Below are 72,089 nucleotides of genomic sequence, written 5' to 3' on the forward strand. Positions count from 1 at the left end.
CCGGAGATCCTAGACTTGAGGGGGCCCATGTGGCAGGTGAGGAACCGAAAAGAACCAGCAAGAAACAATAAGAATGTTATATTCAAATGTTCGGAAGGGGATTATCTGAGTTCACCACCAACTATTTCTCGGATGTGTTTTATTTGGCGCTCCATGTGTGTGAATGCTGCAAATAAATGCCTGACTGCCATCCGACCTCCAAGCTTGCACAGGAGGTCGGATCTGATGCATCACATCTCCTAATGATGGTTCTGTAGGTGAGTGGTGGCTGAAAACCCCCCAGAAGTGCATATCCATGGGCAGTCATGCAGGCGACACCTGCCTTCTGCTGGCTGTGTTACCTAAAAGTCTGCTGTCAAAAGTAGCACAAAATTGGAAAACCGGTGTATGATCATTTGTCCCAGCACACAGACTTCTTTATGGGAGGGCAAAAGGGGCACGTATCCCAGGCTTCTCCCTGGTGTGCGCCCCTGCATAGCTGCCTGATTGAAAGCAGCCATTAGCACATTTAAAAACTTTTATAGCACATACCAGGATATATTATGGTGCACTGCTGACGTGCAAGCCTGCTGCTAGGCTGTTTCTGACAGGTACATTTTGCTCGGATCAATTAATGCTGTGATGCTTTTTATGATCACTGTCCTACACACACTTTGTCCATTCACAACAGTACAACTGAACTCATGTTGTTTTCTCACCCTTCTGTAGGGAATATATAGATTACTTGCTATTCTCATAGTTGAAATGCATATGGACACATTTGAGTGCCACGATTGCACAGTTTGTTAAGCACTCATTGAACTGTGTACATATGCCGGCTCACAGCACCAAATTCCAGGAAGGCCGACTCAGCCTTTCCTATATGTCTGAGGTAGCTAATGCATATATACTTTTTCGATAGTAACACTTACTGTGTTCTACCCAGCAACCTTCGAGGCGCTAATAGCAACAAAACAAAAAAAAAACCTGTGTCAGCCCTTCCTATTCTCTCATCCTTCCTCTCAAACTCACTTTTTCTCTTACTTTCTCACCGTTTCTCGACATATTTCCTACTGCTCATCATTGGCGCCCTCCATCAATTGTTTCCTACATTGCTCTATTCCCCGTCTCATTCCATTACACACCTGTACCCCTTATTGCTTTAAAACTTTGCACTCTCCTCCTTGTACTCTGTTGACGATAAATGCAAAATGCAAAGAACAACAGTAAATGCCAAAACTATTGCCATTGCCAAGGCTTATTAGCTTTTGTTATGCTCGTCTGTTAAGCAAAATAGCTCTGGTAATTTCCTAAGCAAAATATGCATCAGTTCTAAATTCATTCACCAGGGGTGCCACCTCAGCAACTTTAAATTAAACAAAATAACCCTTTGTTTTGATTTTCTCCACCAGGGGTGTCACTTTAGCAACTTTAAACCACACCATTCGATTCATTGTGAAACATTACCCGTGTTAGAGCCCTTTGGAGCCCTCTAGATCCTCCCTCCTTTGTTTAAATAGCGGACAATTAGACAGACACACTTTAAAAATATATATTAGATAGATTTAGAAATACATGTTTAAAATCCTCAGTAATGATATGCCAGACTAGCAACAGGAAAAGACAAGGTTAAACCGCAAGCTTCTTTGTGATAGGAAAGCCCTCGAAGATGAATGACTCATTTGATTATTTGGGTAGAACCTTTTCATCTACCTTAACTGGTACCAAACGTATCAAGCAGACAATAAACATGGTACAGGGAATGGAGGGTGGTTTAGATATTCCAAATTTTATAAAGGTCATCCTTTAGAGATGATGCTGAAAGTATACACTGTAAAGGTTAATGCTTTGGGGAAGTATGGTGTAGGTATTTGGGGGTATGCACATTTAACTGAATTTCAAGTGCTTGATGTAAGGGTGCAGAAGGAGGACGCTGACACAAAGGTGTCATGTTTGGAGCTGTAGACTTTTATTAGGAAGAAAGAAAGACCAGTAAAAGATCTTTCCTTCTTTCTAATAAATGTCTACAGCTCCAAGACACAAGACAGGGGTGTCCTCTTTCCCCATTGCTATTTGTTATTGCAATCGAGCCCCTGGTGGCTATGCTTAGAGATGATCCCTATATAGAAGGAGTGTCGTGTTGGGGTAGGCAACACAAATTATGGTTATTTGCTGATGACATTCTTCTGGTTCTCAGAGACTTGGAACAGTCACTACCATCTCTAATGGAAATTTTGTGATTATTTCAAACCATCTCTGGTTATAAAGTAAATTGGACAAAGTCGGAGGTGTTGCCCCTGGTACCTTGTTGTAATAAACAATATGTGACTGGTCTAGGGTTTAGTTGGTGCCCGGATAAAATGATGTATCTTGGTATCTGGATTACTCCAAAGATCAGTGATTTGGTGAAGGTGAACATGAATGCGATTTGTAAGAATTTTCAAAACGATCTGGAGCGTCAGGATTTATTAAGTCGTTCACTATGGGGAAAGGTTAATGCTTTGAAGATGGTATCGACCCCTAGGATCAATCATATCTTCAGTATGATCCCACTAAATATTGATGCTCAGTACTGGAAGGAATTGGACAGACATATTCAAGGTTTTCTATGGGACAAGAAACCACCTAGATTATGTTTATGGAAATTACAATTACCACTGGAGAAAGGTGGACTTGGAGTGCCAAACTTTAGAACCTATCACCTTGCCTTTATTTGTGATTTTATAGTTGGTTTCTTGGCACCGATACCTGATGAATGGGCTCTGGCGGAAGCAAGTTATAATGGTCCTCTGTCGCCCAGAGCCTTACTGACTACAGAATCAAGAACGAGAAGTGTGAAGGACCCATTGACTGCCTGTCTGAGAAACTCCTGGAAGAAATTGAATGGTTTGTTGGGTGTGGATGCATATAAAGATCCTGGTGCGTCATTATGGATGAATCCTTCTATTAGACTAGAAAATAAAACGCTATTCTGGGTAGAATGGTTTTTGGGTGATGTGAGTTGGATTGGTGATCTATTTAAGGAGGGGAAATGGATGAGTGCTCGAGAGTTACAACAACAATTTCATATTGAAAATTTCAGGTTTTCAGATTACAAGAAATTGAAGATTGCGGTTGGTGAGATTAATTTCCAGGCAAGGTTAAATCTGGATTTTCTTACGAGAGAGTTGTTGGTAGGTGAAGGTGGTTTAGCTAGCCGAGTTTACAAACAAATAGTGAATGAATATAAAGACAATGCTCAGCTCAGAGATGAGTGGAGTTGGAGAATTGGCTCTGACATTACAGTGGAGACATGGACAAGGATGTGTGCTAATGTCAAATTTTGTTCCCTGGGTTTGACTGAGAGAACAAGACAAATAAAGATATTAAACAGGGTTTATTGGACACCTGATAGATTATGGAAGCGAGGTTTGAAAGATGACTCGGAGTGTTGGGCTTGTGCTCATGAAACTCGTACACTGGAACATATGATGTGGGATTGCAGGAAGGTGCGTGGATTTTGGAGTGAAATTGGTGTGATTATGGAAAAGGTCTTGGATGAATCGATTGGTTTTGATTTTGAGACATTAATATTGGGAAATGATACTACCTTAGAACTGCTCACTGAAAGGCAAAAGAAGTGGTTATTTAGGGGTGCCATGATGGGAAAAAAAATCATCCTTAGGAATTGGAAATCTTACATTACTTTAAAGAAGGAGGACTGGTTGAATGAAATGCTTGATCTGGCAGATGTGGAAAAATGTATATATAGTAAACAAGGCAAGAATGGGTTGTTTATGAAGATTTGGGGTACATTTCTGACATTGTATTGAATCTGACACGTACATATTACTTGATGTGAACCTGGTGTCTATGAGCGGTGGGGGGATATATCTGTATGTTTTATAATTATGTATGTAGTTTTTGTTACGAATTATTTGCCATTTCATGTATTGTTGTTATAAGTAAATTGAAAATAAAAATTAAAAAGAAAAAGAAATAAGGAGAGACGGAAAGAAGGAAAGAAAAATAATTAAGAAAGAAACAAACAAACAAATAAAGAGAGAGAGAAAAACATCTATCCATCATTTTTCCCAAGAAGGGTTTCCCTGCCTCAACCAAAGAGATAAGGTGATTGTCAGGATATCTGCCAACTTAAAAGTGTCCACCGTCCTGTGTCAAGAAAACCTTACTCCTGTCCCTTACACTAGAAACTAAAGAATAATGCAGCACTGTTTCGGTTTCAAGAGAATGACTCCCTTTGGGTCTCCTGTGCCACCCTTTGCCTTGTTTGGGTTTTCGGTACATCGATTCGCTGGGGATTCCTGGAATGGCAGGCATTCTGTCCGTCTTCTCCAGCGTCTTGCGTTCCCTGCAGCTGTGTGATGGCGTTCCTGGCTGCCTTCTGCTTTTCTTCCTCCTCTCAACTCTAACGTGCAAAGGTCTGCTCCTTGGCACCTTCTGATTATCATACGCAGTGGACCTGGACCTCTCCCCTCCGGATCAGCAACGTATCAGCAACGCAGGTTTGAATGTCCCATGTTCAGGGCACACAACACCTGCAGTCTTCCGCGGCTGCCCGAGACCAAGTGTTTAGTCCATTGTCGATTTTTATACAAAGTTGCCAGCAGTGTCTTGGCCCATTGGGTTCCATGTCATTTCATTGCGGGCTGTTTTTTCACAGGGTTTTTTACTGCACATTTTTTGTTGAAAAACCCCATCCAATTATTTTTACATTTATTTTGGGGGGGTTCCCCCACCAACCCCCCATTCCCTTTCAGTTTATATCTATTACCAAAAACCCACATCCCATATATATAAGTTTTTAACCCCCCCCAAAAATTCACAGTAAAATACCCTGTGAAAAATCTCCCACGATAAAAGGACGTTGTACCGCCCATTATATACATCCTTCATCCCTTTCACAGGTTTCATCTTCATTGATCCGCGGGGCCAACTCGTCCCAGTCCTTGGATTTCCTAGGTACCTGTTGTTCTTCTTCATCTCAGTACTTTCAAGAACCTTGAGGTATTCTGTCTTAGAACAGCACATAGGTCTACTGTCTACAAAGAAGTTATCAGAGGAAGGAGAGGCTAGAGCATGTGGGGGTGTGAAGTTCTTATAAGGGCTTTACCCTAGATGGTCTTCCTTATCCCCAGAGGGGAGTCCCTCCCCATGAGATCCTCCCACACTATAACACCCCCAGGGGGTCTACTGGGTGGTGGCCTCACCTCTCTGGCCTCATGGGAAAGAGCCACCCATCTGGGAGAAGTGATGACATCTATAGAATCATCACATACCCTTCCCTTAATGCTGCTGGCTTCCCCATTTCCTTCCATAGAAAAACGGGACCGGAAATCCACATTCCCCAGCTCTTTCCTCTTCCTGTGTTCTGCACAAAAACATAAGGGCTGAAGATCCAAGAACCAGTGCATGATCCTAGGGTTGGTATCCTTCCAGATACTAAGTCAAGTAAGGGGTGAATGGCCAGTGATAAGCCTACATTTGCTCCCTGTTAGATAGTATTTTAGGTATCCTATGGTCCACTTTATTGCCAGTGCCTCTAATTTGATGGTGGCATAATTTATTTGTTGAAGAAATAATTTCCGGCTGATGTATAGCATGGGATGTTTCACACCATTGTATTCCTGCGATAGCACTGCACCTATTGCACCTATCCCAACCTTAGAGGCATCAGTCTGAAGGATGACATCCTTATTAAAATTGGGGACTTTTAAGCCTGGCTCATTACATAGGATTAATTTCAAGGCGTTGAAATCGGCTCGATCTTCCTACTGCCAACGCAGTTTTTGAGGCTCTGCATTCTTTAACTTATCGGTTAGACAGGAGGCAGAATAGTTGGGGATGAACCTTCTGTAATAACCAGTAAATCCTAAGAACGCCCTTAGGTCTCTTTTGGTTTCTGGAGCTGGTGTTTCCTGCACAGCATGAACCTTTTCTAACTGGGGTTGCACCAACACATTCCCCACATAAAATCCCAAGTATTTCACTGCTGACTGGGCTAAGTGGCATTTCTTGGGGTTGGCAGTGAGGCTGGCACGTCACAGGGCTCTAGTAATTTTTTAAAGATGGAACATATGCTCTTCCCAGGACTGACTATGAATGACTATCATACAGATATGCACTGCAAAAGCTGGAATATGGTTGCAAAATCTGGTCCATTAGTCGATGGAAAGTAGCGCAAGCTTCATGGAGCCCGAATGGGAGGACTTTTTTTTTTTAACCTTTTATTTTTGTTGGCAGAGGTTTACGATAGACACGCATGTCAAAGCATATTAAGCACACAGCAAATACATGAATAACATTGCAATATCCACTAAAACAATACATGAATAACATTGCAATATCCACTAAAACAATAGTGTAGTCCGTGGGAGAAAATCAGAATGTAATGGTTCATGATGTCAAATCAGTTCCTAGTGGAGCCGGGGACGAGCCATTCTCAGGTGTCCTCTCCTCTTGATTATTGAGGTAGCTATTGAATGCGGTCCATATGTTCTTGTGGCGGGAATGAGTGGGGAGCATAGTGAGGTACTCTTCTTCACAATTCCGAGACCATGTAAGTAGGCTCAACCATTTCTGAAATGTCGGGGGGGAAGGGTTTTTCCAGTTATGCAGTATACATTTCTTAGCTACCATACAGCTTATATTGAGGAATTTAGCCATGCATTTGATATCGTCGGTTTTCCACACCCCAAACAGGATCCCCAGTGGGTCAGGGTCGATAGTAGTGTCAATTACCTCGGCAAGTGACTCTAGGATTTTTCCCCAGAATTCCCCCAATTTATGGCAAGTCCAAAACATATGCAAATGATCCGCATTCTCCGCCCTGCAGCGGGGACAGGGATGTGCGATGGTGTGGGCAAACTTAGAGATCCTGTGAGGGGTGTAGTATAGCCTGTTCAGCAGTTTATACTGCATGACACGATAGCAGAAGTTTAGGGAGACCTTTTGAGTATGTAAGCACATCTTCTCCCATATCTGGTCAGAGATCTCCAGGTCCAGTTCCTCCGCCCACTCCCCATGTGCCCTAGGTGCCTGGGTAGGTGCTGTCCCCTGTGACATCTTATAAAGAGAGCAGACGACGCCGCGGGCGCCACCCGAATTGGCAATGTATGCAATCGCTGCGGTGTTAGGGGGTTCATTAGGAAAGGAGGGTCATGTACGAATGGGAGGACTTTAAAGTGAAATAGTCCTCTAGGGATGGAGAATGCTGTCTTTTCTTTGTCTGTGGGATTCATGGGCACCTGCCAATAATCCTTGGTAAAAATCAATCATGGAGGGATAGAAGGCTGACCCCAGAAGATCAAAAGGGTTGTCAACCCATGGCAGTGGCTAATTAACTTTTCTATAGTCTGTACAAATCGTCCACGACTGATTGGGTTTTGCCACAAGGACTATTGGTGATGACCACAGACTTTGAGATGGTTCAATAATATCTGCATCCAACATCTTCTCCACCTCTTGGACGACTATTTCATTCCTTACCTCTGGGATCGGATAGCGTTGATGATTTTTCGGAGGGAGTGCGGATGTGATGTTGGATTCCTTTCACACTCCAGGGTTCACAGCTAAAGACATTTGGGAACTGGACCAAAAGATCCTGGATGTCTTGCTGTTGCGGTGGTGGAAGGTCAGGGGTACTAAATTGGTTCCGTCTCTTCTGTCAATAAACTCGCCATTACCACAGAGGAAGATTCAACTGGTTCCTCTTTCCACTGCTTCAAAAGGTTAACGTGGTATATTTGGGTCTTATTTGGTCTATTGGGTTGGGCAGCTCGATAGTTACAGGAGCCAGTTCTTTCTAAGGCTTCATTTATGGCCATCGGCCTCTACCAATTTCTTCAAAACACTTTTCAAGGTCTTATTGAAGCGTTCAACCAACCCATCCGTCTGGGGTGATAAACAGAGGTTTTTAAGGTTTTAATCTGCAGATTCTGTTATTCTTCCGCCATGAACGTACTCCAAAATGTGGAGCCCTGGGATGGCCACCAGGGAGCGCATACATGTTGGTGGCATAATATGCTTGCTCCCAGCCCACAGAACAGCAACGGGACCTGAGCCCCTATTTCCCCACCCCTGTGGTGAGATATATTTTGAAAAACCTATTCCTGAGGTGGAGGCGATCCTTTCAGTGAACTCTGGACTCTGTAGGATTTTGGAAGCCCTGGCCAGTGCTGTCTGAAATATTCACTGTCTCGGTAGGCGGAAGCGGCCCTAGTGAGGCTCCGGAGATATGAGACCACAGCGCTGTGGTCCTGCAAGCGTTCTTGCAGTAGGCTGCACGAGACACCGGTGCAGGGACAGAGTTCTCTGCCTGCTGTGGACCTTCACCCACCTGCATGAGTCAGTGCCCGGTCCCCCCCCACCAACATTGTGACTTAGGCCTGGCGGGGCCCAAAACGAGCTGTTGGCAAATCCTCTACAGCGCCTAAGAAGAGGGGAGGTGAGTGGAGACCGTAGAGATTAGTCTGCACCCCCTTGCCACCATCCCTGCTTGAGTCCGGGGTTTAGTCCACACATTCAGGACCTATCTACAGTGGGGTGACCATCACTGAATATTGAACATCCGTTGCCACCTACCTCCATGGGCTAAAAGCTCATAGGGTGGGAAATCGACCCTGGCCCTTACCTGCCTACCCAAGCTCATCTTTGGAAGATTGGGAGCATTAGTGGGAGACAGGTGCAATTGCTGCTACGCTGATTCGGGGCGGGGCCTACGAATCCCTGTGACCCTCCCTTAAATTATCCTTATACTTGTCCTGGTGCCGACGGAAGAACCACAAAGGCAACCCCCAAAAAAGATAGCGCTGACAGATTGGGGGCATGACTACATAAAGATACAGTAGTAGACCTGGGCCTCGAGCTCACAGTTTGTGTGTCCCTTCTGCCTACACAGCGACCAAGGTGTGGAGGAGGGGGTAACGTCATTACTGCGGAGAGTCGTAGGCAAAGGGGCTTGGAAGATTCTTTCTCTAACTCTCAGTCACCCCAGAGACAGGGACGTATCTACCCAGATGGACTGGAGGGAATCCCTTAAAAAATCCAATGGCAACATTGACCAATCAGAACACAGTGGTGGGGCCCTCGCCAGATATGGCTGGGGACAGGATGTCCACCAAAGAAGATATTGCAACGCTGTTGAAGGAGATACACTGCATCCAGACCAATATTAGACACAGACTTGATGTCCTTGACAAAATGTTTGAAGCCATGGAAGACAGGCTACAGGGCCTAGAAATAGTTGCCCGGGACATTTAAAGATGACTTCCACTAACAATCAGAAGTTGTTGGTGTGTGTGGAGTCGGAGAGAGAAGGCGCAGTCCGGGCTAAGTGAATGGCAAAGCAGCAAGGAAAGGCAGAGATGCTGGAGCAGACCACGCAGGAACAGGCAGTTAAAAGTGCCATTTGAATACCGACCAAGTACATTTGAAGGACTGTATTTGCACAAATCCTCATGCCTGAAATGTCAATTTGAGGAAAGCTGGAGCAAATGTAAATATAAGCAAGTGAATGCTAATGAAGAAGCTGAAAGGCAAGATTTGCACAAGTCTCTATGCATGAATAATTCATATGGGGAAAGTTTGAGCAAGCATTGTCCTAAGCAAATAAGTGTTGTTAAAGAAGTTGAGAAGTGGAACTTGAACAAGTCTTCATATGTGAGAGGTCCATATGGGGGAGCTTACGACAAGTCAAACAAGAAGTGGTACTTGAACAAGTCTTCATATGTGAGAGGTCGATATGGGGGAGCTTGAGGCAAGTGAAATCCAAAGTTAAGGAAGTACAGACAGTATAGGAGTGTTACTGTGCTATACTGGAAGATAAAGAAAGTGAACATTGTGGAAAGACCTGCTAAACAACACACATCAGGCAAACAACCCCATTTGGAGGAAGATACATGGCTGTGGAGTACACCATGATCTGCAATAACCAGAAGGGGGGATTCCTGGAAGGGAGTATACCAGGTAATCCCTAAAGCCTATGACAAAGAGAGATAAAGCTAAATATACCTGGCTGGAGAGTACACCAAGACATCTAAAGAGTCAATTGAAGAAGTCCTGGCAGGGAAGTACACCAGGAAACCATTCTAGGAACAGTAATGAGAAAAACATTTTGCCATTTGGAACACCAATGTGAAAGAGACATTTTTCCATCCGGTCATTTGTGAAGTAGTTGAGACAAATAGACATTCACACATCTTTTAAAGCTGAAGAGACTTCTTTTGCTACCTTCCAAACATTTCTTAAGAGACTGCTTTTGTGAAAGAAATATCTCAGCCATCCTTTAAACTCGGACCTTAGAAAAAACACTGTGGTAGAATTAACTGAAATAATCCAGGGGAAGGAAACCCCTCCTGGATTCAAATATTATTTGTTGAACTTTTATCTTGATTTCTACACCCTTTTCATTAAGTACAATTAACAACATTTACCTTGCACCTTATGATTAACTGTTTAAGTGTGAGGGTCAGATATAGTTTGGACACAAGGACTGTTTATTAGTTTTGACAACAAGACAAAGACTGATCTTCAGTTTTAGTTTCATAGGCAAGGAAACACTGGTTAGGATAGGGACAGAGAGGCCTTTATCCAACCCCTTTTTTAAAATAAAAATGTCTCATGTTGAAAATATGACCTTTTGTGTCCGCCTCTCATTTCTGAGCCCTCACAGTTATCAAGTTGTTATTCGCAGATGATAACACCATGGAACCGACTATTGACAGAGCACACCGAGCTGGGTGGAGGGCACCAGAGGCCCCAGGTCAGTGCTCACAAGATTCCACTTCTATGCAGAGAAAATAAGAATATTGGACAAAGCAAGAAGGGAAGGTGCAGTGACCTGTGGAGGAGTAAAGCTAGACCTGTCTAGTTTTACCTTGGCAAGGTGCCGCCTGTGTACGCCACTCACGCAATGGCTAAATGTAAAAAGGGAGTGCTATCAGTGGGGATTCCCCTTCTCGATATCTTTTGAGTATTAGGGCCTCAAGTTTACGTTGATAATGGAAGATGACATCCAGAGAGTGTCCACCAAACTAATAGCAGAGAGACAGTCCATTGATCAAGTCTACAGTCCTGGGCGCAAGAACACTTGGGGACGGTCAGACACAAGGACAGACACAGAATTGTCATGATGCCTACCCCCAAGGAGCCAGACCGGGCCCAGCAACCCCAGAGGCAGACGTCATGTTCCCGAGGGAAGTCCCAGGGGCCCCAGGTAGGGGCCCTTTGGACTCAGTCCTGGCGCCTTTGGCGCCAGGCTCATGTTGGACAACTGTCCAGGCGCCATAGGCGCCAGGCTCATAAAGGATGACTTTGTGTTAAGAAGTGCTTGGTGTGAACTTACCTGATGCAGACCGTGCTGCAACATCCAGGCCACCTAGAGGCCTGAATGGGACTATTTTACCTATGGGACTACTTTACCACACGGGTGTGGCCGGAGGAAGAATAAATACCTTAGAGGAAGAATACATACCTGGAACTACTTTGAAGGCTATTTAAGCCACGCCCAAGCAGCAACTCACGCTTCGCGTTGTTCTGCACCTAGCAGCTGGACGCTCACCGTGTCTGCTCCTGCATCCGGACTCCAGCCACGCCCGACAGCATCCTGGAACACCTGTAAAGGGAGAAGAGAGGAGAACAGGAGAAAGAAGAGACATTACCTGCTTAATCCGCATTCCAGAGTCATCTCGCCGACGATCCTAAAGGGAAGACATTCATTTTTAAAAGCACATCGCATAGCTCGCTGCAGCGGAGCATTCCAATCACCTTTACTAGGCGCCTTCTTGCCCATCAGCGACCATCTGGATCTTCCGCTGCATTTCAGCGCCTAAAGGAGAAAAAGACAAGAACAAAGGTGAGCTAGGGAAGAGAATAAGAAAGGCTTAATTTCCACCATAAGACTTACCTGTTGGGTCAATCCCTCTTCACTTCGGGTCGGCGCCGTTTCTTCGCCATTTCCGAACCCCGGCCCCTAAGGGGAAAAAGACATTAGCATTAGTGAGCGAATGCAAGGACATTAGCGGAACGCTCATCAAAGACTTACCTGATATTTATTGGGACATCTCTTCTCACTTCGGGTCGGCACTGTATCTTCGGCATTTCCGACGCCGGCCCCTGAGGGGAAAAAGACACAAGCATTAGTGCATTAATGCAAGAACACTAGAGGAACCACTCATCAAAATCGCACCAGAATTTTCCTTCGACGGTTCCATTCCCTAACTCAGAATCTTCATTCAGCACCTGAAATAGAGAAAACAGACAATGGTTATTTAAAGCTTGAACTTGCAACAGAATTCTTACGATACCTTACCGGAAAAGTCAAGCGAACTTGAACTCTCACCAATCCGAGATCCAGTGAAGTAACTGGATAACAACGCGCCCCTGCATCAGAAGCAGGATGGAGAGCTCGTCCTTTCAGACCCTAAGGTGAGACTTCACGGGGAATCGCAGAAGGGTTTCGTGGAGGGTGAGAAGGGGAGTGGGAGGCCTACGCATTATCCCGCAGATTGTTAATACTCCCTTTTCACACACAGAAGGATATTTCTACGAGCCAGACAAGCCAGATTTGGGGGTCCGGTCCATTCCATCTTCCGAGTCCTGCGCATCACCCTAGAAGAGGCCACAGCAATCCAAACCAGGCCAGCGCCTCCGTGGGAGTCAGGTGAGCGTTACAGAATCCCGAGTTTAAGGAAATTTCAGAAAATGGACAGTCCCTCACCTGCCAAGAGATGACGGATCGCCATGGTTCTTTCTGCCTGACATGTAGATTGATGTTATAAGGGGGTGAGAGGGGATTTCAAGTGCTGATGACCTCTGAGCCCAATTAGTAGGAAGTTCTTCCTGGGGCAATATGGACTGTTCACGAATGGGTAGGATTAATGTTTGGGAGTGGGTGTATGATAAGGGGGTTGGTAACTGAGGCACATTGGGCCAGTTTGGGCGAGGGCTCAGAATGACTGTAGAGTTATTGATGTGTTCCTATTGGGCTGGGCTATACTGGGGGTCCAGTCTATGCGTGTAGAGTAGGTCTGCTCTGGACTGGACGCTAGGGGAGAGGAGGTAACTGGGAAAAGGGGAGTTGGGGACTGTTGTGTCGAGAGCATTGTAGTTATTAGGTTTCTATGGTTCTTGTTTTACAGTAATTGGCAGGCGACTCTTCTGAGGATGAAATATGCCTACTTTGTGAGGAATGTTTTTGGTGATTTGATAGAGATGCCTACTCTTGTTTGCTATGGCTAATACTGAGGGCTTACGCACTATCGGGTCCCTCAATGCGACAACACTGAACTCCCCAGCCAAGCGATCATTGCCCCTTTGAAAGTTTACTTGCTCTAAATTAGACTTGCTTTTTCTCCAGAAAATGCATTGAATCAGCTGCAGCATAAATGTTGAAGTGAGCCTTCATGCATCATGTCCTACAAAGTAGAGAGGGGTGGCAATTATAGTGGCTAACCACATGGGATTGAAGGTCGATCAGGAACTTAAAGATGTAGAGGGTAGATACGTGGGAAAAAAACTGACAGTGGGGTCAGTGTACTGCCCTCCCCTAACACAGTCTAAATCCCCTTCTGGGAAGCGCTCATGACTAAACTGAAATTGTTTGTTGCAGGTCCTTAGATAATCAGGGGGAGAAGGGATTTAAACATGGTGCTGGACCTGCTTAGAGATAGGAAAAGATATGCAAAGGGTCCCACTCCACCCCTCAACCTAGTGATCTGCCAATTTGTGGAAATAAACAGGGATATGGGCTTACAGATTCACTAATTCCCACAATAGGGTGAACCCACCCTTTACCTACTATTCAGAAGTACAGAAATCCTTTTCAAGGATATATTGTATTGTGATTGACAATGAGCTGAAGAGTTCGGTAGTGGAAACTTCTGTAGTACCAGTGCCGTGGTTTGACCACAATACAGTCCTAGCAAAGATAGAAGAATGTGAGGATTAGACACACAAGGGCAGGTGGTTGTGAAATGATTTCCTCCTCAAAGACAAAGAGATAGTCCACGTGTTACTTAACAGCAATAGCAGCTACTTTGACTTTAATGACAATGGAACAGTGGGGTTTCAAACAGTGTGGGTGGGCTTTAAAGCTACAATACGGGGAGAATTCATCCAGATTGCATCCCGTAAAAAAAGAGAACGGCAGAAGGAGGAACGGGATCTTCGGGATGAGAAAGATGCAATTCAACCAGGTGATCCGTAGGGTGGGTATACTACACTGTTGAATGCCAAAAAATGGAACATTTAAAAATCCCAATTCAGGGACCTCCTGGTTCAAGCTACAGAGAATAAACTCCTGATTTTAAAACAGAAATATAATGAAAAAGGGGTGAAAGAGGATAAGATTCTGGCCTAAAAGCTGAGAGAGAAGACCAAGTCTAAATGAGTAACAGCGATTTGTTGCCCTGTTGGCCAACTGATATATGATAAAGGGGATAGTGAGAGGGAATTCCACAATTATTAGGAAACCTTGTATAGGTACGAGTATGATGGAGACGGTTTTCATATTACACAATTTTTGAATCACCTCAATATCCCAGGTATATCGCTGGAGACATCAGCCACCTTGGAATCCCTGATAACCGTTGAGATAATTCAAACCATAAAGAGTATGAAGGGAGGTACCACCCCAGGGGACAATGGGTTCACAGTCTGCTTTTTAAAGGTGTACCGATCTACCCTTGCACCTTATCTCACAAGAGTTTTCAATGCAGTTTTTGAGGGTGACGATCTTCCAGATTCGATTTTGGGAGCCATCATCGTGGTGATTCCAAAGGGAAGGAGGGACCCCACATCATGTACCTCATACAGACCAATCTCTCTTCTTAACACAGACATAAAAGTCTTGGCAAAACAGTTGGGAAGAAGACAGGAGGGGATTCTTCAATCTTTAATCCAGGGTGATCAAGTGGGATTTATCAAAGGCAAGCAGGGATCTGACGATATACATAAGACAACAGGCCTCATACTTCATGTGCAGAGTCAGAACATAGATGCTCACTTGCTCTCGCTGGATTCTGAGAAGGCATTCGATAGGGTAAAATGGCAATACATGGGTAGGGTGGTTCAGAAAATGGGTTGTAGCCTAAACTTTAGAAAATTGATTGTGGCTTTCTACAACTCCTCCACGGCCAGTGTCCAGGTCAAAGGCAGTCAAAGGCAGTTTGTCTGCCCCCCTTTCAGTTGTCCCGAGGAACGAGAAAGGGCTGTCCCTGGTCCCCGGTCTTATATGTGATGACAATGGAACCTCTGCTGATATCGGTAAGAGAAAACCCCCAAATAAAGGGGATAGGGTGTGGAGAGGTGGAATTCAAACGGTCCCTTTTTGCAGACGATATCTTAGTATACATGGGGGACCTCCGAACCTCTCTCCGGAATTGTTGTGGGTGATTGAAAGGTTTGGCTATTTCGCAGGGCTGAAAGTGAATGTCTCCAAATTGAATATAATGCCAGTAAGCGATCAACGCAGTAATCTCGAATTCTGTGAAGGGATAATAGTGATGTAAGCGGAACAAACAGCAATCATGTATGTGGGCCTTAAGATATCCAGTGAGTTGACTAACATAAATGGATTGAATTATGACCCTCTCTTTGAAACCTTCAAATCTGACTTGGCATGGGAGGATGGTAACGGTAAAGATGAACGTCCTACCAGGTTTGCTTTACTTGTTCGCAACAATCCTAACAGTACTTCCCGATAGCCATTTGAAAGACCTGAACATGATGGTTAGTAAATTTGTGTGGCAAAGCAAAGGAAAGAGAATCAAGAATACAATGCTCACCCCTCCTAGGGACTGTGGGGGATTTGGCTTCCCAGATGTTCAATTCTATCATAGGGCAGCCCAACTGAGAATGCTCTTACAGCATGCAAGGAATGACCAGGGAACCTATTGGTCATTCTTGGAAGATGTAGCTATGCACCAAAAAAGTCTGCTATTAACTCTGTGCACCATTGAGAACTATTCCAGTCTCTGTTAGGAAACACCTGAATTTAGGGGTGCTATTGTATCTCTGGCAAAAAGGAGGCTTTAACGATAAACTATCCTCATGGCTGTCACCCATGAATCCACTCTGGAGTGGGCCCTTGGACATTACCAAACAGGGTTTTTGAGAAGCTCAAATATGGCCTGATAGGGGTCTTGAGCGAGGGGGGCAATTATTTGCTGACGGGGAGTTCAAGGGGTACAATGATTTAGGTGGGATACTGGGTCAAGAGGTTATATCCATATTTGATTATCTACGACTAAAAGGAATAGCCACCGACCTGAAATGGAACAATAACTTGGTGCGAGACCTCAAACCATTGGAGAATGTTGTAGATTCAGTGGTTACAAAGAAGGGGATGCTCTCTAAACGATATAAAACTCTAGTTACAATGGATTTCTCTGGTAGGCAGAAATGTAAAGTGTACTGGCCAGATCTGTCCGGGGAGTAGGTGTCGGAGGACACCTGGGATATGGTCTACAAGATTATGTTCCACAGTAACCTGTTTACAGAGGCGATGGACAACAACTTTAAGGTTCTCCATGGGTGGCATTGGGATCCCTTAAAACTCTCAAAGATCTATCCCAGAGTTTCCCCGCAATGCTCAAGCCAATGTGGGCCATAGGATCGCTGGTGTACATGTGGTGGTGCTAAACCAGAATTCAGATTTACTGGTCTAATCTGCTGAGTTGGATGAAAGAGATAACGGGAGCGCAACTTACATTTGTCCCATTACAGATGTTGTTGAGCATGCCTCAGATTGCCAGAGACAAGTAAAGATTTCCGAGAATGTGGGAGGCAATATTCCGGGCAGGCAGACTTGCGATAGTGCAAAATTGGAAAAAAGTGAGAGACCCCAACAAGAAAGAATGGATGCAGAAACTGTGTAATATTTTGATAACGGAAAAATTTACGGCTGTGGTAAATGACCACATGGAGTCTTTTCAGGAAGAATTGGGTTTGTTCGAAGCTAAATGGGGAACTGAAAGATAATGGATGTGAGGTATGTTCAAAAGTAGCATTGAAGTACCAACATCCCTAGGATAGTGTGGGACTTTAGGAGTGCGATTGGGGGATTGGGAAGCAGTAGCGATGGAAACTAGGGAACCATGGTGAGGATCTAACCAGGGCCTTGGAGTTTCACTTGTTTAGATTTGCGTGTATCTGTTTTTGAAGCTATATGTAGGACCTCAAAAAGGATCCAGAGAATTGTGACTGTAACAGAACCCTTATGGGAGGGTGGGTTGAGATGAGGTGGGGGGGGGCAACAGTTTGCATCAGGAGTTTTTTTGTGGCTTATAAGAGATAAACATGTTGGACTTTCATGAAAACTCAATGCATGTTATATTAAAAAAGAGAATAAAAGTAGTCCGCTGGTCTTTTAAAATTTCTTTTGGGAAGCCCACCTGTGACAGAAAAGGAATCAAATGTTTTAAAATCTGCTGAGATGTATTGTTCCTCAACAGGAAGGCCTCAGGGTAACATGTGGCATAGTCGACTGTTGACCTCATTACAAGGTTGCAGGTCTGGTAAAATTGATGCCAGTATCACCATACCGCCATTGTTTACCAGACCAGAGTATTGCAAGCAGCGATGCCGGTGTAACCGGCATCGGCAGGGACCTGCTGTGACCAGGCCCTCCCTTGACGGTATGAGCGCGGACACACGGCAGCCGTGCTGTGACACCGGCATGCCGCAGTCAAGTGCACATTAAGAGTTGTACGGAGATGCCGGTAACAACGGATACCATGATGCCGTAAACACTGGCATCGCGGAGCATGCGTTAATAGGGATCTGCTGTGTAGAAAACTGCCACATGTGCACACAATCAGCACAGGTGGAGGCAATGGAGTTTGGCACAGCAGAAAAAGGAGCACTCCCACACAACATACCCCTCCCAAATCCACAATGCTATCATTAGCAATTGCAATACTGGGGCTGGAGGACATGCCTGCACTGCTACTGCTAGAGCAGGCAGTGAACCAGATAATCCAGCGGAGGCGCAGGAGAGTGAGACTGGGCCAGCACATACCAATGGTACAGGCAGTTGTACCCCGCAGGCAGCCACCAATCCCTCGCCTAAGGGCCAGTCCATTTGACCTAACCCCTGCACAGATCCACACCCTGTACCGCCTGGACAGGGACACCATCTCCACAATTCATGACGACCTGGTGAGCCTCGTCAACATCCAGACAGCCATCCTCCCCTTGCTGAAGGTTGTGTCTGTGCTACACTTCCTTGCCACAGGCACTTACCAGCACACAGTGGGGCAGCCGCACGGTATCTCACAACTCTGTTTTTCACGTGTGCTCAACCACATGGTAGATGCACTCCTGAAACACGCAAGGGACCACATCAAGTTACCACAGACTGTGGAGGAGGTGAATGCAACCAAAATAGCATTCCATGCACTGGCAGGCATGCCAAATGTAATTGGTGCCCCCGACTGCACCCATGTGGAGCTAGTAGCCTGTCATGCTTTGGGGGTAGTGTACAGCAACAGGAAGCTCTACCATTCCCTGAATGTCCAGATGGTGTGCGATGCATGCAAAATCATAACGCATTGCTGTGCAAGATTCCCGGGCTCCACACATGATGCCATGGTGGTGCGCAACTCCACGCTTCCCCGCTACATGGCACTATACGCTGCACAACGTACCTGGCTGCTGGGTGAGTCTAACTACATGGCCCTGAGGGGTGTTGATTGGGGGGTGGGGGGGAATAAGCATAGGCAACCTGTCTGCTGGTTAGGCCTTGAGGGCTGTTGAGTGGGGGGGGGCACAAGCATAGGCAACCTGTCTGCGGGCTGGGCCTTGAGGGGTGTTGAGTGGGGGGCGGGTTGAACCACAAGCATAGGCAACCTGCCTGCTGGCTGGGCCTTGAGGGGTGTTGAGGGGGTGGGGGGGAACCACAAGCATAGGCAACCAGTCTGCTGGCTGGGCCTTGAGGGGCATAGGAACATAGCACAGGATGGCATGCATGAGCAGCACAAATGCACACCACATGCATTAATCCATAATCACCCCTGAGAATAGGAGTAAGCATTACCATGGATGCAATGAAGTGCAGATAGACTGCATTGGGCAATAGAAGTCAAAGTCACATGGGGAACCACACCTACATACCTCTACATCCCCAACCTACACAACAACAAATCACACACATGGAACAAGACCACACACAGCGTCTTGCATCTACCTTGCTTACTTCCTCCCTATCCTCCTTTGCCCATGTTACTCGAGCCAATGGACGCGTTGACGGCGTTGGCTTACTATATCGTGCTAACTGCATATCTGTTCCTTCCCCTGTGCCCTTACCTGAATACTCTTTGTTTAAATGTATGTACAAAACTTTCACCATTCCCCACGCTATCTCTTTTCTCATTATCTATCACCCACCTACCCCACTGTGGTCATTCTGCGAGGACATTGGCCACCTTCTTGGTCATATCTAACCTAGTCCTACACCTCTTATCCTGCTTGGAGACTTTAATCTCCATCTTTCCTCTACCCATTTAACATCCCCCTTTCTATCAATACTTGACTCATATCTGCTTTCTCCACTTCCTACTCCTTATACTCATACCTCTGGTTCCACTATCGACTTGATTTTTACTTTGTCATTTACTGCCCCTCTATATCTGCTTTTCCTGTCTACTTATCAGATCATTCCTTACTCTCAGCTTCTCTGTTTCCACCTACTTCTTCTGACCCCCGCCCCCTTCAATGAATACTACTTTCTTTAGGCGTGATCTACGCAACTTTGACTCCTCACTTTTCTATGACACCTGTGCAAATTCTCTTCCATCTCTCACACACTTCTCTACTCTCTTGGCGGACGAAGCAACGTCCACTCTTTCTTCATCACTTGCTTCCAGTCTTGATCAACTTTATCCTCTTTCTTCCTTTCAGCCCACTCGCAAACCTGCCCAACCTGTGCTCTCTTCTCATCTCTCTTCTATGCGCCGTTTTCTTCGCCGCCTTGAAAGGCGCTGGCACAAACTCTGTTCTCCCGCCAATCATGCTACCTATTTTTCTTACCATGCTCTCTGCGAAAACTGTATTAAATCTGATAAGCGTAGTACTTTATTCTCTGATCTTCTCCATAGTCAATCCACTCAACCTCGTCATATTTTTCAAACCTCGCCTTCTTTCTCCTCCTACATCTGATCCTTCCATTACATCATCCCTATCTGCATCTGATCTCGCTAATTTCTTCTCCTCTAAAGTACACTCTTTACGTCAGGACATCCTATTGTCACCTTCATATAATTCCTCTCCTCTATCCTTTCCTACACCTTCTAATACTGTGTCTAAATTTGCTCCTGTATCAGACTATGAAGTGGCCCTTCTTTTGGCCAAAGCTCACACCACCGCTGCCCCCACTGATCCTGTTCCTTCTTTACTTATTCCTAAAATGTACCTGCTCTTGGTACCATTTCTTGACTCCTTTTTTAACATCAGTCTTACCACCTCAACTTTTCCTTCTGTTTTCAAACACGCAATTATTATTCCTATCTTAAAGAAACCCACAGATAATCCCCTTCTTGTCTCAAACTTGCGTCCTATATGCCTCCTACCTTTTTTTATCTAAGCTTCTTGAGCTCCTTGTTTATTCACAAATTTCAACATTCGTGTCTGATCTATCTCTTCTTCCGCCCACTCAGTCTGGTTTTCGTCCCTGCCATTCTACCGAAACAGCCGTGACTTGCATACTTAACTCTCTTCTGTCAGCTCGTTATTCAAAACCCTCCTCTGTTCTCATTCTTCTTGACCTATCGGCTGCTTTTGATACAGTGGATCATTCTTTGCTTCTGGACTCTCTTCTCTCCTCCTTTGGTTTTCGTGGTTCTGTCCTATCTTGGTTTTCATCCTACCTATCTAATCGTACTTTTGTCTCCTGGAGCGGCAACACCTCTTCTTCCTTTTCCCTTAATCATGGTGTTCCTCAAGGGTCAGTCCTTGGTCCTTTTCTATTTTCTTTATACACTTCCATCCTTGCCCCTATTATTTCATCCTTTGGAGTATCAGGCCACTTCAATGCTGATGATACTCAGCTTTTTCTTTCCTTCTCATCTTTCACTCCAGACATACATCATACTCTTTCCTCCTGCCTCTCTGCTATTAAATCCTGGATGACCTCTCACTTTCTTACTTTAAATGCTGGAAAGACTGAAGTCTTATTCTTTTCCGCCAACACTCTCTCTTCTTTGTCTCTTCCTTCTTCTATTTCCTTTCCTCCCTCCAGTCTTTCACATCTCCCTCACATCGTGCGTCTGTCAATTTTATCTTTACAACATATGCAAAATTCACAAATTTCTCACCTTTCATGCTACAAAGCTTCTTGTTTCCTTGCTAGTCTTCTCTTGACTCTTTTACTGCTTTGTCCTATTCTTTGGTCTTCCCTGCTCACGTCTTGCTCGTCTTAAATCAATCTGTCATTCTTCTATTCGTTCAATTTGTCTCCTCTCTTATCGGGATTCAATCTCTTCTTCTCTTGCCTCACTTGGATGGCTGTGCTTCTACTCTCAGCTCAAATATAATTTTCTTTGTCTAGTTTTCAAATCTCTCTATGGTCTTGCTCCTGACTATCTTGCATCTCTCCTTTCATTCTATTCTCCTCCTCGTCCTCTCCGCTCTGCTGGTCTTTTTAGACTTAATGGTCCCTGTCCCCCTTGTGCTCAATCTCGCTTTCGCTTTTTCCAGCTTCTTGCTCCTCTCCACTGGAACCTCCTTCCTCTGTCTCTACGTTCTATTACTTCCTACTGTCTGTTCCGTTCCTCTTTAAAAACCCATTTGCTTTACTCATCTGATTGATTGATACTGGCCGACCCTGAACACTGTTTTACATTGCTGATTTTAATATACTGTTGACTTGTCTACGTAAATCTATTTGGTTAACCCCCTAAGTGCCAAGGACGATATATCTTGTCCTTGGAAGTGCATGTGCAGTGCCAAGGACAAGACCGCTCGTTCTTTTTGGCACCTTGTTTTGTGTGATCCCCGCAAAGCATAGATCACACAAAACAGTAATCCAACCCCCGGGCTATGTGAGGGGGAGGTCCCCCCTCACTGCCAGGGGGCTGGATTACCTTCAGTTTCACGTCGGCATGCATAATTCACATCGGCGTGAAAGTGAAAATATAGGGTGAGTCTTCACCTTTCTCCCCCTCGATCTCCGGCTGTATTTCAAGCCGGAGATCGAGGTGGGTATCATTGGAAAGGGGAGAATCGCCCCTTTCCAATGATACCCTGTGTGACAGCATTGCTGCCCGCGGATCGGGCGTAGGGCGCTCAATGCGCACGCAGCAATGCCCACTAGACAAAGGGAAACGTTTGTGACGTGGGAGGGAGGGGGGCTACTTACAGTAAGCAGCCTTCACTCCCCTGGCCCCCAAGGTATGGGGGCACATATATAATGACCCCTGGGGCAGACAGGCAGCAATGCCCACTAGACAAAGGGAAACGTTTGTGACGTGGGAGGGAGGGGGGCTACTTACAGTAAGCAGCCTTCACTCCCCTGGCCCCCAAAGTATGGGGGCACATATATAATGACCCCTGGGGGCAGACAGGTGACCATCTGCCCTCAGGGGTGGGGGCATAACAAAAAGAAACATGATGGGAAGGGGTTTGGGGGTACTAGCGACCACGGATTTTGTCGGAAAGAGTGTCATTGGAAAGGGGATACTCTCCCCTTTCCAATAACACCCTTTGTGACAGCATTGCTGCCCGCGGATTGGGCGCAGGGCGCTCGATGCACGGGCAGCAATACCCACTAGACACCGGGGAAACGTTTGTGACGTGGGGGGTAGGGGAGCTGCTTACAGTAAGCAGCCCTCACCCCCGCCGGCCCCCAAAGTATGGGGGCACATATATAATGACCCCTGGGGGCAGACAGGTGACCATCTGCCCCCAGGGGTGGGGGCATAACAAAACAAAAAAGCAAAATAAAAAAAAACGTGATGGGAAGGGGGAGGGGGTTTGGGGGCCCTAGCCACCACAGATTTTGTCGGAAAGAGTGTCATTGGAAAGGGGATACTCTCCCCTTTCCAATCACACCCTTTGTGACAGCATTGCTGCCCGTGGATTGGGCGCAGGGTGCTCGATGCGCAGGCAGCAATGCCCACTAGACACAGAGATGTCTTTGAATGCGGGGGGGTAGGTGGGGGCTGCTTACAGTAAGCAGCCCTCGTCCTCCCAGCCCCCAAAGCATGGGGGCGCATATGTGTACAACCCTGGGGGCAGATGGCTGATCATCTGCCCCCAGGGAAGGGGGCAAAAATAAAATAAAAAAATAAACAAAAAATAAACGGAAAGCAACGGGGATGGGGGGTGGGGGCAGGAGGGCCTGGGATTTTTTTGCCCCCCCTGAAATGGTGGTGGCCCTCCCCCTCCCACACCAAGTGGAAAGGGGGGCCACCCCTTGTAGCCCTCCCTGGGGGCAGATTTATGCCCCCAGGCAGGAGTACATGAGGTGGCCCCCATCCAATTGGGGGCTAGGGGGAGGGCCACCAGGAAATAGTGTGCAGGCCCCCCAAAGGATGGGGCCTGCAGGTTAGGGCCCCCCTGGGGGCAGATGGCTGATCATCTGCCCCCAGGGAAGGGGGCAAAAAAACAAAACAAAAAATAATAATAATAATAATAACAAAAGGGAATTTTGGGTGGGTTTGGGGGGGCCACTAGCCACCAGGGATATATTTGACAGAAAAGGGGGGTCGCCCTCTCCCCCTCACCCCAAGAGGAAATGGGTTCACCCCTTGTAGCCCTCCCTGGGGGCAGATATCTGTTCCTAGGAAGGGGCATCTGACCCCAGGGAGGGCTGCATGAAATGCCCCCTCTTATCTGCCCCCAGGGAGGGCTGAATGAGATGCCCCCCCCTGCATTTGGTGTGGGTGGGTAGAGGATCACCCCCAGTACATTAGAAAATTACCTGGCGGTTTAGGGTGCCCCTCAGCCTGCCCTAAAGTGTAGTGTACTTTTTAGTGTACCGCGGGAAGGTAGGCCATGTGTTGTTGGCAGTGTGTTTCGGTGGGTGGCCAGAGTGAAATGTCTGAGAATTGTCTTCATTTCCAGCCAATTTCAGAGACTTTTCCCTGTGTCCACTCACCGAAACATGTCGCCAACAACAGATGTCATACCTTCTCGTGTTCCCACAGGTGTCCCGACAAAAAAGGTAGCTCACATGTGTTGGTGCACCTACTGGGGGCGGAAAAGGAAAAGGGTAACCCGCTGGTAAGCCCAAGCTTTTCGCCACAGCACAATTTGTTCATGTGGGCAACCTACAGATTTGGGCCTAGGGTGTCGAAGGCAGCAAGAAAAACAGGGAGCCCCATGCATTTCCCAAAAGAGGACACCCGTGGGAATGCACAGAGGTCTGACTTGCGCAAAGCGGCCCAGAATTTATTACCCAGAACCCCAGGCAAAGTGAACATTGTGTTTTTTCCCCACCAAATATCACACATTGTCGGGGATTGTGGCTGATAAAAACTGGGGCAATTTGCGCAAGGCAGACCTCTGTCGATTCCCACGGGTGAACACCTATCTATACCTACTCCTTGGAGTGTTTTCCCTGCCTCAACAAAAGAGATAAGGTGATTGATTATTTGTTTACTTTTTTATTATTAGATGATTTGGTTTTAGTTACAAAACCTTTCATTAAGTTCTGGGTTCTCACGGTTGTTCCAGAATGATAATAGTTTCTCAGAATTTTACAAGTCCACAAATGTCTTTTTTATCGTCACCTAGTAGAAATTTTTCCCATCTGTCTTTGGATGATAGTTACGCTGACGGTTTCATATAGAGAGTTCCAAAAGCAGATCTTTTTTCGCTTAAAGTTTGACATTGCATGAAAATATGTTCTAGTGTTTTTACAACATTTACTTCTTTACAGAAACGGCAGTAGTTCGAGTCACTGGATATTAATTTTCTCTTTGCAATAAGTTCTTTGGTAGGAAGAATATTTAGACGCAATCTCAAGTAGGTGTCCCTCATGTGTCTATCTGGGAACATTTGTAGATATTTTGGTAGGCATTTAATAGGTCTGTTGTCAAAATTACAATTTAGATCACGGTTATATTTCGACTTTTGTTCAATTTTTTCGATCCTGTCTTTAATGGTTATTTTCTTTTTAGCTTTATGAGGTCTTTTTTCTAACATTTCTAATGAGATATCCGCTTTTGCTCGAATTGCTTCAGTATGCCTTTTCCATGTTTCAAGTACGGTTGCATGATATGCACGGGCATCTGTGCTAAATATACACAAGGCTGGAATGTGTTGCTCTGTTGTTATTTTTCTAAATAGGTCCAATTTCTTCCATGTTATGAGGGATTTTAGAGACTGTAAGGCTAGCTCGAATCTTATTCTTGCCATGGGTATCGACTGCGGGAGGGATAAAACTTTCCTCCAAAAAATCCCTTCCATTTTTTGCCAGGATCTAGGTTCATCATTGTCTCGCCTCCATATGTTAATATGGCTGATACTTTTTGGCGAGAAAAAGTTATAATCGGTCGCATCAAAAACTTCCCATATTTAAAGTGGAGAAGTCAACCTTGCCTTGCAAGTGAAAGGGCTTTCATTTTTAGATTCAGCATCCAGTCATTTTCTGTTGAAGATTGGTTCACCCAGATTCCTAAGTATTTAGTAGTTTTGACCTGTGTGATCTTTTGTCTATACAGGAACAGAGCTTTGTTGTTTTTCATATTCTGTCTTTTAGACAGTTCATGAGCTTGGTTTTTTTTAACGTTGATTTTAAGTTGATTCAATTCATGTATGTTTCAAAGATATTCAGAGCTGTTTGTAGACCTCTCCGATTTTGCGAGAATAAGACAATGTCATCTGGGTATGTTGTGCAGGATACAGGTGTTGCATTTAATTTCAGAGGATTTGTCTCTGGTATGTGTATTTTTTGTTCAAAGTCGAATGTGAAAAGGTTCAAAAGTGTCACTGCCTAAGGGCATCCCTGCTTGAGACCGTTCCAGGTAGTAATTGAGTCTGTATCAAGCCGGATCTAGGCATCCTTACTCTTATTGATGTATTAGAGTTGTTTGATTGGTTCCAGTATGTTGGGGGGGCAGCCCCAAGTCCGCAGCTTTTTCCAGAGTAATTCTCTGTTCACAAGGTCAAACATCTGTTGTAAATCGACAAATACAGCCAGCGAGGTGGTTTTACTTATGATCACTTCTTGCTTTGCCAGATTACGCAGAAAGAGATTAATATTGGTGCCGATATATTTTACAAATCCAGTTTGCCTCGTCGCACAGATGTTTGCTTGTTAGGGCCAAGATTGTAGTTGCTGCAAGAGTATCATAGCAAATATCTTTCCCAGGGGGTCCAGCAGGGCAATAGGTCTGTAGTTGCGGGAACCTTTAGCATCGCCCTGTTTGAATATTGGGATTAAGACTGTTAATTGCCAGGAATGAGGAATCTTGTTGGTTTTGGAGATCAAATTGAATAGTTTCTCACAAAGTTTTTTCCAGATCTTCTGATCTTTTTTAATTGTCTGATTAGAGAGACCATCTGGACCAGGGGCCCTTGATGGATTGAGCTTCATGATTGCAGCTGGTTCCCAGTCGAATTGCCAGGATGTAGTAGTGGGATCCAGCCTTACTTGGCTTGAATTTTGGGTGTTTTTATATAGGTCAGTTATATGCTTTGTCCATGAAATTTCGGAGACGTCAGCTAACATCTTCTCGCGTGTCGATTTTGGGGGATTCAGCAGGTTCCATAGATTTCGTGTATTGGCCTGGTTTAGGGTGCGTAGCATTGTTTCTGCGTCATTTTGGTCTTGCTTTGCCTTAGTATTTTTCCTCCAATTTCTATACCTTTGAGTTTTTTTTACCATGGTTTGATCCAATGGAGCTTTTCTTTTCAATTGTTTGATATTTCTTTGCAGCTCCAGTTTTTTCTTCCTTAGTGCCTCATTATAAGCATGTTGATGGGATATGCTAGAGGGTGGCGAAGTCATTGTCGCGGCTCTATATGGATGCAAGAGCTAAGTATAATTCAGCTTTTCCTTATCATCGAGTTCTTGAGATTCAAAAGTTCCTGGGAGTTTCATTAGTGCTAATCGCGGTATTCTCAATCTATTCATCCCATTGTTGAGCGTTAATTCAGGGAGTAGGATTTGGTTATTTGAATGATTTTGCATGCTCCATTCCATCGTCAGGATCTCGTGGTCACTTTTAGTTGATTTAATGTTTCTTGTGTTAATTATTTTGGTATGAAGTTTGGCTGACATATATATGCAGTCAATCGTAGCTGTTTATTTACCACAAATCCATGTAATACTTGGCAGATTAGTATCATTATCAATCACTATAACTCTTTTCAGGGCTCTCAGATCCATTTCTTTACTCCATTGCCGGGCTCTCGGGGATAACATATGGTGGTCTAGTAGGATTCCCTTTTTGTCATATATATGGATATTTAAATTGCCACATAGAATTAAATTTATACCTGGGTATGAGGATGATGCAATATCAATCGCTGAGCATACCAGATCTATATATTTTTGATCGGCAATGGCAGTAGAGTTCCAGTATAGGTTTATTACTGCGAGGGTTTCTCTTGGTGGCGGGTCGTTATTCGATGTTGCAGTCAGCATATTAGATCTTATTTGTCTAAGTATAGAAAGTTGAATCCCATTTTGGATATTCAAAAATTCTATTAGTTCTAAATTTATACCTGTTTTAAATAAGGTCAATAGCCCAGCAGCTGGGCGTCCTCTCACTTTTCTCCTTGCTGGGATCATGATGGTAGTATAGCCATCGCATATTGGTTGCTCGTAGATCTAAGATTCTTGGATACAGATAATATCAAAATCATTTAGATCCTGATTTGGTTCATTGAATGAGTGGCCATTTCCAAAGGTGTTCCATGTACATAGCGATAACGTTTGTTTAGAGTTTTCTGTTAGTGGTTAATGGTCCTGTGATAGATCTAGATCTCTCCAAATAAAGTACTTTGTGTATTCTGTTCTAGATATGTATTTATATTTTTTTTCATGAGATAAGGTGATTGTGAGGATGTCTGTCAACTTAAAAAGTGTCGACCATCCTGTGTCAAGAAAACATTACTTCTGTACCTTACACTAGAAACTAAAGAATAATTCAGTACTGTTCCGGTCCCAGGAGAATGACTCCCTTCAGCTGGGTCATGGTTCCTGGCTTATTGAAACAAAACGAAAGACTTATAACAGTCTCATGCCTCACACATTGTCACAGGGTATGTCTCCCTTCCCCTGATGGTAAAGTTCCAAAACAATACTTTCTCATGCGTTATCAGGGTGAATGACTCCCTTCCCTGATGGTTGAGTTCCAAACAATACTTTAATTCCTATTCTTGTTGGACTAGGAGAATGAATTCCTTCTTCTAATATCCGGTTTCAGATAGCCCTTTGGGCTGTAATGACTCCCTTCCCCAGGCTGATTTGGACCATATTGCTGGTCCGGGTTTCCAGTAGAACGACTCCCTTCTCCTGGTATCTTGCTCTCAGTTTGTTACAACTTTCCCTGCTCTTCATTTCATTAGGCTTCACACCTATAACACCCAATTCTAAGCGTTAGGAGGGTCTGCGACCTTGGCTTCTTTTCTTCTTTGATCTGGCTCAGTTGGCTCGCTTCCCTACCAAGTATTGCCACAAGGAAGATTACTCTTATCACTTTCTTGCTTTGGGTCCCAGACCCTGGTTTCACCTATTCTTTGAACTGACCCACTTGGTTCACTTCCCAGCAAAGTACTGCCACGAGAAAGATGACTTGTATCTCTTGCTTGTTCTGTGTCCTATACCCTGCTTTCTCTGTCAGTGGGCTTATCACAGCCACTGTGCTGATGGACTCTCCCTCTCAAGTCCTCTTTACACTGTCTAGGGTCCTAAACCCATCCCTGGTTGTCAATGGGCCATATTACACCACTGAGTGTTATACTTGTCCAGGGGCCTAGGGACAACTGCGTATGCCCTCCTGGTGAGCCTCCCCATGTCCTCTCTGGGTCTCCCGTGCCACCCTTTACCTCTTTGGGCTTTTCGGTACATCGCCGGGGCTTCTGGGGATGGGGGACATTTGATTTGGCTTCTCCGGCAACTTGCTTTCCCTGCGGCTGTGCGACGGCGTTCTAGGCTGCCTTCTGCTTTTCTTCCTCCTCTCGACACTGCTGTGCACAGGTCTGCTCCTGCGGACCTCTGATCATTAGATGCGGAGGACTGCTACCATCCTTGGAGTTCTTCCCCTCTAGATCAGGAACGCAGGTTGGAATCTCCTGCGTTCGGTGCACACCACACCTGCAGTCTTCTCCAGCTGCCCGAGACCAAGTGTTTAGTCCATTGTTGATTTTTATACAATGTTGCAGTGTCTGGGCCCATTGTATAAGTCCTTCATCTCGTTCATATTTATTGCTCTGCTGTGCCAACTTGTCCCTGGATTATATAGGTTCCTGTTGTTCTTCTTCGTCTCAGTACTTTTAAGAACCTTGAGGTATTCTGCCTTATAACGTTACATAGGTCTACTGTCTACAAAGAGTTTCTCAGAGGAAAGAGAAGCTATAGCATGTGCGGAGGGGGTAAAGTTTGTTTAAGGGCTATACCCTAGATGGCTGTCCTTATCCACAGAATGGGAGTCCTGCATTATACCCCCCGCCCCCGTGGGATTATCGGGTAGCGGTCTCACCACTCTGGCCTCATGGGAAAGGGATCCGCCTCAGGAAGAAGTGACAATGACAATATTTTTTTAAAGATCTTGCGCCTACCCAATTCGGTTTTAAACTATGCTGTCCATCAGGAGCTAGGTGTAGGTATCTTGGAAGACAAGCTAATGGCAGAAACAATGTCACTCTAGCTGAGAGTGTGGTGTAACGATAAGGCGAGTTTAACTCATTGGGCCTCATTACGAGTCCGGCGGTAACCCTGCAGGTGCTTTCTGACGGGTTGGCGCCGGACTCATAACATTTTAACAGCACCTGACTTCCTGGTGCTACTGGGACATTACAAGTCCTGGCGGCCCAGGATATTAGGAGCCGCGAAATGTTGTGCCTCATTCACGTGGAGTCCAATAGAACTCCACGGCAATGAGTACATGGAAGCACCAGCACCATGGTCAGCGGTGCCAGTGCTTCCATGGCAACCCTGCCTACCAAGGCTGATGGGCTCGGCAGGTCAGACCTGCCGGGCGCATTGGCCCCCGGCAGGCAGAGTTGTAGTCTGGCGGTCCGGAAAGGGAGCTGGGATTTTGCTACCGGAAACCTAATTTCCAGATCGGCAGACTCGTAATGAGGCCCATTGTATCCTTCACCACATACTGTCTTCTGAAAGCAACTTTATGGCAATCCCCTGGTTACAGTATATCGTACATTTATCTAGTATGTGTGTCAGCGCGCTTATCCGGCCGGTTAGTGGATGGAGAGAGCCCAAACCCTAACACCCTGTTGGGTGCCATTGAAAGTGTGGGCAGGCCCCTTCCGCAATCCCTCCTTACCTTTTTTGAAGACAGCATTGGCGCTTTCAAGGAGACACAGAGGATGAGCCGTACAAGGTGACCCGACATAGCCAACTGTGCCAATAGGACGCCGTCAGCGCCACACTGGATGTGGCTGCATCTGCCTCAGAGTCGACCTGGCACAGCAGCCCGCTGGACACAGGTGCCAGAGTGGGGCTGTCTACAGGGAGCCAATATGGCATGGCATGCAACAAGATGCTGATGCTGCAACCCGGGATGCAGTATTTTCACAGGCGGGCTGCTGCATGGGTGAGGCAGAGGCGACCGCCACACTAGGGAGGATGCTGTGAGCAGTCCACAAGTCGGCATGGTATTCCAATGAGGGGAGTGGCAGTTGGATGAGGACAGGAGGTAGAGGTCCAAGAGACCAGTAGAGGAGAACGTGGAAGGAGTGTGGAGGTTATTGGAGAGAGGTGTCTGTGGAGTGCTTGAGAATGGGTGTGAGGAGTGAGTGTAGTAGTGGTAGAGTAGAAGTAGGCAGAAGGTAATAGTGTTTGTAAGTGAAGGTAGTGGAAGTAGTGTGAGTGAGAAGTGGTAGTAGTGAGATGTAACAGTAGTGAGTTGTAGTAGTAGTGGCGGTAGTAGAGTGTGGTAGTGAAAACAGAGAAGGAGAGTTGAAGCAGAAGTAGTATAGCGGAAGAGGAGTGGTGGCAGTAGTGAAATATGGTAGTACAGTAGGAGGAGTGATATAATCAGAGAGGTGGTAGTAGTAGCCGAGAGGTTGTGGCAATGAGAAGGAGGAGTAATAAGAAGGAGGAAGGAGAGGTAACATCAGAGAGAGTAGGAAGACAGTAGTGGTAGTGGTAGTAGCGAGTGTAGGAATAAAGGAATAAAGAAAGGAGGAAATGAAAGCCCGAGAAGAAGGTAGCATCAAAGGGTGGAGGTAGGAAGGCAGAGTCTAAGATCACAGGGATAAATTGTGGTTACAGAACATCTTGAGGACCCTGTGTAGGTGCAGGTCAGGTGAGGCTATGCGTGTGTGACGAGTCAGTGGAACTATGTGGAAGGAGGCACCCTCTCAAACTGCCTTAGAACACTAAGTGGGCCTAGGAGACGGGCAGTTAGAAAACCCCTAGGTAGCAACAGACACATGGAAAATATAATAAGTTTAAGCCAGTTAACAGACTGAGAGATTCTAGCTTTCGGTAACGCTAAGTACCGTAAGGACTAGGGAGGGGGAAAACGGGTGGGAACTAGAGAGAGAGAGGGATGGCCATAGCACCAAATACTCCCAATACCCTGGTTGGCCCTAAAATTCCCAAAGAATATAACACCCAGTCTGTTTTTTGTGCACCAAATAAACACCCTTGGACTGGCAGACAGTATGACAGGCCCCATCACAAGTGGTATCAAAAGTGGGATCATTAGACCCAGATACAGAGATCTTCCACACCATCAATATTTGTTGTGGGCCCCATCATAAATGATAAACGTCATTATGATCTTTACTCAGCCAAGATCCATTGATTATAGATCAGCCAAAGTATACAGGGAAAGGTTGGCTGTGTTTTTGCCCAGATTCTGGAATCCAAGAAATTGATGAAAACTTTTAATCGGTCACGTTTAATCTTTGCAACCAATTCTATGCACAATTACTTAAGGTGATGTGGCAAGCCAGATGGAGAACTCGGGCGAGAGAACATATTTGAACGTAGTTTTATTTACATGAAAGGAAAACATGTCACCGACCCCACTACTAAAAGGGAGCTCCCTTTCTAATCAAACTAAACTAAGGTGCTCGACTATATTCCAAATAATAAAAATAGCCCTCGGTCCAAATCTATCTACTAAATTGGCACTACCATTTAGCAAAACATAAATGAAAATAGGTTGAGTGCCCTGCACTGTTGGTTCTTCACAAAGGTATCCCTGGCCATCCCAGGAAACCCTCCTGGGTCTGGATCCAATGGTTAGAAGTAAATAGCACATTTTCTCAAAGAAAACAGTTCTCGTCAGTCTAGCAAATCCTCCTCAAAGTTCCCCAAAGTTTGAACAAAAAGTCTCAAGTTCCTGGAAAAACCAAATGTTCAAACTTCTTTAGGTATAGGAATATTTGCCTGATCCTTTTCCACAAGCTTGCCGGTCCCTCCCCACTTCGACCAACTGTTGGGTGCCTCTATGCTCCCTTGAAATCTGCTTTTCACTTTGCTTATGGTGCCCCTGTGGCTACTTTGGGTTCTCCTGACCCAATATCTCACTTAGTTCTTTAGGGTTTCTGTGACCCCTCTTCCCTTCTGGCTCTCTTAGGTTTTGTGTGTCCCTGTGACCCTTCTCGAGGTTCATGCTGGTCGGGTTTCTCAGGCTCCCATAACCCTTTTCTTTGTCTCATGCTCTCTCTTCTCTCAGGTCCCTGTGACCCTTGGATGGGGCTAGGGTAGCCTTTCCCTTGTACCCGCTCACACTCTCTTTTCTTCTCATCCCTCCGACGTAGGCAACCCGTGTACCTGCTGTGTTGTGGTGCTTGCTCCACTAAGGGTCTGTCTCGTAAGCGCCGGCAGGGATCACCCCTGCTTGCTGCTCTTCTGCACTGGATGATAGTGGTCTTCCTATTCCCTTCGTCACGGCTCTCTCTCTTGTGTTGGCTCTCGGTCTGAGAGCAGAGGACCCAGTCCTCCCTTTGTCCCTGGAGTCAGCATAGGTTTGCGGGTTACGGGCCCACCATGTCCTGTAAGTGGTCATGCCTCCAGGTCCAGTTTGCTTCACACAGCCTCTGTCTCTCAGGCCCCACAAGCTTTATTGTCTGGTGGACAGAGTCTCCATCGGGCGTCTTTCTGCGCTGCAGCCGGCTCCACCTCTTGCCAATGTTCTCATGTCTGAGTTTCGCCTCGGCGTTGGATTTTTCCTCCTCCATTCAAGGGTTGTTGGCCCTTTATTCTTGCTCAGATATTACAAAAGGGGGTATTATTCACCACATGTCGTCAAGCATTTGGAAAGTTCAGCATCACCTTGGGCCAAACAAATAGCAGAAATGTCAGTATATCTGATTCCCATGTAGGCAGATAACACCTTAGGTATAGGGATTTAGCCTTAGTAAAGGGAATCTTTGGGCCTCATTAGGACCCTGGAGCTTCCGTAATGAACGGTGCCGGTACGGGACCAGCACTGTTCATTACGAGATGCCCTATTACGAGGCCTACTAGCGAGTCCCGCTTTTCACATCTGGTCTGACCAGACGTGAAAAGCGGGACCCGCTAGCAGGCCAGGATGCTAACAACGGGCCCGTCATTAACGGGCCCATTATTAGCATCCTCCCCATTCCCATTGAGCCCTACTGGGCTCAATGGGAATGGGGATTGATTTTTTCCCGGTCCAAGAAAAGGGCAATTACCGGGTCCGCCAAGGTCGGCATAACCCAGTTATTGCCCTTTTCTCAGACCCGGTAAAAAATCATTACCGGCGGCAGCCGTGCCCTTAAAAAGGGCACGGTTACCGCCAGGGTCGTAATGAGGCCCCTTGTCCCCTAAAGGGGAATCACTCCCAGCGAGGTTCCGCATTCCCAAAACCCTTGGGAAGGGGTGGCTCCCCTTAGGGAAGAAGGGACAAAGGGGGTCGTCCTGAGTTTTCCAGTATCCTGGTGGTAACTTCGCCAGGATACCAGCAAACGGACCTACTGTTATTGGCGTCTGATATCCCGGTATTACCAGGATATTCCAGAGGCTGGCAACTGCAGTCTTTCCCCATTTCATGGAGACCCTTGGGACTCCATGGAGGGGATTGCTGGTATTACTGGCACCGGTAATATTGGTGCCGGTAATACCGGATGTTTTTTGCCAGTGGGTGCCTGAATTACCTCTAGCTCTTGACTGGAGGTAGATCAGTAAACACTCATCGGCAAACTTATACTCTGTCGGACCGCAAAAGTACTCGTATATGGAGATACCGGCACTTTTTTCCAGGCCGGCACAGTTGGAATGAGGCACAAAGTCTCCAGATTTGTTGCAGTGGCCAACACACATTAATGACCACTCTATGACTAACAGAACTCCTTTTAATGTTATCCTGTTTAAAGCAGTCACTGCTAAATGGACAGGCCTTGCACCTAATGAAACGAATTTTGTATTGTGTAATAGTGGTGTTAGGAGTCAGAAATGTGAGGCGGACATGTAGATAGAGTTTTCTCACAATTAGCCATTTTTATTAAATAATTAAAGGTGAGAAAAACACCTCACTGTCCCCAACCTAATGAGGGATTCCTTGCCTGTCAAACTAAAACTAAAGGAAAACAATTTAAAAGCTAGTAGAGGACTGTAAGATTCCTCTATTTGTTCTTCTTTTTGGAGGTGAGTAGTGAACTATTCCAAATCGTTTGTCTGTATTATCTTGTGAAAACAAATAAAAATGGTATTTAAAAAAAAGACGTTTTCTGTCCCTCACACTTAGATATACAAACAAAGTTATCTTATGGCCTGTCAAAACTCAACACAATAACAGTTGCATTCAAACGTAAATTAGCTAGCAATTGTCCTTGTAGCCTGGATTGGATCCCCCCGCACCCTGCAAGATTAAACTAGGATTTTTCAAACCAAAGATTAAATCAGATATGTTTGTTTTAATAGCCAAGCTCTGCTCCAAATGCAATACAAAGTTCCCTTCTCCCCAAAAGTCTTTCACTTGGCACTTAGAATTTGGTAAACAAAACGTATCAATCTTCCACAGATGATCGTTCAAAGTTTCCACAGGCTCATACTTCACAAATAGAACAAAAATACTTTGGCATCACACTTCTTCAAAGTATTCAATATCACCCATCTTCTTTGAAGGATAGTTTCACACTTCTTCTTCATAAACTGCAATGTCTTGGTCAGGATGATTTTCACCAGAGTTCATTACAACACAATAGTGGGTTTGCCCCTTTCTTTGAACTTCAACCTTCCATCACAGTGTAGTTGTAGTAAATCGCCCACCTTAAGTGAAGACAGGAGCCGTACTTGAGTTGCACCAGTGGTTTATTGATGCTGTAATTCAATAACGAATTGAAGAGGCACAGGGTGCCAACATTACTAAAGGCCAACGGGCCCAACTGTACAGAGGGTCAGGATTCCTCAGGCTGCATAAATATCGAGCTTTGAAGTCCCGTGCTCGGAGGAGCCGGGTAGACGCCTCTGATCGCGTCTTGAGCTCGTCCCGTAATGCGCGCGTAGCGCGCGGGGGCGGAGCTGTGTTTGCTGGCGAGGTCTCGCGAGAGCGGGGCTCTCGCGATCGCTCTACAGTAGTATTTCAATGTCTTCTTCCTGGTCCACTAACCTTCCAGTACTAACCACTAAATAGTCCCTGTCCTGGTATTCTCGCCTGTCACGATACATCTCCTACCACTACTACAAATACTCTGTGATGAGGTTAGATTCAAACTTCAGAAAGATCTTTGACTTTCAACCACATTGACTTGCACAACTTCTTTCATAAGGATACAATACACATTGATGCTCTGTGTTTCTCTGATGTGTCTGCCACAAGCAATACAGGTTACATTCCTCTCACCCTTGATGATGGTTACAAGGAGGGCTTCTCTCCTTCCACCTTTGTGTTTCTTCAACTACATCAATTAACTGTTGAAAATATCTTCTGTTCACAAGTCTCTCTTTAGGAAAGTAGTCTCCCTTAATTGCCCTTCTTTGGCTTAGGCAATGCTGATTTACAATGGCCCTTGTTTGGTTTAGGCAATGTGGGTTTGCAATTGCCCTTTTTTGGCTTTGGCAACATTGGTTTTTAACTGGTTTAAATATTGCCCCCTCTTTACTTAGGCCATAAGGGTTACCGTCTTTCTTCATTCAGTCTTTCTCAATATCAATATATCTCCAGAAATGTTTTAAATCATTAGTTTGGTATTCAAATTGCAGACGAACAGCCAGCAGTCGATTATCTAGTGCCCCGGGGTAACCTAATGAAGGCCAAGTCACCAGTTTCTAACTACATGTCTGCTCAACCCGCTGCTGCTGTAACGCCTGCTTTTTCTGCTGGTTACTGAGCTTCTGGCAGCTCCAATCACACTCCTGCGCCTCACGTCTGGAGTCTGTCTTGTTCCTATTATACTCTGGTGCTGGCCAACCACTGGAGCAAGGCACAAGACAAGGAGAGCCTTTCTCTCCCACAGGATGGTCCTTCCAAGCACTGCTTCCCGCTGAACAACTTCTGCACTTCAGGTTTCCGACTTCTAAGACTCTCTCAGCATCATTATGCTCTATAAACACAGCAGTGGCACCAACGTCTTCATTTCTTCAACCCTACTGCCTCCACTGCTGCTGGCAACTCCTTCATTTTCTTCTTCTACTATTTCTGATGGCCTGCACCTAAAGGGACTTTAAATATTAAAAAGTCTCTCTCAGGTGTGGGTCATCAGAACCACTAGACTGCATACTGCAGATCTGTGCCTCTGAGCTCCTCTTCCTCGTCCCAGTACCTATAGCATTATGGGACTTGAAGTCCCTAATGTTTTGGTTCCTTTTTATAATGCTTAATTCCTTCTGATTCAATGATTCATAAAATGTATCTTCAAAATAAGGTTTTAAAGGAATGGAAGTGTGATTCTTGAATTCATAATTCCGATGGAATTATATTGTTATTCGTTTTTTGGTCCCTAAATGTATAATTTCCACATTTACCATAATGGCTTTCAGAATTGATATTTTGAGAAAAGGAGGGAAGGGAAGTCTTAATATGACAACAATGTCAAGCCCTGAGGATCCCTCCCGGTCCTCCTCCTCACCTGTGTCTTCAATAGAGCTTTCTTGGGCTTCAGACTCCTTCTTTCAGCATGGTTTCTGTGGGTCCTTGGTCTTCTTTTCCTTCTTCTGATGAAGATAGGGGCGAGCTCCCTCGGAGGCCACTTTGACCTGACAAGTCACCCAAGTCAAGGGGGACCCCGAGGAGCAAGCTCCCAAAAATCAAGGAAAAAGCCTCCTTGGCACAAAAAACCCTGAGTGTAGAATTGATTTGAGCCTCAAGCGTAGGTTCTGTGAAGCTAGAACAGTCTTCTTTGGTAGCGGCGTTAATGTCCAAAATAAAGTGAGGCTCTGTATGAAACACTGTATAGAACTGAGACACAACAGCAGGAAATTCCTGTCTCCAAGAAGGGTTCTTCACAGTGCTGCAGGTTATATGGTGAAGATTCCGGAAAAAGTACTGTACTGGAGAGTGAAGAGCAATTCATGGAGGAAGAAGCTGGCCGGAGGAAGAATTGCCAACAACAGTAACTGTTTGTAGCCCGTGAAGGTACGGGAGAACAGACAGTAAACAAAGTCAATAGGGTCCCGCAAGGGAGTAGTAAGAATGGAGGAATACGGCCAGAAAGTCCCTTGCGTGGGAGAAAAGGAGCGGATTAACAGCCGAAACGGAAGCCTGCAAGGGAGCAGATAAACTAACAGCAAGCAGCTGAAAGGGACACTCGCGAAAGAGTATAGGATGAGCTGAGAGAAGCCTAAAGGAAAGTTTGCAAGAGAGGAGGTAACAGGCTGCGAGCAGCCTCAAAAAGGATTCCGCAAGGCAGCAGAGAAAAGGAAAACGAGTAGCCCAAAAAGAACGAAAGCACTTGCGGAGGAGCGGAAAGGCAGAGACGGACACTAGAGGAATAAGCTGTGTTGCAAACGAGCGACCCTTAAACAAGAGAAGAGGTGATTGAGACTTACCCAAAACCGATAGAGGACAGGTAACGTAGGCAAAAACAGAATGAGACACCAGCAGTGAAGGAACAAAGGATTGAAATTCGGCAAAGAACCGGCAAAAGTAAATAAGCAACACCGAACACCGAGACTGTACTAACACCTGAGGATCGCTGGGCGAAGATGATATCCGGGAATGAGAAAAAACTGGTGTTTGCCCTAATATCATTTTGGCACAACATCATGAACAATAGATGAGTATGACAACACAGATACACAAGGAAAGAAAACAAGAAGTAAGAAAAAGGACAAAGCTCGCATAGCACTCGCTTTGTAATTTGAGTAAAGATCACAAGTAAAGTAAGATGAAAGGTTTGAATGCAAACCAAACGTTTAAAAAAAAAAAAATAAAAACAAAAAAATAAGCAAGAAACTTCTTAATGCTAGAACAACTGCGGACAGTGGACTGGCAGCGAAAACCCAGGAGACAGATACAACGCAGAGAAGACTGGTCTCCACCCACAGTTATAGTGGCGGCGGCCATCTTGGTGGAACACTAGACTGTCAGAATGGGAACTCAAGATTCCATGTTACATGTATTTCCACTTCTGTCAACACTTCCATCTGCGTAGCATGACATTATGCCCCCTTCTATTCGGACCTCCTCCCGGCTTACTCAGATACAACCGATGAAACCGGTGAACCAGTCTGGGTGCATGGATGTGGGAGCTTGGTTCCCAGGTTCTCTCTGCACTAGGATAGCCTTTCCAATGGACTAGATATTGCAGAACTCCCCTTCTCTATCTAGAATCCACCAGACGTGCCACTTCATACTCTTCTGGTTCTGCGGTTTCTGAGGTGGTGTGTCTTCAGAACTTCCATTTGAACGGGTCTTCCACATGTGCCTTGAGAAGAGATGAATGGAACACTGGGTGCACTCTTCTTAGGCTACAAGGTAAATCTGCAATTTGAAGACCACCGGATTGATTTTGGATAAGATCCTAAATGGCCCTATGTACCTCGGGGACAATTTACCCAGATGTGTCCAGCGTGGCAGAATCTTGGTGGATCACCAGACAAGCATCCCTGGCTCCCATTCTGGGTTCGGTCCCCTTCGTAGGCCTGCGTACCTCTTGTAACCACTGCGACTTTCTTCCAGGGACTTGAGGGCATCTTTTGTGTACCTGACTGAGTCCCATTAGATAACTAGCCACAGCGGGTGATCTAGACGAAGAGAAACCGTTCCATGGTAGGTGTTGTGGATGGTATCCATATGTGCATTTGAAGGGACTCATGTTGATGGCGGTATGGTGAGAGTTATTATAGGCAAATTCAGCCATGGGGAGTAAGTAGACCCAGTTATCTTGTTCTCTGTTGCAAAAGAAACAAAGAAACTGCTCGAGGGTGGCATTCAGTCGCTCAGTCTGGCTATTCAATTGCGGGTGATATCCCGATGACAGAGCTCTCTGAACAGCCAGCTGTTCGCATAAAGAGGCCCAACACTTAGAAGTGAACTTGGTTCCGGGATCTGTCACAATAGTAAGGGAGAGACCATGCAGTCGCACCATGTCTTTGAGAAATATCGTTGCAGTTTCTGAGGCAGAAGGAATTCCAGCTAGAGCTGAAAAGTGTGCCAACTTACTGTAGGTGTCTATGGTGACTAGTATGGCAGTCTTCTCTTTAGAGGGAGGTAGTTCAACAATGAAGTCCATTGAAATATGTTCCCAAGGTCTGGAAGGTAGATCTGCTTGTTGTAAAAGACCTGGGTTTTGTCTAGATGCCTTGTTAGGCGCACAGGTTGAACAAGATGCGACATATGACCTGACGTCTTGACCCATAGAAGGCCACCAGAATCTTCTTGAGACAAGTTCAAATGTACCCTTCTGATTCTTATGGCCTGATAAGGGAAGGTTGTGACACCATCTTAAAGCCTGTGATTGTAGGGATTTAGTCAGAAGAAAAAGTGCTTGTTTATGGAACAGCAGTCCACCCTTCTCGTTTAAATGGAAACGTTGGATGTCTGCTGCTCTGTTGTTTCCGTACCTGGTTGTACCTCTTGCAAGAAGGTATTGATAGAAGAGACAAACCTTTTCTCTGGGAGTAGTCTTTCCCCTCCTTGATAAGTTCGTGTATCTTCACCCCAAATGCGGGGCAGCGCATCTGCTACTAGGTTCTGTGACCCAGGTGTATAAGTTATAATGAAATCAAAGTGGGAAAAATAGTAAGCCCATCTGGCATGTCTTGAGTTCCTACACTCCATTTGCTGGAGCACCTTTAGGTTGCGGTGGTCAGTACGCATGGTAAATGGATGAGCTGCCCCTTGTAACAAATGCCTCCACTCTTCGCAGGCCTGGCGTATCGCCAACAACTCCTTATACAGGACTGAATAGTTTCTCTCACTAGAGGTAAGTGTCAGAGAAAAGTAAGCCACTGGATGTTTGAGGTGGTCTTGGTCTTTCTGCAAAAGGACGGCCCCCAGAGCACCTCCTGAAGCGTCAGCTTAGTGTATGAAAGGCTGAGTTTGATCCGGTTGGATAAGGATGGGTGCAGTAGTAAACAGTCTCTTAAGTCTTTGGAACGCTTCCTGTACTTCTGTCTTCCATTCAAACACCACTCCTATCTTCAATAGAGCGGTGATCTGCAATATTACCTCAGAGAAATCCTGAATGAAACGGCAATAGAAATTCGCTAGTCCTAGAAATCTTTGGACTTCTTTAACTGTGGCAGATACTAGCCAACGCAGGATAGCCTTAACCTTTTCAGGATCCAGCCTCAGCCCTTTCTTGGACAAAATGAACCCCAGGTAGGAAACCTCAGTTGCGTCAAACACCCATTTCTCTGGTTTAGCATGTAGTTGGTTATCTAACAAACGTTGGAGTACTTCTGACATGTGTCTGCGATGTTCTTCCAAGGTGGGGGAGTATATGAGAATATCGTCTAAGAAGACTACTACTGAGACATAAAGTAAATCCGCAAAGATCTTGTCCACGAACCTCTGGAACACCGCTGGAGCGTTCAACAAGCCAAAGGGCATAACTTGGTATTCGAACAGCACCAGCGGAGTCCGAAAGGCCGTTTTCCACTCCTCCCCACTCTTGATTCTTAGTAAGTGATAGGCTCCACGAAGGTCCAGTTTGGTGAACACCTTGGAATCCTGTACTACTTCCAGAATATCCCTAATGAGTGGCATAGGATACCTATCACGTACTGTTATTTGATTGAGACTCCTGTAATCGATACAGGGGGGCAGTTCTGGGGATCCCTTTTTGGAAATAAAAAAATGAGATGCTCCGCTTGAGGACTTGGATTCCTTTATAAGCCCATTTTTCATGCTAACTTCAAGGTACTCCTTGAGTGCCTTCTTTTCCGGTAGTCAGAGAGCATACATCCTGCCAAATGGTATCTGGGCCTCACTCTTGAGGTGGATACCACAGTCTTCAAAAATCTCTGCTAATGCTTGATAGAAGACTGGTACTGAAGACACTGTAGACCGGGGTAAGGACACATAGCTGCCCGTTTGGACCTCGGTCCTCTGTTCATCCAAATTATGGTTACTGCAGTAGGTGGCATTGAATCTCAATTTATTGGCCCTCCAGTCGATCAGCGAGTTATGCAGGCGCAGCCACGGAATGCCTAGAATAACCGGGAAATGGGCTGCCCTGATAACATCAAAAGTGAGAGTTTCGAAGTGGTTTCCCATCAATACTTGAACAGGTTTAGTCTCCATCACTATGGGGCCTGAAGACAGAGGTTTATCGTTGACTCCTTCCACCGGTATAGGCCTTCTCTTTTCCTGCAGCTGGATGTGATTTTCCTCCACCCAGGCAACATCTATGAAGTTTCCAGCGGCTCTGCAGTCTAACATAGCGAGGACTTTCAAGGTGGCACTGGGAGGGATTGTGAAGGTAATCGTAAAAACCATCAGTCGGTTATCCTCCTCATTTATTGGTTGGGTGCTGTTGCAGGGGTTTGCACTGCCTTCCCCGTTAACTCCCCTGCATAGGAATGGGGCAGAGCGTTTCCCTGGCGTCTTGGGAACACTTCCAGACAGTTACACAGCAAATGCTTTGAGGAACCGCAATACATGCATAAATTCATCTCACAGCGTCTCTTCCGCTCTTCGGGTGTCAATGGCCCTCTCGCGGCTCCGATATGCATGGGTTCTTCAGTCGTTCCTTTTTCCTTAGGGGCTGAAGGTAGGCTCAGTAGGGGAGGAAAAATACAAGTTCTCCTTCTCTCTTGACGTCCCTCCATTAGTCTAAACTCTATCTGTAGGGCTAAAGTAACCAGTTCTAGGAAGGCATTAGGCCTGGCTATTCGAGCTAACTCATATTTTATCTCCTCGTGGAGTCCTCTGAAGAATATGGTTTGTTGGGCAGAATCTGGCCAACCTGCGTTGACTGACAGCCGATGGAACTGAGTAACATAAGCTTGTACATCTTGGGTATCCTGTTTTATATCCAACATAGCTTCGTAGGATGAGTACTGAACTTCTGGTCGCTGAAAAGGCGTCTTAAAGTTCGGTACAAACTGGTCAAAGTAATTAACAGAAGGATCTGATTGGGTTACTAGGGGTGTAGCCCAAGCCAGAGAGCTCCCAATCAGATTGGATACCAATAAGCCAAATCTGGCACATCCTGTTTCATAAGTCTTGGGTCGAAATGTAAAGTATATCGAGGAGGTGTCCAGGAACTCCTTCAGTTGCTTTGGGTTACCATCATACTTGCCAAATGGAAAGGTCATGGGCGGTAGGTCCCCTCTGCTTTCATCTCAAGTAACCACCTGCTGACAGAGGGCGATGTTCTCTGCACGTAGATTCTGTACCTCCACCATCATTCCTTGAAGGGCATTGCATAGTTCTTGGTATTGCTCCAGAAAGGCCAGCGGAATTTGTTGGCGTTACAAACTGTCAAGCCCCGAGGATCCCTCCTAGTCCTCCTCCTCACCTCTGTCTTCAATAGAGCTTTCTTGGGCTTTCGCAGTCCTTCTTTCGGCGTGGTTTCCCTGGTTCCTTGGTCTTCTTTTCCTTCTTCTGATGAAGGTAGGGCCCGCTCCCTCGGAGGCCACCTTGGTGTGACAATTCACCCAAGTCTAGGGGGACCCCGATGAGCAAGCTCCCAGAAATCAGGGAAAAGGCCTCCTTGGCACAAAAACCCTGAGTGTAGAATTGATTTGAGCCTTGAGCATAGGTTCTGTGAAGCCAGAACAGTCTTCTCTGGTGGCAGCGTTAATGTCCAAAATAGAGTGAGGCTCGGTATGAAACACTGTATAGAACTGCGACACAACAGCAGGAACTTCCTGTCTCCAAGAAGGTTTCTTCACAGTGCTGCAGGTTGTATGGTGAAGATTCCGGAAAAAGTACTGTACTGGAGAGTGAAGAGCAATTCATGGAGGTAGGAGCTGGCCGGAGGAAGAATGGCCAACAACAGTAACTGTTTGTAGCCCATGAAGGTACGTGAGACCAGACAGTAAACAAAGGCAATAGGGTCCCGCAAGGAAGTGGTAAGAATGGAGGAATACGGCCAGAAGGCCCTTGCGTGGGAGAAAAGGAGCAGCTTGAGAACAGCCGAAACGGAAACCTGCAAGGGAGCGGATAAACTAACAACGAGCAGCTGAAAGGGACACTCGCAAAAGAGTCTAGGACGAGCTGAGAACAGCCTAATGGAAAGTTTGAAAGAGAGCGGTTAACAGGATGCAAGCAGCCGCAAAAAGGATTCCGCCAGGCAGCAGAGAAAAGGAAAACGAGTAGCCCAAAAAGTACAAGAGCACTCGTGGAGGAGCAGAAACGCCAGTAGCAGAAAGGCAGAGACGGACACTAGAGGAATAAGCCATGTTGCAAGGGAGTGATCGGAAACAAGAGAAGAGGTGATTGAGACTTACCCAAAACCGATAGAGGACACGTAACGTAGGCGAAAAAAGAATGAGACACCAGATGTGAAGGAACAAAGGATTGAAATCCGGCAAAGAACCGGCAAAAGTAAATAAGCAAGAAACTTCAAAATGCTAGAACAACTGCGGACAGTCGACTGGCAGCGTAATCCCAGGAGACGGATACAACGCAGAGAAGACTGTTCTCCGCCCACAGTTATAGTGGCGGAGGCCATCTTGGTGGAACACTAGACCATCAGAATGGAACTCAAGACACCATTTTACATGTATTTCCACTTCTGCCAAAACTTCCATCGGCGTAGCATGACAAACAAGCCATTAAGTATTCCGGTATCAAAGGAACTTCATCCTCAGAGGAGGATGAATATTGCGTCTCCCATAATGGAGTCATCCCATTTCTTTGGGGCCTTTCTCCTCACAGGTGATCTACCCGGCTAATATCACGGCCAGGGTTGCGATCAGGTAGCGGCTGCCTTCCCATGCCACCTGGGAGGAGACTTTAGGCAGAGATTCTGTGAGGATTTCGCAGGAAACATCACAGTGGTCTTGAGGTTTATTGCATTTCATGTTTTTTGCCCAGTTTACACAAACATTTGTGTCCACCCTCTTTGTGTTATATGTTGATGGCAAATACACCTGTTATTGCGTGAACTTTGTTGTCCTATTTAAGGGTTGATATTAGAGTAAAACTGCCAATTGTTCGAGTCAAACAGAAGTTATGCTGTGAATGTTGGTTGCAGCTTATTATGGTGAGCTCAAGGAAAGGTTATTCCTGTGGGTGTTGTTTAACTTTATTATGTTTATCTAAATGAAAAATGATCATGTCAGAACTGTGTAGCTTTATTTGGCTGAGTCCAGCAGAGCTTAACCTATACATGTTATAGAACCTTATTAAAGGTCCATAACATAGTCCATGCAAGTATGAGCAAAGCCAAAATGAGACAGGGGAGGCCTAAGAAAAGTCAGGTTAGGAAAGGCAATATAAGTGAAAGTGGGTTATGACATTATGGGGACGGGAACAGATGTATTCAATTTTGTAATCAGAAAGTCCACATGTAAGAGAATCCCCCCTTTTATCCATTTAGAAAATATTTATTTATTTTTTAACAATCTTACACCTACGTCCCCTCTCACTTTCCTCCATACGGCATGGCATCCATGCATAGGGACATAACCAGAACCACTTTGCTTGCAAAAATGCACATTTTCCAGTTTAAATTAAGTGCGCATATAGGGCACAGCTGCCGGAGTAATCACGCCTACCCTGCCCTGTCCACTGGCGCCTCACATCAGCCCTCTTTCTGGCACTGACGGGATTGGACTTGACTCACATGAGCATGTGAATTTATTCTGCATAGTAACTTTTTCCCGTTTACTTTTGTGTTCATCCGGCCTCCGTCATCTCACTCCCCAGTGTATGTTGGTCCCCAGATGGTTTATTAAGTGTGCATCCTACAAAGGATCCTTCCTGGTTTCAGACCCCCATTCACTCTGTCTGCAGTGTTTGGGGGCTGATCCCTGGCAGGATTCCTGTGCAGCATGTGACACACTTAATCCGAGGTCACTGAAGAACCGTTTTTCAAGGAGGAGGGAGATTTTCTCATGTTCTCTGCCACATAATCCTAATCCTTCACTCCTCAAAAGTCAAGATCCAAACATGTAAGTCATCTATTCTCCTCAGCACCTCAGCTGGGAGGCTCCTACCCAGGGAGTTCCTCCACTGAAAGGGTCCACTGATCCTACCAGGCTTCAGTCTGAGGGTCTTCATAGCTCTAATATCAGACACAGGCCTGAGTGGGTGCTTTTACGCAAAAAAGACTACCAGGTGAGAGCTAGGCCTCCAATGGACTGAAGCTGGGGTTTTGGCAAGCTGAAAGATCACCAGGAGGTCCACCAAGGAATTGTAAATCTAGCTCCCACTTCTTTATCTTGCCTACCATCAATCTGTTCAATGGTCCTGGCTCTGATTCCCAAAACTACAACCTAATTTTTCTCCTTTATGGTCCACACTGGTCTTTTCTGTTAGTGGGGCCCTTTTTCTCATTCTCTCTCGCCCTCTCCACTCTCCTATCTATCCCCAACCTCGTCTGCATAATTCCTCCTAACCTCTTTCCCATGGTTCGCTCTGGATTCTTTTTTTTTTTAACCTTTATTTAGTACAGTTCAAGACATACTTCCTCCGATACACATAACCACAATTTCAATTCAACAACTGTATTGATTACAGTTGTATACATATATTGAAGCAATCTAGGGGTTTGCATGTACCGTCATGAAAATCTGTATATGGGCTGATCTAGATCGATCTCTGCTTCCATAAATATTCTCGGAAAGGCCCCCAAATGTCCTTAGGTCTACAACTCGATGTTACTAGGGAAACATAGCCTTTTTCACTCTCATTTGCATAAGTCATTTCTTTGATCCACATTTTAATGCCTGTAGTAGTCTTTTATTTGCATTGATATAGTATACATTTTTGGCAATCAGGCAACCAAGATTAAAAAGGCAGTAACCTCTACCTTTCCTATGTCTCCAAACAGGTATTTTGGGGGTATCAATGTAGGGGGATCTCTTTTTCGTTCATGTAATTTCATACAAACAGTTTGCAACCTCCTGCCAGAATTGGGCTACCCGAGGACAGCTCCAGTACATATGGTATGAGTCTGCTTCATAAACGCCACACTTGACGCAACCGCCAGCAGCCGTTGGTGCGAACCTGGCAATTTTTGCAGTTGTGTAAAGCAACCTATTCAGTATTTTAAATTGTATAAGTCTGTGTCTGGCATTGAGAGACTCTTTGGTTAAGCAACACCATCGGAGCCACTAGGCGTCGTCTATCTACCTGTTCAAATCCGCCTCCCACCTCACCATGACACTTTGAGTCTGAATCTCCCATAGAGCCTGGACACCAGCCCACTGGGGTTTCCCCCGGTGACCACTAATCCCAATCTATTGCATTTGTTGGGTTTGGTCAGGATTGCCGGCCACCATTTCATGATCGCTGCTCTAATTCTAAAATATTGTAGTGATTTGATTGGGTTATTACCCAGTTTTACGGCAAAATTCACGTAATTAACAAAAGTGCCTTCAGGGAAGAGATCATGCAGTGTTAATGTACCTTCTGAGTCCCACCCTTTCTGTATGTTCTCATCATATTTTGGGGGAAGTCCCGGGCAGTTCCAGAGCGGTAGCGCCCTGACGTATGGTGTGGAATCACCAAGCCTCTTGTATATTCTGGCCCAAGCGTTCACTGTAGTGCAGAAATGTGCATGTGTCTGCATGTTGATTGGCAAGAACTAGAGTATTTAAGATTGACAGGGAGGCACTGTACTCCTCAAGTGTCGTGTGTATTGGACGGTCTTGTGTGGAGTACTAGTACCCGGCGAACTGTGTCTGCGATACCACATAGTATAGCTCAAAGTCCGGGGCCTGTAGCCCACCTCGTTCATACGGCCTGGTCATGTGCTCCCATCGCATCCGCGGGGTTCGAGCGGCCCACGTAAAGCCGATTGCCAACGATCGCAGCTTATCAAAAAATGTGCGGCCAGGCCAGACCGGGATGTTCGTGAAGTAGTAGACCAATTTGGGGACCACAACCATTTTAAATAGGGAGAGCCTGCCATATAGGGAGATGGGAAGCCTGGCCCACATTTTTAGCTTGTCCGTCAGTATTTGTAGATATATTTCATGATTTTCAGTCATAAGGGATCTATGCGTATGCAAAATCACTATGCCCAGATACTTAAGTTTGTCTGGGACCCATCTTAATCCAGCCAAGTCTGGCAGGGCAATAGTGGCGTCCTTCAAAGGGAATAGCTCTGACTTAGCTTCATTGATATGATATCCCGAGTATGTGGCGAACCTCGTCCAGCATCGGAGCAAGATTCGTAGTCTAGTTTCTTACATACAGCAGCGAATCATCTGCATAGAGGGACATAATTTGCATCGAGCCGGCCATGCGCAAGCCCCGATGAACATGATGCAGGCGCATAATGCATGAAAGGGGTTCTATGGTGAGCGCAAACGGCAGGGGGAACAGTGTGCTCCCCTGTCTCGTCCCACACCAGGGTAAAAATGCAGGAGAAAATGTGAAGCCAGTGCGGACCCTTGCAGCCAGGGAGGCGTACAGCAAGCGGACACATTGAATATAGAATTCCCCCAGCCCCATCCTACACATCACAGAGAAGAGGAACTGCCACGAGACCGAATCGAAAGCCTTCTCGGCGTCCAAGGTGGCAGCAACCGCTTGCGCACTCGGGTTAAATTGCGAAATGATACCTAACAGTCTCCGCAGGTTCAACGCCATAGACCGTCTGGGAATAAACCCTGACTGGTCTGGGTGTACGAGTTTCGACATGTATGGGAGGAGCCGCGTGGATAACAATTTGGCAAAAATCTTTGTGTCCGAATTAATCAGGGATAGTAGCCTGTATGTGCCCAAGTCTGCACGAGGCTTGTTCGGTTTTAGTAACACCGTGATAACTGCTTAAGAAAGGGAGGGGGGGGTCGTCCAAGCCGAAGCGACTCATTCCATAGACTCAGCAGGTGAGGAACAAGGACAGAACACAGTTCTTTGTAGAATTCAATTCACAGTCCGTCCGGACCAGGAGCTCTACCAGACGGAAGTGACATGATGGCCTCAGTTATTTCCTCTGCAGTCAACGGTTGATTGATGGACTGGCAGGCTTCTAACGACAGTTTCGAGAGTGGGATCTCATCTAGGTAGCTCTCCAGCTTTTTCTTGTCCCGGGAGGATAGCTCAGCGGCGACGTGCGCGCCTTGGAAGCAAGACGACATGAAGCAACACAGGTTCGATCCCCGGGTCCACGCTTAGAAACCTCTGGGTGTTTAAGCGCATTATAAATACGCAACTAAGACAAAAAAAAACTATTACGCAGCTAAAAAATAAATAAAATAAAACTATTCTTGTAACAGCGCCTCGATGCCCGCGGGCTGTGTAAGCACTTTAAAAATGCAAATAAATAAAATAAAAATTCTGCAGTACAGCCATCCGAGCCTGCATAAAGGGATTCAAAATGCATGGAACTCATTATTTACCGCTTCTGGGATGGTAAGAGTCAGTTCAGAGGAGCCCACTATCCCAGTGATGTGCTGCATCCCTTTTTCGGATCTGTCCGCATTAGCGAGAAGGCGGCCCGGTTGGCCTCACCATATCATCGTGCACGTATGGCATAATATAACAGTTGGAACTCCCTATCTGCCAGTTCTCAAAATTTCAAGAGGTTCCCCTTAATACAGCCCAGTAGGGCACGGTCTTGCAGGTTACCATATTCATCTTCTTGCCACTTAAGGTCGGTTTCTATCCTTCCCAGAACCCGCCTGTTGACCCTCAATGCTCTTGAGGCCATGGAGATAACCTCCCCCCTGACCCACATCTGAAGGCTTCCCAGACCGTGCCCTTATGTTTTGCCGTCCCTTCATTTCATTGAAAGAATTCTGCCGTACCACTGTGTAGCAACTCAAAGAACACTGGGTCTAACAGACAGGCAGAGGGCATGTGCCACAGGGGTCGTGGAGTGGCCTATCCACTCCACATCAGTGTCATAAGGATAGGGGAATGGTCAGAAATCGTGCGAGGGAGGATCTTGCAATCTGTTACTCGTGGCATAAGTGTAGTAGGTATCAGCCAGTAGTCAATTATTGAATGAGCGTCATGAACTGTCGAATAGCATGTGTATTCTCGTGTATTTGGATTCCGGGCCCGCAGACATCTGCCAGGTCAAGATGTTGCATTATGTTTAACACAGAGTGGCCTCCATTAGTCAATTCCCATTGAGTTGTTCTAGATCTGTCCCAGACACAGTCTAATATCAGATTAAAGTCACCACACCATATGATAAGTGTGTGTGCTGCCCCTGCTACCGCATCCAGCACCTGACCATAGAACTCAGGGTCATGAACATTTAGGCCATAGGTGTCAATTAAGGTCATGGTGGTGCCGCCAGGTCGCCCCATAGGATAACTTATCTGCCCTGCGGGTCTATACTGTGTTTAGTTTCTTGAAAAGGGACATTTCGGTGAATCAACATCATCACCAACCAGGATTGTGAAGAGTAATTAGTATAGCCACGTTGGGTTCCCCATGTTGTAGCAAATCTTTCATTGAGGGTCCCCATTGCGTGCGTCTCCTGTAACATCACCACACTTGGGGCCTGGCGGTTCATGTATGCCACAACCTTATGCTACTTAATATGGTCATTGAGACCGCGAATGTTCCATGGCATGAATGTGATATTATTTACTGTTATGACCTAGTTGTATCATACTGGGGCCCAGCCATTGAACGGTAGAACCTAGGATTCATTAGTAGTGAATGGGCGAGGAGCAGTCTGTGCTGTTTTTCAACATTGAGTTCAACAAGTTTGAAAACAAAACTTGTGACACCTAAACATCTGCGGTTCACACTGACAATTTCCCTTCCCCCTCACACCCATAACACAGTAGAACACATTTGGGAACCCCTTGGGGAGCCCGTGAGCAGTGCAGGGAACTTCTCAGATGGCCGCTCTCAGGCAGCCCGCCCCAGTCCAAGGAGTTTGTGTGAACATAGACAATGCGTAGTTAAGACACAGCACCAGGAGTGGGAATTAATTGTTATCCATGTTATCAGGCTTATTATTGAATACAGGGGGGGGATGCCCCCGGCGCCTCAGTCTCTCCTCAGGATTGGTATAGGAATTGTGGATTCAATGTAGGCTGTCGCTTCTGCCGGATCTTCAAAAAGGTGCGCCCTTCTGCCATGCTGTATACACGGTTTTGCTGGGTACAGTAGCGCATACGGGACCTGTCTCATGCGTAGGAGCTTTTTGACTGCGTTACATGTCTTGCGCTTAGCCTGCACACCAGGCAAAGAAGTCAGGATATATATGTATATCAGAGGACTCGTAGCGCAGAGTCCCTATTCCTGTAGTTTAGGAGCTTGGCAAGAGTGGTGAGGGGAGGAGCCCCCGGCCTGGGGACTGGAGCCAGAACTCAATGCGCCCACTCTACCAAGAAGTGTTGTGAGAATTTAGTTGGGTCGAACATTGTTTTCAGTAGGTTCTCGACAAAGTGTTCCATCTGGCCCTTAAAGGCCGCCTCTGGGATCCTGATGATGCGAATGTTATTTCGTTGAGATCGCGATTCTAGGTCGTCACATTTATTGCAGATCTTGCTAAACTCCTGCAGCAGATGTGCTATGTCCCGATCATGTTTAGTGACCGTGCCCTCTGTCTCGGTGATCCTCGTCTCTGCGTCTGTGATACGCGCCCCCTTCTTCTCTAGCTCGGACTTGACGGACCCTATGGTAGAAACGATATCGTCTAGCTTCATGTTTACTGCCATAAAACCGCTCTGCATCACTGCAAGAAGGTGGTCGTCCCTGGTGGCGGACAAAGCTGATGGCTGCATGTCTTCAATAGTTGTGTCTGCTGGGACCGCGGTCTTTACAGGAGTGTTGGTATATGAATCCATTGGCCCTTTCTTTTTGGACCTAGCGCCCTTCGTCATGTTGATGTTGCCCCAAGTTTCAGTAAGCCACTCTATTCAGGGAAAATGGTGAAATGTATTCAGTTGTTCTATTGTGGGGGACGTTGTCCCAATGAGTGGTGTATCAGATGTCAATCCGTGGTAGGTCAAACAAGCTATACTTACGGCCCCACTGTAGCAAAGTTGGGGTAGGATGCGCTCTTCCCACAGTTTGCATATGTGCTGGGCGGTTGTCACATTTAGGATTGCAGGGTGGGTAGGCCCAACGTGCCACGCGCTTCAAGGACAAACCAGTGCCCCAACCCCAAGGTAGTACTTCGACCTTCGATCTGTCTACAATCCAATGTCTGTGATCCAGCACAGGCTACTCCCGATGTGAATGCCTGGGCCCCAAAACCCAGTAGCATGTTTGTAGAGCAGTGTTGTAGCCTCACCAAAGAATCCTGCTAGGGTTAAAGTCCCTATGTACTCTTCAAACCACCACAGCAATGATATTAGGTGACTTGTACCTGGTTTCCATGCCCCACTTGTGGCCACACACACAGCAACTACCAAGGATGTCGCTTGATCCACATTACACCTAGTGATCCATTTGTGTGTGTCTCAGGAGTTCGAATCAGTGTTCACTCCCTGAATACGATCCCACTAACCTCTGATATGTGCTCCACCGTACCGTGCAGTGAGGTATGAGGTCTCCACAGCAGGGGGGGGAAGGTAGAACAACCTTTCCCTAATGTATCCAAGCAGCAAAGCAGCCGGTGTGCGCCACAGGGAGTAGAGTGTTGACGTGGCCTTGAGGTGGACAGGCAGCACCCACGCGGAGCACCAAAAATGCTCCGACATCCAAGCGTGCTGCGCAGCGGATGAAGTGCCTCCAATCAGAACCCCCAAAACGAGGCAAGGGACAGGCTCGCGCCCCGCGGCACAGCTCGGGGGCCAATGTAGAGTTAGCCGTCCGTCCTCCCAGTCACCGCTATTTCACTGCTGCGTCTCTCGGAACACATACAGTGCTCGCTGTCTCTGCAGAATCTGTAGCCTTCAAAATAGAGGGAGGTCCGCGTCGGGCATTTACATGTATCTGGGTAACCCGCCACGGCACCCGCCTCAAGACAGGTGCCCCCAGCCGACCTATATGTGTGTTACGCTCACCTGACTCCCACGGAGGCGCAGGTCTGGTTTGGAGTGTTGTTGCTTCTTCTATGGTGAAGCGCAGGACCCGGAAGATGGACTGGACCGGACCTTCGGAATTGGCTTGTCTGGCTCGCAGGAATATCTTTCTGTATGTGAAAAGGGAGTATCAACAATCTGCGGGAGAAAGTATAAGCCTCCCGCTCCATTCTCACCCCTCTACGAAACCCTCCTGCGACCCCCACGTGAAGTCTCACCTTAGGGTTTGAAAGGTTGAGCTCTCCATCCTGCTTCTCATGCAGGGGCGCGTTGTATCCAGTTACTTCACTGGGATTTTGATTGCAGAGGGTTCAAGTTTTGTTTTCCCGGTATAGTACCGTAAGGATTCTGTTAATGAGTATGATTCCGCAATAATAATTGTTCGTTGTCTCTTTTTCAGGTGCGGAAACTATTACGAGAAGAGCTGTGGAACCGAAGAATGAGACTCTTGTGAGCTTGATGAGAGTTCTCTCAGTGTCCTTGTATCAATGCACTCACTAACGCTGATGTCTTTTTTCCCCATAGGGGCCGGGGTCCGGAAATGCCTGGATGCGGCACCGACCCGAAACGAAGCTCAATCCAGAAGAAATCAGGTAAGTCTTTAATGGGCATTTGGGCAATGTCTTTTCATGCGCCCACTAACGCTGATGTCTTTTTTCCCCATAGGGGCCGGGGTCCGGAAATGCCTGGATGCGGCACCGACCCGAAACAAAGATCTATCCAGAAGAAATCAGGTAAGTCTTTAATGGGCGTTGGGTAACGTCTTTTCATGCGCCCACTAACGCTGATGTCTCTTTTTCCCCTTAGGAGCCGGGGTCCGGAAATGCCAGGATGCGGCACCGATCCGAAATGAAGTTGGAATAACCCAACAGGTAAGCTTTGTAATGGAAATTAAGGTTTCCTTGTTTTCTTTCCCCTCTCACCTTTATTCTTGTCTTTTTCTCCCTAGGCGCGGGGATGTGGCTGCGAGTCCAGATGTCGCTGTAGAACGTGGTGGTAACTTGTACAGGTGAGTGAGATGCGGCGCTGCAGCGATCGATGCAATGTGCTTTTAAATGGATGTCTTCCTTTTCAGGACCGTCGGCGAGATGTACATGGTCACTTGGTTCCCAAGATCTTTCCTGAGGTCCGTACCCCTTCCAATCAACTAGATAGAAGAGTTTTTGATTTTAACATTTTGGAATCCAATATGTCCTTGACTTCAAATTCTAATTCCCCATCGATTTGAATCGGTTCAGGTGGTTTGCTTAGTCTGGTTCCAGGCTGCACCAGTTTTAACAGTGATGCATGAAAAACGGGATGAATTTGCATGTTGGCTGGTAGATCGAGTTTAAAGGCCACCGGGTTAATTATTGCTTTGATGGGATAGGGTCCAATGTATCTGGGATTAAAAGTCAGCGGTCCTTTGAGAGGCAAATGCTTGGTTGCCAGCCACACCTGGTCTCCAATCTGGTACGAAGGTGCTTCACTCCGATGTAGATCAGCATTTTCTTTGTATTTTTTCTTGGCTTGTTGCAAATGAGTCGTAGCTTCCTTGAAGGCTCGGGTTATAGTAGAATGCAAATGATCAACTGGCATTTCCAGGTTTTGAGGAGGGTCTAGGTCTGAGGTTCTAGGATGATGACCATACAAGGTGTAAAAAGGGGTTTGTCCTGTTCCAGAATGTACAGAATTGTTATATGCATACTCTGCGGTCCATAGAATATCTTTCCAGCTGTTTTCAGATTGATACAACATGCACCGAAGATATTGTTCAAGGGTTTGGTTAGTCCTCTCGGTTTGACCATCCCTACCTACAGCCCTGCACACACAGCAATCTACAAATCCCTTCCATCAGACAACAAAAAACAGAACACTGCACTGTGCCATAACATGTACACGCCCCGGGATTACTGCAAAGATTCCACCGAAAATTCCCTGGTGGAATCTAGGGGGGTGGTGACTAGTGGATAAGCGTACATCAATTTGTGCCAGTTGGCAACATTTCCTCCAAAAATGGGAAATAAATTGGGTTCCTCGGTCTGAGATTAATATGTATGGAAAACCATGCATACGAACTATGTTTTCCAGAAATTCCTTGGCCAAGATGGAGGCTGAAGGTACCCCTTTTAAAGGGATAAAGTGGGCCATCTTGGAGAACAGATCCACGATTACCAAGATAGTGTTATATCCATAGCAAGGAGGCAGGTCGGTAATAAAGTCCATTGACAAGGTGTGCCAAGGGGCCGGTGGAATATCCAAGGGTTGTAGGAGACCGGCTGGTCTCTTCTTTTTTTTTTTTTTAAACTTTTATTTTTATCGGCAGAGGTTCACAAGGTGCAAACATCGAGGCAACAAGCATATGAATCATGTAAAGCGTGGAGCTGCTCACAGGCTACCTTATCATCATTACAACAGTGATTGCAATATTTTACAGATAGAGGAGGAAACCAGAGGAGATCACGATGCATGAGTGGAGGCCGGAGACAAACAAGACCCCGACATGCTTTCGCACTGATTGTTGAGATATGTGTTAAATTCATTCCAAATGTTCTTGGGGCGAGATTGGGCCGGCAGCATAGTCAAGTAGTCCTCCTCGCAGTTCCGTGACCATGTGAGCAGGCCCAACCACCTCTGAGGGATCGGGGGAGAAGAACACCTCCAACTCTGGAGTATACACTTCTTGGCAACCATACAACTTATATTTAAAAACTTTTTCAGGCGCTTAGTTTCCTCAGTCCTCCAAACCCCAAATAGAACTGCCAGAGGATTGGGATCAATAGGGGTTTCAGTTACTGCACTAAGTGTTTTTAGGACCCCGTCCCAAAAATCGGACAATTTGTGACAGGTCCAGAACATATGTAAGTGATCAGCGTCCGCGGCCTTGCAGCGCGGGCAGAGGCGCACCTCAGAACGAGCAAACCCCGAAGTCCTGCGCGGTGTATAATATAGCCTATTAAGGAGTTTATATTGCATGGCCCGAAATCGGAAGTTGAGGGAGACTTTTTGGGTGTGAAGACACATGCACTCCCATAACTCATCAGGTATCTCTAGGCCCAGTTCGTCTGCCCATTTGTTGCGCGCTCCGAGAACCGGAGTAGAGGAGACGTCCTGCAGGATATGATACAATGATGAGACGACGCCCCGCACACCGCCCGAGTTAGCAATGTACGCTATTGCCGGGTCATCCGGGGGCTCATTCGGGAAGGAGGGCCACATAGTGCGGAACGCAGTGCGAAGCCTGTAGTATTGAAGAGTCTCTAAGGGGGATCTAGTGTGACCCGGCCTCCAAGTCCGGGGGTCTATAAATTTGCCCTCTGGATAGAAGTCCGACAATGCCCTATACCCCAGAGCCTCCCAGTGGCGGGCCAAGGCAGCGTCCAGCGTGGGCTCCAACCCAGGAAAGGCCCACGCGGGCAGCCACTTGTAGTACGGGGAGGTCCCATCTGATGGGCTTAGTATGTGTGTCCAGGCGAACATGGTCGCAGCAATGGGGTCAACGGGGGAGTCCGGAGCATAGTGTCGGTGCAGCACTAGGGTCATTAAATTAATACCAGCGGATGCCAGCCGTTCCAGCTTAAAGGAGAGTTCCGGGACTTTTTTTTTATTGTCCCTACGGTTCGGCCATGTGTTTTTAAGCATAACTCGGTAGATCGTAGAAAACTTTCCTATGGACCTTACCCGACTTTTCGTCCATTAACGCACTCGAAATCAGCCGCCATTTTCTGATAATCCTATCATTTCCCCCCATCGCCCTGGCTCACCTGCTTTTGCGGCACTAAATCAAATCCCCCGCCCCTGAGCCTGACATCAGCAGACGCGTACCGCCCATTTCCCAACGCCAAAGCACGTTTCGTGTCAACAATCGCTGCGCCTCAGCTAATGAACTGTCGCCATGGAAATGGCAGGACGCCTCTTTCCTCAATAAGTATAAACACACCGTTTCACAACACACAGCAGCAGATTTTCGATTCCATTACTCTCTGTGTGTTACTTTGAGTATTCTGTGACTCGTTTCTGTGCTCTGGTCAGCTACCTTCGTTGATTGTAGCCCGTGTGAACAGATACCAGTACCACCGCTATAAATTATTTTACTTTCTTTACCACACAATGGCTACAATAATGCCGTATATGTACGAGCCCGAGTACACCGAGGAAGAACTACTGGAAAGGCAAGCACGCGAAAACGATGGGGATTCGGACGGCAGTTGGGAGGACCAGTCAACGGATGAAGAGCCTGGACCATGTCGCATGGACGGCGTCTCCACCTGGTGCACGTGCAATCGGTGCGAGCTAATGCCAACTGAGGAGGAGAACTGCTGCTGCCGTGAAAATTCCGGGTGCTTGGCCTACATTTCGGAAGGCGAGCCAAGTCCGCAATGCATCACCGAGCTGCCAGAGTTCAGGGAAGCCTGCCTCTCACGGACCGTGTTGAGGATGATGATGGTGCTTATGCACGAACTTTGCGGCACTGTTCGTCCGCGTAATCCGAGTAACGAGTAAGTATACTCTGGTTGTGATGTCAGTGATGCCACTACTATTTCATGGTCGTCTCATCACTCGAATGCATGTAAATTGGTTCCATGTTGTGCATTTTCTAGATAGAATTTTTTTCAAAGCAAAATGACATTTTTTACCTGAATCGACAGTGATAAGAAAGTTGTCATTTTAATACAGTTTGCATCTTTCATTTTCACAGGTGGTACAGGCTGGTGGCCTATCGTTGCTTCACTTGGTGGCTTCACGGGAGGCTCGGACACCGCGTTCGGAGAGTAATACCTGCCTGTGCGGTACTTGCCATTAGACAACATTTCCCCAGCGACAGTGGACAATACCGCGGATTTTCCCTGGATGTGCTGCAACCGCAACTTTACAATGTGTAATGTTTATTATTTATGTTCAATTGAAATTAAGATCTAAAATAAAACCCAACATATATTTTAACAATGGTTGTTTTGATTTTTTAAATGAATCTAGTGTGTCTCCATTGAATAGTCTTCCTGTGCCTTGTCTTGTCACACCACATGTTTCCGGCCAGCATCCTCCCTCACGCTGGACGGCCCCCTGCAATCCACATAAGTGTGTCTCCATTCACGAGTCTTCCTGTGTCTTGTCTGCACGACCACCGCCCCAATCCACCCCCCGCCCTATCAAAGGCAGTTCGCACCGGGGTACTTGTGCTGGCAAGTGGAGCTGTCAGGGAGCGATAAAGGCCAAGAGGTGCGAAAGACCATGTACACTTCAAAGTGGTCTATAGAGCATGGGTTGTTGTTCCCATGTCTACCGCCAGACCCCGTGTCTCCTGCCAAGCATCCCCCCTCACGCTGGACGGCCCCCTGCAATCCACATAAGTGTGTCTCCATTCACGAGTCTTCCTGTGTCTTGTCTGCACGACCACCGCCCCAATCCACCCCCCGCCCTATCAAAGGCAGTTCGCACCGGGGTACTTGTGCTGGCAAGTGGAGCTGTCAGGGAGCGATAAAGGCCAAGAGGTGCCAAAGACCATGTACACTTCAAAGTGGTCTATAGAGCATGGGTTGTTGTTCCCATGTCTACCGCCAGACCCCGTATCTCCTGCCAAGCATCCCCCCTCACGCTTGACTGCCCCCTGCAATCCACATAAGTGTGTCTCCATTCACGAGTCTTCCTGTGTCTTGTCTGCACGACCACCGCCCCAATCCACCCCCCGCCCTATCAACGGCAGTTCGCACCGGGGTACTTGTGCTGGCAAGTGGAGCTGTCAGGGAGCGATAAAGGCCAAGAGGTGCCAAAGACCATGTACACTTCAAAGTGGTCTATAGAGCATGGGTTGTTGTTCCCATGTCTACCGCCAGACCCCGTGTCTCCTGCCAAGCATCCCCCCTCACGCTGGACGGCCCCCTGCAAACCGCATAATGCCACGACATATACACGTCATTCATTCACAAACACACCCCTGTTTCGAATTCTTTATAACCCACTTCATATTTCTAATGAGAACTTCTTTGCACTTTGCTAGTCAACCCGTGAAGGTGCTGGTTATCTGCTCTGTGAACTTCCGTGACCACTTCGAGGAAACTCGTCAGTTTGCAACCTGTGAACGACAAGAAACTACTCTGATCCCTGCATCTAACTGTTTGCTCGTCAAGGTAAGGCCATGTACCATACTCATTTTGCGTCCAATTTCTTTTCGTTCAAGACAGTACATGCAAGGAACTAGTCACATGTTCTGAGTTTAGTCAAATTATTTTTCTATTTTTTTAAAGTTATTCAAATACTTATCCGCATGTGAATAACGTGTATAGTTCCAAGAACCAAAACATACCTTGCATTGAACCTTTTATGTGTCATTTAATTTTTTAACACATTGGTATTCATAGAGAATTGTTGATCTTTACTTTTCAGAACTTTCCACAATGCCTGCCTGTTCCATTGGCGGTTGCCCTTCGAAGACCCATAATAAATCTGAAGGTACTATAATGCATGTTTTCCCTAAGACAATAGATCAGATAAGAGAATGGGTCCGATATTGCGGATATCCACCCTCTGAGCTTGAAAGTAGAGTCCTAGAAGTCTTTGCGGACAAGAGGGGTGATCGATACCGCATCTGCAGCAGGCACTTTACCTCTGACATGTACTCCACATCATTGCTAATAAAGAAGAACACACCGCGAGCGAGGCGAAAATTGCTCTCAACCGCTATTCCCACTCTATTCGTCCACATCCCTCCACTGGTGAGTCAAGTTTACGTATTTATCTCTCGGCCTTGCGGTAGTGTGTAGCATTAGCTAACAATAATTTTCCCATTTATGTATCCACTCAATATGAAGGCGGAAGATTCTCCATCCGTGTCGTTATTGCAGTCATCAGCCACTTCAAGCGCCTATCGGGTAATCTTACTTGGCTATTCTGCCACTGACTTGTTTTAGGCATGTAAATCAATAGTTTTAATTTATCGTGTAATTATTTTACCTAATGGTACACCCTTGTACTCGTCCTCTAGTCTTTGTTTTCAGTTATAATTATTGTTATCCAAAATAATTCAAGTACTGTCTTTCAGGGAGATGCTGAGGAGTCCAACGTATTGACGACTACCGTTGATGTCACTCAGATGCTCGAGGTACGTTTCAGGACAGTTCCATCGATGGAGATCATCAGATCTTGCATTCTTGTAGCGTGATTGTTACACACAATGTTTCTTTCGTTTTTAGCCATTGATATGTCCTTCTGTCGTCGCCCTCCTATGTGTCTTCTTTTTTCAATATTGTGTTCATTACTAATGAAAGTCCTATGTTTCAGGGAGTCGATGGAGCATTAGTCCAAGAAGAAGGGGGAGCGTGCAGTTACGGGTCGGCGCAACAGCTTGCAGAAGTGTGCACCGCAGTTACATCGTCCCTTGATGTTCTTATGCATTTCGAGGTATGGATACTGACAGTTCGATGAAGCGAAATCATATGACGTGATTACATCCGCTATACTTCCTTCTTTATTAACGCAAGTACTATGTTTCAGGGAGATGACGGAGCTTCTTCTACAAGAACATCACCCCTAGTAGTTGATGCAGATTTCTGGGTGGTGACACTTCCAACGATCGAGCAAATCGAATCATATTTAGATATCCATTATTTATTTTAGACAACTGATCATTTGTGCAGGTCTATTTAGATGAGCCGTTCACGCCTGCACAAACTTTCTGTTCTTTTTATCAAAATAGAAAACCATACTAATGCAATTACTGTGTTTCAGGGAGTCACTGAAGCATCATCTTCAATAATATCATCAATGGAAGTCTATGAGGAGCACGAGGTATGGATCTTGACAGTTCCATCTAACTAGATCAACAATGCGTGAATAATTGTCGTTTGAATGTTCTACACAAAGCGTTCATTCGTGTTTTGCTATTGAGATGTACGTGGGTATTGGTCCCCAAGTACATTTTGTGTTTTCGATATTATTATACATACTAATGAAAGTTCTATGTTTCAGGGAGTCCATGGAGCGTCAGTGCGTGATGGATGTGCTTATCAGGAAAACATAGTCGTTGCAGCACAAGAGGAAGTGGAGACATGCACACACGAGTCGGAGCAACAGCGTCCTGATGTTGAAGTTCGAGGCAAGAAAGTTTCAAAGAAAAGAAAGCAAAAGAAGGTTAGTGTCCTGGTCACTATATTATGTTGTTTTTCACTGTTAATAGTTCAATACTGTAAGTTGTGTTTAAACTGAACACCCCTTTTCCAATCTGTCCTCTAGTTGCGAGTGGGTGTACGAACTAGATCTACACAGACAGTGAAGCGAACGAGAGATGTTGCTTGTCAAACCTTTTGGCAGGGATTTGAGACTGGAGAAGCATCGTGCCAATGGGAAGAATATGAAGTGATTGACAACGGAGCTATACCACCACCAGCCATTGATAGTGAATGTCCTCCTGGTAGTTCGGATGCAGTCGGAGATCAATTCACAGAATCCACACCCGCAAAAACTAAGACCGCGAGAAAGTTGAAGAAATTGTTTTATTCACCCATCGCCGGAGAAGGAACAGATGTTGCAATGGAAGAGAATGAAGTAGACGACAATGAAACACCATCAATATCACTGAACATAGCGGAAGATGATATCAGAGATTCTACCTTTCATGTGAGTGACATGTCCTCAACGTTACAGGCCGAACCAGCTGGGATGCAGAGTGACAGTATAAGGAAAGAGGCCAAATTCATTGTATTCGATAGTTGTTTGATTGATATTATTATTCGGATTAAATGTGGGCATTTGGTAGGTGGGGAAGTATGTGGGGAGCCATTGATTAATGTGACTCGTGCAATTCGAGGCACTAACCTTAAAATACATGCCACCTGTACAAAATATCATCCTTTCACATGGTCTGCACAACCTATGCTGGGACAACTGCCAGCAGGCAATCTACTTTGTGCAGCGGCTGCACTTTTTAGTGGTTCAAGTTTTAAAAAATTAGAGTCTTTCTTTCAGTTTGTGGGAATCCATTTCATTGCGAAAACTCAGTTCTACAAATACCAAACCGATTATCTATTTCCAGCCATTAGCGAAGCTTGGAGAATGGAAAAAATGTCTATTGATAGTACATTCGCGGGCAAACGGTTCAGGCTAGCCGGTGATGGACAGTGCGACAGCCCAGGATTTTCAGCCAAGTACTGCACCTACCACTTTCAGGACATGGAAAGTAAGAAAATTGTGAGTTCGGTGGTCGTGCAGGTGTCACAAAGTACATCCTCAGTGGCCATGGAGAAAGTTGGCTTTGTAGCATCATTGCAAGAACTACAATCGCGGGGAATGGTGATCGACCTGATAGCCACGGACAGACACGTTTCAATTGCCAAGACAATGAGAGAACAGTACAAAAATATAAATCACCAATTTGACGTTTGGCATCTTGCAAAATCAATCAATAAAAAATTGTCGGCTGCAGGTAAAAAAAAAGAATTGCAAGGTATTTCACAGTGGTCCAATTCAATCAGCAACCATCTTTGGTGGAGCTCAAAAACATGTGGAGGGTCGTTGGAAATTCTACTGGAAAAATGGCGGTCAGTAATGCCACACTGTACAAACGTTCACCGATGGAACACGAACCAACATTTCCACAATTGTGAACATGGCCATTTGTCCACAGAGGAGGCACGGAAGAAGAAGTGGTTGATTCCTTCATCACCCACTCACAAAGCCATTGAAAAGATTGTATTTGATAAAACTATAACAAAAGCTTTGAGGGGACTCACGGAATTCTGCCACACAGGAGATTTGGAGGTGTTCCACAATATGTGCCTCAAGTACAGGCCAAAACGATTGCATTTTGGCATGGAGGGCATGATAAATCGGACTCTTTTAGCGGTCTTGGCACATAACCATAATGTTGGCCGTCAACAAAGTAGGACGACCGGAACTTTAGGGACGCTTCGCTACAATAAGGCCTTCACTAAAAGAAGTAAACAATGGGTGATCAAACCAGTGTTTGAGGATATGCAATATGAGTTTATTGAGAAACTTATTGTTGACGTCCTAGATAGGCACATAAATGGAGTTGTGAACGAACCTGTGCAGGGGACAACTGCATTGCCACCCAACATTGCCTCTGTTCCATGTCCACCTAAAGCAGAGCTCATTGAGAAATACACATCACGGTTTAAATGATTGTAATTTGATTGTCTGTTCTCTCGAGTCTCCTCATGTCGCAGGCCCATTGAATATGTGTATCTATCCAACCTTGTTCATTTGCGCATTAAATTAAACCAAACAGTAATATAAATCATTTTTCAAAAAATATAGAATGTCTCCGTATTTATGGTTCTGTGGGGCTGCAAAGCACGCAGACAAAATGCAAAGATGGAGTGTAAATTTCAAGTCCTGTGAGAATGCCTTACACTGAATGTAGCTAACTAGGAATGTGTGCTCGTTCAAAGTGAAGGTCAGCTGCTTTGATTTTTTCTCGGGTGCCAGAATGGCCCACGACTCAGTATAAGGTTCTATTGTATTTTGACCTTGACAGGCCGGGACCACGTAAGAAACGATAATGAATATAATTTCAGAAACGAAAGCCATTTCATGTTCGTTCATTAGAAGAAATAACGTCGGCATAGAAGGAGTGGTATTTCGGGGCTGCCCTACGCACAGACACAATGGAAAATGCAAATATAATGTAAGTAACTCTTTAGATGGGTTTATACCGCAATTTAATTACTATACAGTAGCTTTAAAGACGGGTTAAGTTGTACTTGTTCGTTCTATGTGGCATATTGTTTTGTACCGCGCACTATCTTGGGGAGAACCGTCTACTTTTACGGAAGCACCTCAAAACCTTTGCTCCTGCTTTCTCTCTCCCTCTCCCCTGCTACAACTGGTCCACTGTCTGCGATCTCGGTCCTGGGCCCTTCCACTCTCCACCTGCACTCCCTGTCAACCCCTGCACTGAGGGACTGTCTCAGTATCCTACAGCCCCCCCTTGACGTTTAAAACCCAGTTGCACTGTCCTAGCTATGAAATAATTTCCCGACCGAATATATAAAATGAATAATTTTAATAAAGATCTGATGGTGAGACTAATTTCATTGTTTATGTTTTTCAAACAGGTACATCATGCATTACTGCATGTGTCACGAGTACCAGACACCGGCGGACGGCTTTTTTAACCGCCAGTTGCTTCTCCGCGTGAACAACGTTACCACCCTGACCATTTTATGGGACGATCGCCAAGTACAAGTATGCCCTTAGGCGGTACTAACGGCTAGATGCAACATACAGACCGTTGTGGTGGCCTAGTGCCTCGTTGTTGGAACAGCCATGCGATTATCAGTGCGACCGAAGGGCTTATTTTATCGTAAACCAACACCCTGTTTACTGCACACGAACATCGCTTGCCTCAAGACGAACTATTTTGGATCGAGAGCAAATAAAAATGAAAATCGCTGAATATTCTCTAAACATTTGATGTCCAATAAATGTACTTTGCCAAATGTACAATCTTGCAGTTTGCTTTTAAACCACAGTTTCATATTCCGAATTGTGGCGCTGTATTGTGAGATGATCTAAGACCCTGTGTACAGCAAAGGAACATCGCGTGCCTCAAAACGAACTTTTTGGAACGTGAGCAAATAAAAAAGAAAATCGCTGAATATTCTCTAAACATTTGATGTCAAATAAATGTACTTTACCAAATTTACAATCTTGCGGTTTGATTTAAAAGTACAGTTTCATATTGCGAATTGTGGCGCGCTGTGTTGTGTGAGCTGATCTGTGTTGATTTCCGGGTTCTGTGTGGAGTCGCGTAGAAGACGCCTGGGCGCGTTTGCCTACGCAGCACAGTCACGTCACGGATAGAGGCGGGGAATATGAATGTTTTGATAAAGTCTGTTTCAGGGGCGGGGGATTTGATTTAGTGCCGCAAAAGCAGGTGAGCCAGGGCGATGCGGCAAGTGATAGGATTATCAGAAAATGGCGGCTGATTTCGAGTGCGTTAATGGACGAAAAGTCGGGTAAGGTCCATAGGAAAGTTTTCTACGATCTACCGAGTTATGCTTAAAAACACATGGCCGAACCGTAGGGACAATAAAAAAAAAGTCCCGGAACTCATGAGGGCGTACTGGGGCGCCAGGGTACCAGTGAGTGGCATGCTGGGCTTGGGCCGCAATCCAATATATAGCAAAGTCAGGAGCAGCAATACCCCCACGTCTGTATGAGAGTGCCATGTCAGTCCACTTCTTGCGCACCGCACCAGAGTGCCAGAGGAATTGTGCGCAGAGCGTGTGCAACTTAGTGAAGTATGCCCTCCCAGGCCATATGGGTATGTTACTGAAGGTGTATAAGAGCTTGGGGTGCAGAATCATTTTAATCAGGGACAGTCGGCCCGCAACGGATAACGGAAGAGTGCGCCATCGTGAGATTTTAGCCTCAACTGTTTGTGCTACCGCAGAGTAATTATCGGTAAGTAGGGTGGGTTTAGTAAGGGATACATGCACACCCAGGTATTTAATGCCGTCAGGGGCCCAGCGCAGGGGATATTCGGTGATGGGCTGTGTGGTAGATTTAGTGAGCGGGAAGATCTCCGACTTGCAGTAGTTAATCGTAAAACCGGAATGGGTGCCAATGCGGGTGATATCTCTCAATATGGGATTGAGGTGAGTTGTGAGTTCTCTGATATAAAGTAGGACGTCGTCTGCATATAGGGATATAATTTCAGGCTCCTCTATCAATCTTATTCCCTTACGAGAGTGTCTTGAACGGACATAGTCTGCCATTGGTTCTATCACTAATGCGAAGAGAATTGGGGAGAAGGGGCAACCCTGGCGGGTGCCTCTAAATAGCGTGAAAATCTCAGAAGTTAGTGAGTTGACTCGAACTCGCGCAACAGGGGAGGTGTATAATAGTCTAATAAACCCTATCATGTTTGGGCCAATACCCATTGTCTCGAGGACCAGCCACATGTATTTCCAAGAAACCATGTCAAAGGCTTTCTGGGCGTCCAACGTAACCGCTATAGCCTGGGCATCCTGATCTATGCGGGACATGACATTAAACAATCTCCTGATATTATGGGAGGTGGACCTGGCCGGAACGAAGCCCGCTTGGTCCTCATGCACCACGTGCGTCATGATTGGCAAAAAGCGGTTGGCAATGATCTTAGCAAAGATCTTTGTGTCAAGATTCATGAGGGAAAGAGGTCTGTATGACCTGCACTCATCTTCAGGCTTACCCGGTTTGAGCAGCACCATGATGACCGCTTCACGCATGGTAGGGGGAAGGATGGAGGCCCGGAGTGCCTCATTCCATACCTCAAACAGCCGAGGGGCCAGAACAGCTATGTGCTCCTGGTAAAAGTCGGCGGTGAGCCCGTCAGGGCCAGGCGCCTTGCCTTTGGGCAAGTCAGAGATGGCCGACACTATCTCGTCTAGCGTGATCGGGGAGTCTAACTGGTCCCTGGTCTGTTGGGAAATTTCTGTAGTGGGGATCTGCCCAAGGAGTTCGCGCATATGTTGCTCAGTGTGTTCTACGGGCTGGGAGTAAAGGGAGCTATAAAACTCAGTGAATATCTATAGTATTTTCCGGTCCGCACACTGAGCATCACCATTTCGATCTTTGATAGAAGAGATCTGCGTTCGGCCCAACTCCCCCCTCACAAGTGTCGCAAGCGTTTTCCCAGGCCTGTCGCCCTCCCCATACCTCCTGGCGGCCTGGGGGCGGCTGAAGTAACGGACTTCGGAGGTGGCCAGTGTGTTATATACATGGAGTTCATCCGAGATTTGGGCAAGAATGGTGGGGTGAGAGCCGGCGGTGTTACGTTGCTCAAGTTGTTTCAGTTTGATCTCAGATCGCCCCAGGGCAGCCCTAATGGCCTTCAGCACCCCGGCCTCCCGGGAGATGGACATGCCCCTTATGTATACCTTGAAGGCCTCCCATCTAACCGCGGCAGTCGTGTCCCGAAGTGAGTTAAGTTCAAAGAACGACCCGATATCAGCTAGTATTTCGGACTTAAACACAATGGCCCTCATTACGACCCTGGCGGAAAGGGTTTTACGCCAGCGTAATGCATGGCGTACCTTTCCGCCTTACTACGAGTTCCCGTAGCGCCATGGTGGTTTTTTCGCCTGGTTTTTCCGGGCGGAAAAATCCATGGCGCTACGGGACTTGTTGTTAATTACGCCACCGTAATTTACGGTGGCGTAATTAACGCCTTCCCCACTCCCATTATACCCTATGGGGCAAAAATGGGAATGGGGAAGGGTAAATGGGGATTGGGGACTTACCGCCCCGCCAAGGTCGGAATGGGGCGGTAAGTCCGCCAACCCCCATGGCGGAGTTGGCAGCTCTGCGCCATGGACCATGGTGCAAATTGCACGATGGTCCTCCGCCAGGGTCGTAATGAGGGCCAATGTCTTTTAGGGCTTCGGACTTAAAGCGCCAAGTGCTGACTGTTGGAACGGGAGTGCCCAGTCTTAGGGACAGTGTGATTGGAGCGTGATCCGAAAGTGTGCGGGCCAGAATGCCTGCACCCTCCACCCCGCCCATTACCTCGCCAGAGGCCAAGAACAGATCTATCCTGGACGAGCTGTCGTGCACAGATGAATAGTAGGTGTATTCCCGCTTCTGGGGGTGGAGTGTTCTCCAGGCGTCACAAATGTTGAGCGACTGCATATGGCCCCGCAGCCTGCGCGCCACGCGAGACAATGCTCTGGGACCCGTGGCAGTTCTGTCTAGAACAGTGTCCAAGATAAGGTTCAGATCCCCTCCCCATATAATAAGCACCCCCACGAAACCAAGAAGTATGGTGGCTATTGTGTCAAAGAATTCCGGAGAGTCCACGTTGGGACAGTAGGTGTTAACAAGCAAATATTCCTTATTGACTAGTGTGCAGTGTAGTATAACGTAGCAACCTTCAGGGTCGATGTAGCTTTTATGCAGCCCAAACTTAATCGATTTGTGAATAATCGTGAGTACACCCCTAGATTGCGTGGAATAGGAAGTGAAAAATCTGGCGGGACCCCATGACGGGGCAACTGCCCTTGGTATAAGTCCATTGGAATGTGTCTCCTGTAAGAGCAGGATCCTACAGTTATGCCTGTTGGCATACGCCATGATCTTGCGGGCTTTGGTGTGGTTGCTCAGCCCCCGTATATTCCAGGACATTATGACAGTAGCCATTTCAGAGGTAGCCATCCCCAACCGCAATATCCATCCTCAGGGAACATCCCAACACAAATGACAGTGTGAGCTCCCTAAGTAAAAACAGCATGCGAACCTGTGCCACCTCTGGATGCGCCAAGCGAAACCTCGTGTGTCTTTTTGAGAAACAGCCCCCTTCTCGCCCCCCACCCGCACCACTAACCATGAATCATCATTGTGAACATCAGCCACTCTTAACAGCACGCAGATGGGCCAACACCAACCTGGCCAACACTTCCCCAAGGCCCAACAGGGGCCAACCCATTCCAGCAAAACAGAAAAGAACAGTGCAATCGCAATGGGGTGCGCCGTTGCCACGCACTAGCACGCTTAGAGCCAAATGGCTCTGTTGCAAAACGAACAGTAGTGGCGGACTCATAACGCAAGCCCCCGCCCGCAGAGCGGGAAGCCGGGGACTGCGCACGAGCCCCTGCGGTCCCGTAACAACTAGAACGGTGTCGACAGTCATATAGCATTCACCCCCTGTGTCGCCAGAGTGGGGAACTGGGCCAGTCTCAAAGAAGTAGAAGTCCTGCAGTTGTGCAATTGGAAGAGGGAAAATAACAATAGGGCAGCAAAATATTGCAACATTGGCTTCGTGTAGTGCATCATCAAAGCCCCAAGGAGGATGAGAGCCTGAACACTGTGGCCCAGGCAATCAGCGGATACGCAGACCATCCCAGGGGGAGCAAGCCCCCGAGTAGATATCTGGCTCCCAAGCAAGCGCAACGCCAATGGCAGGCGGCCGGATAGAGTGTCCCAACGTGGCCAGCCTTATGGGCATACCACGAACCAGCATGTACTGAGCGGGGCCCAGCACTATGGTATGCTAAATACACGGGCGATATCGGGGCCAGCCACCGCCCCCCAGGACATCCAACCACCAAGGGAGACTGGAGTAAACGACAGTTCCCGGTAACGTGAGAGGTAAGTGGCCAGTGCCAACAGTTCGTAGCCAACCCCCGCCACAGGCGAGAGCCGCCGGGAGCCAGAGCGACTCAGTAAGCCGAACAGTGTTACCAGTAATAAATTGTAATTACAGAATCAACAAATGCAGCCAATATCCCCAGTCCATGACACCCAATCAACTTTCATCAGCGTTGGCATCTCTAGGGCCCTGAAGCGGTATCTGCATCTCAATAAATTTTACCGCCTCTTCAGGGATGGTGAAGAAATAGAGTTTGCCCCTGTGGGTGATTTTGAGTCTAGCAGGAAATAAAATGGCATATGGGACTTTGCGCTCCCTGAGCATCTTCTTGACACCAAGGAACTGATGCCTCTCCTGCTGCACAGCCATTGAGAAATCCGGGAAGATTCGGATAGTATGAGCCTCCAACCGCAACTCCCCCTTCTCTCGTGCCAGGCGGAGGATGAGGTCCCTGTCACGGTAATTGAGAATCTTGGCTATAATGGGCCTGGGGCTATCGCCAGGTCTGGGACGCGGAGACAGGGCCCGGTGAGCCCGCTCAACAGTGAAGTAGGGGGAAAGGTTCGGGTCACCAAGCAAGTCCTTGAGTAGTTGTTCGACTGCCTCCTCCATTCGACCCTTCAGGGCAGTTTCAGGGACTCCAATAATGCGCAGGTTGTTTCTGTGGGAGCGGGATTCCAAGTCGTCGCATTTCGCCTTTACATTCTTCATATCGTGCGATAAGGTAGCCACAGTGTCCTGTAGTCTGTGTATCTCATCTTCATTGGTGGATATCTGGTTTTTGGCCTCTGTGATTCTGGAGCCAGCCTGGTCAACGCGTGTTTTGAGTGAGGCCACGTTAGCATTGATGTCGTCGAGCTTTTCATGAAAGGAGGCAAAGTTTTTGGCCATTGATTCCATCATGGCAGTAAGATCAGGAGCCGGTATCAGGTTCCTCCGGCGTAGTTGACGCGTGGCCCACTTCGGACCGAGGGACCGCCTTTGTAAATTTGTCCATGGCCCCCCCCCTGGCGCCACTCTTGGAGCGATTTGACATGATCAGGAACAGAGAATCAGAGGGGGAGATGGCGAGATGAGAGTAGCCAGTTACGGCAGCACAGGGGGCTGCTATGGGCAGCAAAACAGGTCCAGGTCGGCCCAGCCCCCGAGCCAGAAAGCGAGGAGACCCTGCGTGCGGACGGTCCAACTATTTATGCAGTGTGGGGCTTACCAGAGGGACCAGCACCCTCCCTAGTGCAGTCCCCCGCGGAGGTCCCCACCCAAGGGAGCAGCTTACAGTCCAGCAGAGATTGGAGAGACAAGGAGGTGGAGTATGGAGGACAGGGTCACCCGTATGCGTAGATGGGGTGCTGCGGAGCTGATGAGTACGACCTGATGCAATGAAGTTTTGCAGCTTGTGGTGAGACTGCCCAGTATACTGAAGGGTGAGTGGGGCAAGAGCGCAAGAGGTCCGCAAACGTGGGTCAGCTGGGTGTGGTGCAGGTCACCCACCCAACAGGATGAGTTATAGTGACCCCTCAGGGCGACTCCACTCCGGGAGCGGGGTGAGGCCCTAATGTGGCAGTGCGGTGGAGGGAGACCCCGCAGGGAGGGCCGCGCACCATGAGGCAGGAGAGGCCCACCAGCAGAATGGGCAATGCGCAGGGTGTCCAGGCCTCAGCAAGTCATCCCACGTGAAGGGAGAAGCGAAGAGAGCGCAGGAGACAGAGATGGCGGCAGCCCCCGATCCTCACCTTCAGTCCGCCGCGTCCTCCATCCAGGCGCCGCCACCCCGACCCCAGGCAAGGCCGCAACACACTAAGAGGCCCGGCCAGTGGCCCCCCGATCCCAGAGAAAGGGGCCGCCGATCCGCGGGCCGCCCCCAGAAGCCGCGGCGGCGGTGGGCGAAGGGCTCGGCCGCGGCACCGCTCCCCGCGGGCCGGCACCCAGCCCAGCCCCCACTCCTGGCCGCAGCCAAGCAGCCGGCGCGGCCGCGGCGCCGATCTCCAGCGGGAAGGGCGGGCAGGCGGAGATGACAGGAGCACCAGTCCAGCGACGAGTAGGGGCCGCGCCCGGGGCACAAGCGTGGGTCAGCGGCAATGGAGACGGCGGCGGGCACCCGTCCGAGCTGCGGTGCACGCGGGAAACGCCGAACGGCCCAGGGCCCCCCCGCCGCCGGCGCAATATGAAGGCAGATCCAGGGCACCCGATGTCCGATTTCCTCCGGGATTTGGCGTGCGGGTAGCGCACAGCAGCAGAAATGTTTAATCCAAAGCAGGGTTGCAGGATCAGGTACAGAACCGCAGATGTAGGCGGATAGAGGGCGGCTAGGCGCGGAGCTCAATCACTAGGCAGCCATCTTGCCGGCTGCTCAACAGCGCCCCCCTGGTCTCTTCTTTTGACCTTTATTTTGAGCGCAAACTCCGCAAGACATCACAAAAGATTTTATGTCTTTTCTCCAGGATGGCCACCAGAATTGTCGTTTGATCTTTTCCTCAGTTTTTGCAATACCAGGATGTCCTTCCATTAATGTATCATGATAGTGAGCAATGACCAATTCTTGCATTTCTTTGTTGGGCAGAAATAACCGCCCCTGGAAGTGTGGTAAATCGTTATTAACGGAAAAGTGTGACCCCTTTTGAGTCCATTCTTGCAAGGCTGTGGAATTTAAAAGTTGTTTAACTCGAGTTTGAACGTCCTCTATATCTTGTAAAGAGGTCAAGCCTAAAATTCTTTGTTCGGGTATAATTGGTACTGGTTCTAAGTTTGAATTTGTTTCATCCATTCCAATCCGGGATAAAGCGTCCGCTTTGCCATTCTTGCAACCAGGGCGGTAGGTGATTATGAAGTCAAATTCTGCAAAGAAAAAAGCCCATCGGAGTTGGCGGGATGATTGGGCTTTGGCCGTTTTTAGATATTGCAAATTCCTGTGATCTGTAATCACCGTAATGGTGTGTCTTGCGCCGAGGAGGTAATGACGCCAAGCCTTGAAGGCGGACTTAATAGCTAGTAATTCTTTGTCAGTGATTTCAGGAGCCGTGAATTTCCTGGACCAAAAGGCTACAGGGTGCATCTGGTTAGTTTCTGGATCCCTTTGAGACAAGACAGCACCCATGGCCAAACTGGAAGCGTCGGTTTCAACAATGTAAGGGAGATCTGGGCGCGGATGCTTCAATACAGGGGCGGAGGTGAATTTGGTCTTTAGGTCTTGAAAGGCCTGTTCTGCCTCACAAGTCCATTCGAAACGTTTATTCTTCCGTAAGAGGGCTGTTATGGGTTGAACCACTCGAGAAAATTCCGGGATGAATCTTCGATAGAAATTGGCAAAGCCAAGCATACTCTGAACCCCCTTAACAGAGTTAGGAGATGGCCATTTGAGGATGGCGTCCACCTTTCGCGAGTCCATTCGGACTCCTTTAGGTGTCAGGATGAATCCGAGAAACTCGACCTCTG

Source organism: Ambystoma mexicanum, chromosome 9 (genome assembly GCF_040938575.1).
Source record: "Ambystoma mexicanum isolate Mex_15411 chromosome 9, UKY_AmexF1_1, whole genome shotgun sequence".
Lineage (NCBI taxonomy): Eukaryota > Metazoa > Chordata > Amphibia > Caudata > Ambystomatidae > Ambystoma > Ambystoma mexicanum.